Source organism: Sardina pilchardus, chromosome 15, assembly GCF_963854185.1.
Source record: "Sardina pilchardus chromosome 15, fSarPil1.1, whole genome shotgun sequence".
NCBI lineage: Eukaryota > Metazoa > Chordata > Actinopteri > Clupeiformes > Clupeidae > Sardina > Sardina pilchardus.
In genome coordinates this window covers 16,279,379-16,351,467 of record NC_085008.1, presented here as the reverse complement: position 1 = coordinate 16,351,467, position 72,089 = coordinate 16,279,379, and the positions used below count along the sequence as shown (strand labels likewise).

The 72,089-nt window shown below is 42.5% G+C and overlaps 1 protein-coding gene and 1 long non-coding RNA gene across 2 annotated transcripts; both read right to left on the bottom strand.

Annotated features, from left to right (window-relative positions):
• Positions 1–34,994: 34,994 nt before the first annotated feature.
• On the bottom strand, positions 34,995–52,455 carry brinp3a.2 (bone morphogenetic protein/retinoic acid inducible neural-specific 3a, tandem duplicate 2). Its single transcript, XM_062555386.1, has 7 exons — positions 52,259–52,455; positions 46,339–46,529; positions 44,813–45,003; positions 39,056–39,161; positions 38,216–38,452; positions 37,228–37,450; positions 34,995–36,484 (listed from the first exon to the last, which is right to left on the bottom strand). Exons 1-7 carry the CDS (start codon positions 52,450–52,452, stop codon positions 35,368–35,370), a joined length of 2,259 nt encoding a protein of 752 aa, XP_062411370.1. The 5' UTR covers positions 52,453–52,455; the 3' UTR covers positions 34,995–35,367.
• A 49-nt stretch (positions 52,456–52,504) lies between these two features.
• On the bottom strand, positions 52,505–62,150 carry LOC134102081 (uncharacterized). The gene is made up of 3 exons (XR_009941477.1): positions 62,086–62,150; positions 61,660–61,727; positions 52,505–52,609 (listed from the first exon to the last, which is right to left on the bottom strand). It is a non-coding gene; the product is annotated as an uncharacterized LOC134102081 (long non-coding RNA).
• Between the last annotated feature and the right edge of the window lie 9,939 nt (positions 62,151–72,089).

The following is a 72,089-nucleotide window of genomic DNA, read 5'->3' as shown; positions in this document are numbered from 1 at the left end:
ACGTATGCGCTGGAACACGACTCTTTTCTCTGAACCTCCCCCGAAAGTGCAATTTAATTCCCTAATTTACCGATGTGCGTCTGTGGAGGGAAAAGCCAGCTGGGCATTGGGCAAAATAGGAATGATACATTTGTCGTGTACAAAGTCAATTGTGCTTGGGTGCAAGATAGATGGCATAGATGAATCACATATAAGATTCATGATATTGCTCAGTATTTTGATATGTTGTTGATTGGATCATAAATGGCCATAATGAAAAGAAATGACTGATGAATTTGTTGTATTTGTTGGTACTTGTGGGTGCCTGCATCAATGTTTTGTCTAGTTATGTTGCTGATCAGATCATAAATAGCCACCACAATGATGCCACCACACAATTGTATATGTTGTAGATTAGATCATGAACAGCTACAGCAGTGAAGTACCCTGGAAATCCAGAGTTCTCGCGATAGCACAATTTGAATTGTTTTCCGCAAGATACTCTGGCAATGAGCAATGATGCACATTACTTTTACCCCAGGCATCGGGGAAACCAATCACATTGGTGTATCTGATATAAACCAGTATACATTGGTCGTAGTGTTATCCAATTGCATGTAGTGAGAATTTCAAATGCATGCTTGGTGCCGCCCCTCGAATTGGGCCATCACATTATTCGTGGCCAGATCCTTAAATCTGAAAGATTACCACGGTCTGTATTTTTCAGGCTAGCAATGAAGGGGATTGACTGAATTATTTGTTAGTATTTGTCAGTGCCCACATCAAGGGCTTGCAGTTGCTGATTGGATCATAAACAGACACAGCAATGAAGTGGAATGACTAAAGAATTTGTCAGCATTTGTTGGCAGAGAACCCATCATGAGTGTGGAGGGAGGTTGGACTAGGATGCTAGATTGAACCACCTGGAGGTTTATGGGCCTAATTCAATGAAACATCCATGAAGGAAAGTGCCTGCTTGATAACCCCGGTGAAATGGCTGTTCTGTTGGTGATGTTTTTTTGCCTACAAAAGTTGATGTGCTAGTAATTTTGTTGTTGACAGTAAATAGGCTTGTTGGTTGGCTACTATCTAAAATCCTCTATAGCACTAGGAATTTAACATGCATATTTAAAATCAGGTGACTATGACAGCCTCAGTCATTTTCAAAGATATCTTCCTGAATCCTGAAGTTCTGCAGCTGGGACAAAGATGAAAAAAAAGACCTTACACAGTCATTCGTATAGCACTTCCAGACATGTAAGCAAGAGAGGAAGAGTATTACTTAAAAGCTTTTTTTAAAGGTTGGGTACGGAATTCGCAAAATGGCCGGCAGATTTTGAATACATACAACCTCAAGTCCCGCCCTCCATGCACCAACGAAAATTATGCGCGAGAGCGAGCCAGGCTAAATGAAATGCCAGCCTGGCGTCTACAGCACTATGAGCTTACTTTTGGCTTGCATTGCTCAGAAGGGAAGACATACATTAGGTGGGTGGAGCTACTCAGTGAAATGTCAGTGATGGTGGGTGGAGCTTATAAGTGACATGTTTGCTGAAGCATGCAATTTTTCCTTGAGCTAAGATTTGGGAAGTTTATGCACAAGGACATTGCTATCTGAGCTCTGATCAATGGCCACCTCTTTTGCACTGCAGAAAGGTCAAGTGTGTGGTGGTGGCGATCTGACCAGTGCATTGTCAACAGGGCATGCGTTCACAGTGGTCCGGATAAATCACAAGGATGAAGGGGCTGATCAGAGGGGAAGAGACAGTAGGGTACAGTAGAGAAACATATGGTGCCAAGTGCCAAATTATGCAGTTTCAGTTGTTAAAGAATGACAAAAGATAAAGTTATCTGTATTGTATCTGTTCCTTTCAGACCACTGGAATCTGTTTATGGATTATTTTCTTTACACATCCATCACATTGCAATCCTAAATACATTTTAAGAATAAAACAAAACAAAAAATAGTTGTGTTCCTTACTGTTAACAGCTGCAAACTAGTCAATAAACTTTTGGCAAGTCTGTATTTTGTTCTTAAATGAAATCACTTTTTAAAAGCCAATAAACAATGGGAGATTTTGATTTTGCTCTCAAGCCCCAAAATCTCTGATTTTAGACATTAACAAGGACCACCATCTGTTGCGTCCAAACAGCTTTCCTTCAAAGTCAAACAGCCACACTCCCATTAGGAGGGTCATTAAGGCACGCTCTGGCTCCTTTCCTATAATGAGTCCATTAGAGATTTTCAATCCAACTCAGCAGGCGAACTAGAGCAGATAAGCCTTTTCCTGTTCTCAAACAGCTCCATGCGGCTAGCCTGTGGTAAGAAAAGAGGGGGAAAAAACAGTTGCTAATTAATTTTCAATCAAGTTAAACATCTCCTTCTCAACAGTGGTAAACTCATGGGTCCTCAAAAATGAAGTGTTTCTCTCTCTCTCTCTCTCTCTCCCTCTCTCTCACACACACTCAAACACACACACACACACACACACACACACACACACTCACTCTGACTTTTCTCTCTCTCGTTGTCTGTCTGTCTCTCTCTCACTCTCTCTGTAAATGGTCAGGGATGTTTTCATTTAGTATTTGAGAAATTGTGCAGTCTTGCTAGTACGATTGAAATATGTCTTTTATACTAGGCTGAGCTAGTGGCCCCACTACAAATTCTGTCCTCCTGGAGATACTGTAGAATGAGGGCAAAAGTAAAGAAAGTTTAAATCGAAGACCTCCATCACTAACTGTGCAGCGTTGAGCTGTGAGCTTCTTTCAATGCAAAAGGGTAACAATCACAATTACCCTCTCATTGTTCTGCCCGCTCATCTGACACCACTGTTCCGCAGACAAAGCCAGAGGTGGTCTGTCTACAGTGCACGGTATAGGTGAAGAAGCAGACTTTAATTTTATTTTTTTTATATTTGAAGGCGTGCACTCAAAAACTGAATGCCATTTAAGAGGCCTTTGTTCTTTTGTCTGCCCTTCTCCACAAACCTGGCTTGATCTTTTAACATGGACACGGTTCTCATGGAATGAAGGCATCCTTCATATTGTTTATACTATTCTATCTGTTACAATTTAACCATTACTATTTCACCTACCCATCTGTCTTGTTTTTTTGTACATAAATCCATAAGGCACTAAACTTCTTTCAGATTCACTAATTGAGGGAAAAAAGGAAAACCCTTGAAGCGGCACACCGCTGGTTCACATTTAATGGCAACAGACCTTATCATTGCCCTGGTAAAAGTAGTGAATTATGCTCAGAGATAGCACCCATTTAATGGTCTGCATTCATTTGTAGTGGTTCATTACCACAGATATTCCTAGATTAACAAACCTGCCTAAACTTTTAGACCTAATTGGGACATTTGCATTGTTACAGCCCATGAGTCAAATGCAATATTTTTTCCTCAGTAGATAAAAGCTATGTTATGTGTGAAGAATTTCAATTTTTTTAATTGAAATAGTGAAGCATACATACATGTACCTTGTTGAACACTAATGCAAACACATTATGTTTTAATGGTTAACATGTGCTCCCTTCCCTATAACTAAGGTGTTACCCATGTTGTGATTACAAATGACCACATGGTTCATTAGATGTAGTTCTATCGAGTTTTCAGAATCTTGATGGTAACCCTGCTCCTGGGCAAGGTTTTTAAATAGATAATTCATTATTTTCCCAGCATTTGGTGAAAAAGATTTTCACCAAATTCTCTCACCAGGGTCAAGTGAACGCATTAATATTAAATAACATCACTCTGCTGGGCAATCCTCTCCCTCTGTCACTCTGTCTCAGTGTATTGAATATAGTCTGAGAACATTCTCAAGGGTCTTTCAATATTCACACGTTTTAATCTATATTCTCAGAGCGGTTAACACACATCAGACCTTTGTTCAATATGTCCTTTGACATTTGTCCTAAAGCTTTGCTCTTGGCAGGTTTCCAGCAGATCCTGTGTTAAGTTTGAAACACTGTCATTTCTCTGAATGTTGCCAGCAGTGTTCAAAAGGCTGCAATTCCCCAATCTGTAATGTGTTGACCTCTATAGGAGTGCAGGATGACCTTTACAAGAGTGTTAATTAATGTTTGGGAACTCATATCTCCTCATATTGTGCTTTTTTATGTTCCCAATCCCAAATAACGTGTGGTGCATGCTGATGTTTACAGACAGCTTGTCATACTTCAGTGATAGTCAGTAATCCGTGCCTCCCACTAGCTCAATGCAGAAAACCAGTGTTTTGTGTAAGGTTTGGTAGGCTATGGCAATGTCCAGCACTGAGCCACAGAAACAGCACAACTGTGCACAAAAGGACCTGTCATGAGCCCCCCTGATGTGATGAATTCCCATGGCATTCAGGCGTCTACCCTGTTATTAGCTCAGTAAAAACACTGGGTCTGCCATGTTTGTGCCTCCACTGGAAAGAAAGGGGGGAAAAATCAACTTGATGCCTTTAGATTAGATTACTGGAACTGCAAGCCATTAAGATGAAACATATCAACAAAAAGGTGGAAAATGAGAAACACTACCTCAACCACCATGCACACACAGAGTTATTAAAACCACACTGATGAATGTGTGATGGGAATGGCCATTGCTTGGTGTAATGAGGTTGGAGAAATGTGAAGGATTTGAAGGTCTACATTTCCTGGAACCAAACCTCTATGGAAAGGGCAAAGGCGAACTGGTGACCATCTACACCATGAAAGCACCATATCTCACACAATGAACCAATGAACCAATGAACAATAAGCAAATTTGCTGATAATTAAAGCTAGAATGATGGCAATGTGTGTACCAGAGGAGGCTTCTATAAGACTACAGGTGAAGCAGTGCTTCACCAAAAAAAAGTAAACATAAAAAAAAAAAAACTTACAATAATCCCCTTTTCACTGTTTTGGAACAGAAAGACAGTCATTAAGACGAGCTGTTTTCCTGAATTCAATTCTGTGAGTGACAACAGCGCTATCTCCACACCCGCGGTGAAACAGACAATTGCAGTGAATCAGACGATTTTCTTGCTTCACTACCATCGATATCTTTTCCCATTGACTTCAATGTAAATCGAGTGAAACCCCCCGCGGCTCGTGGATTTTTCCCGTTTCAATGGATCCTTATGGAAGATAAGTCCCACCCGTGAAGCAGTGACCGATAGGGTAGAATTTTGCACTTCCGTCGCTTGAATATGATTGACACAATACTCTGGCCAGTCAACGCCTTCATAAGGAAACTATCGTTAACTGACTTTGACAGCGACGATATACCGTTATGTAAGGGATAATCAACGACGCGCCGTGCGTCTATAGGAAAATAATGCACGTTCGAAGTGGTAAGCAAGGTCCCGACGCCGCAACCGCGTCGGTCGATGGGGTTTGCTTCACCAAAAATGTTCATGACCAGCCGCCACTGGTGTGTACGTATACAGTAGTATACAGTTTACACAGTGGCTACTTGCAGCAAACTGTAACACCTTATGCCTCCTGGCCAATAATAAACGGTATGTTTAAGTTGTTTAAGTAGTGCAAGTCACTGCATCTTGCAGGGTTACATTCAGTGCATTGCGTTACCAAGCGTGGCTTAATTTTCCTTAACAGTTTGTGGCCAATGCAAACTTTTGTCCATATTGCACATGAACTTCTGCACCCACAGGTACATTTGTGGGAAAAAAGGTGTGGTCAGGTGCATTGATCACACATTGCTATTTTGATACTACTGAAAGCATTTGTTGTTTTGTACAATGTGTTTTCGGTCAGGACAGTGAAAGTCAATAACTAGTGCCTAAGTGGATAAAGATGTGCACACACAGAGGCACACACACACACACACACACACACACACACACACACACACACACACACGTTTCAGCATAGGAAGCTTTGGTGGAATCCTGCTGTGGTCGTGCGTGCGAGCAGATATTCCTTCTAAAACGATGCATTTTCTTGTCCTCTTAATACCAACACACCATGGTTCAAGCACTTCATGCTTATGCCTAAAACAAGCCCATGATTAATTAAGAACCTTAAGTACAACTATTTAGAACCATGCACCTGGTGTGAAGACCATTTCTCCCTCTGTTAAAATTGTGTCTGAGTGGATTCAAACACACCCTAAATGCACTTAGCCTTCATGCTTCAGACTACGCTTTCAGACCGCTAAAATTGGGCCCTATATTTTGCTGCTAATTTGTGTTCTCTGTGTTAACCCTTTTACTGTTGCCTGAAAGAGTAATAACTAGGCCTATAACCTATTTCTCATCATGTCTGACCTTTAAGAATAGCCTAAAGCTTTAAAGATTTTTGATGCTGGAAAAATAAATAAATAAATAAAAACAAGGGGCCTCTGCAGAAGTAGAGACAGCACAGTGGGAAGCAAGACACTTAGACAGGACAACTTGCACAGCTCAAACAGCAAGTCAGTCTTGTTAATAATGGCTTACAAGCATAGATTTTTAATTTGGAGTGTGAAAGGACCAGTATGAGGGGCGTTTTCAAACATGTGAACCATTATTTTGGCTGTGATCATCGACATTTCCCTTGCACATCAGTGATATTATAATATCAGATGGAGATGTAACATATCTTGCAAACTAATTCAAGCTTTCCTAAGTGGAATAAACACTAATTGCTCTGGCTGTCTTCCAAAATAGCAAAATAATGTTGTATAAGGAATAGTTCTATATGATCTCAAGAAGACATGCATCTCCACAAGTTAATGAGTCATCCCGTGTCTGTAACCACCACTGGTTGCTGAGATCAGGATGAACAGCTGCTTTATCGGGTCTTATACCGCAAAGGCCGACCACCTCTTGCATTTTCGGATTTCTTCCCAAGAAATCCATCACTTTTGAGAACACCTCCGTGCGGGTTTAGAGATAAACACTCAGTGAATTAGATGTGCTCTGATATACTTCCCTGCTACATGTGGAGGAGGCAGTGACTGGCTATCTCGACCCACATGTCCCATTGAGTAGCTGCAAACCTGCCTATATCGACGAAGGATGTACACGAGTGTGTGGAGTAGTCGTGCTGGCAAGTGTGCACTGGGGAGCTGTTGCAACAACTAGCCTCATTGGTGACACCTAACATGCTGACCAAGCTGAGGAAGGCTTTGGACTTTGCTGTCCATGCCATGAAGTAGCCCAAGGTCGCGTGCAGGGTTTAGATATACAGTGGGTATAGTAAGTATTCACACCCATGCTAAAGTTGACTAAAAAGAGGAATATAAAATCATCTTTTGAGAATTGATTGTAATGCCTTAATTCAAAAAATGAGTAAAAATCAAACCGCTAAGGACACTACTTTTCTTTGTGATTGAAGAATGTATCGTAAATAGATAAATGTTCTTCCTTAAATACAGGTTGCATAAGTATTCAACCCCTATGTTAAATTCCCATAGGAGCAGGAGGATTTTTTTATATGTTTTTATTTTTAAAGGCCAGCTATTTCATGGATCCAGGATATTATGCATCCTGATAAAGTTCCCTTGGCCTTTGGAATTAAAATAGCCCCACATCATCACATACCCTTCACCATAGATAGAGATTGGCATGGTGCTTTTTCCAGTTAGCCTATTAGCCTGTTTGATTTGCATTGAGCTCAATGAGCATCAAACAGGCTAATTGGCTAACTGTAAAAAGCACCATGCCAATCTCTAGCTATGGTGAAGGGTATGTGATGATGTGGGGCTATTTTAATTCCAAAGGCCAAGGGAACTTTATCAGGATGCATAATATCCTGGATCCATGAAATAGCTGGCCTTTAAAAATAAAAACATATAAAAAATCCTCCTGCTCCTATGGGAATTTAACATAGGGGTTGAATACTTATGCAACCTGTATTTAAGGAAGAACATTTATCTATTTACGATACATTCTTCAATCACAAAGAAAATTAGTGTCCTTAGCGGTTTGATTTGTACTCATTTTTTGAATTAAGGCATTACAATCAATTCTCAAAAGATGATTTTATATTCCTCTTTTTAGTCAACTTTAGCATGGGTGTGAATACTTACTATACCCACTGTATGTAATATGACCTTCAAATCAGCTACAGTAAAAAAGGAAGGGCAGGCTGTTTTTTTCAACCCCTGCCTACCCCCATTCCCCAATGCCTGTGAGTAGCCCTCCAGTGACAGCGGGGTGCCACTCTTCAATCAACGTTACAGTCCTTCACAGCCAGGCACAAGTGCTTGTCACTGATCTGCTTGTATGTTGCTGACTTACTGACAAAGCTACCAACTGTGTATGTGTGCGAGTCACCCCAGTGGTATGTGTCTTTTTACTGGGTGCTCTGTGTTTTAGGATCTGTGCCAGCGAGTATCCCTTCTATGCCAGAGAGCCGTTCCTGTTTACTGACACATCAGACGCTAGTCCTTGTACTAGTGCTTGTTTCACAACCACCCACTGTGGATGCGCTGCTTGCCTTAGAATGCCTAGAGAGGTCTTGCGCTGCACCTATATACAGCATGCATTGGCCTGCGAAAATATCCCTGAAATGGACGGTTGGAGATTGGTTCAGATGATGACTACCAAGTCAACTCGGTGTCAACCGAGAACAACTTCCTATTGGTTGACACCTCGTTATGCTAATAACCATATATTGGCCATTTTGCCCAATCCTCCCTGCCTTCTAAAGGCCCTATTGCACAGAGACTCTCTGGCCACAGTGTAGCACTGCATGTTAAAGAGTGTGCTACTTGCTCATTAGAGCGTGAAGTTTACAGGGCAGGGACATTACCTTTTGCCTTGTGTTGTGACATCCAACTTGTCATAAAGGCCGCAGTGTCTCATTTTGCAAATGAGGTGTGAATAATCTGCTGTGCTCCTATTCAGCTGTTATGGAATATTAATTTCATCCTTGCTGTTATTAGACACAGCTGTATTGTCAAACAAAATAACATATGTGTGTGTGTGTGTGTGTGTGTGTGTGTGTGTGTGTGTGTGTGTTTCATGTATCACATAGACAGGACTATAAATCCTTTGCAACATATACTCTCCACTAGTGTTGGGGCCAGGATGTTGTTGGATTAAGGTGTATTTATTTTGTCAGAGTTGTTTTAAGGAATGATAAATAGGATTCGAAAACAAACAGAGGAACGTCACAAGCACTCCTTGTTGTCAAGGTTCCTCTTGACAACACTCATTAGACATTAGATGGCAGTGCAGTAATGGTCTTGTAGAATCAGTTGTTCTGGGTCACAACACCAGAAATGATAAGAATGTTCCTTGGTCTGAATACATTCACTCTTCTATTTTATTCTGTTCTATTCAGAACACATACCACTTCCCAATAAGTGAAATAAAGCCACCATGCAGATGCATTTTTCTTAAGATTCTTGGATTGAAATAATAATAAGCCTATACAGTAATTTCCCGCATATAAGCCGCATTGTGTATAAGCCGCAGGACAGTGTTTTATGCAAGTTAAAAGACACAAAACCATATTAACACCATATTAACTGTTCCCTTGTATTAACCTCATAGCTGAAGACATTTTGCAAAATCAATGTATACCACCATGCAATTTTGATAGAAATGAGGGGAATTTAACATGATCATAGAGTATGTTGCTCAATCTGCTCTCTTTAGATTCTCCTTCATTGAGATATATTTCTCATCTGATGGGTTGTGCCAAGTCTTTGGCCTGAATCCCTAGATTCACACTATTTCATCTGATGTGCTACATGGTCTCAGAGGTGTCTATGTGCTCAGAATCTTTGCTCACTCAGGTACAAGAGACATTGCCGCAAGCAAAATCTCTGTAGATTAAAGCAAATATAGCCAACCTGAAAGATCCAACGCATATATGATCTTGATAGAGATCCAAGATCATCAGATGTGATTTTATGTGCATTCACTATTGCATATTCAGCATCAAACAAATGCATGTTAGTCTCTCATAATTTTGGTCCCCTGATAGTTGACATACAGTTGATAACAGGCGTCTTTTTTGATACCCTGGCCTAGATGACATAGTTATTGAGGAATATCATTTCTGGTTTAGAAAGTGCTAGATAGAGGTCAGGATAAGGATTTGTGCAAAATGAGAGATTGCAGAATAACAGTCAGTGGTCTGTTTTTTTATTTTATTTATTTTTCTTTAACAGGGGTCAGGTTTAGTTCAACTGCTTCTCTCTGTGCATATGCACAGTGCACATAGTAAGTAAGAAATCATGAGCTTGTGATTGAGAAGCATAAGGGAATGAGCTCTGTGCCATAAATGACTATCATGAATTGACTTGTGCAAGTCACCAACTGCTTTGCTTCTATAACACGCTGGTTATGCACGTCAGCACTGATACATCTCTATCTGTGAGGTGTGATATAAGGTCTTGTCATCACGTGTGTGTCGTCTGTCAGGTTCTTATGACTGGGTGGCATGGAAATAGCACTGTGAATGGTGAGGTGATGGAAAACAAAGGATTCTTTTCATGCTAACAATGCTAAAGCATTCCGAGAAATTGACCAAACTGGGTGATGAATCTCATCATTGATTGTTCCAGAGTGAGCACCTTCTTTGCTTGAGTGCTAAAAACAATAGCGTTGGGCCAGAGCACTGTTTGAAGATACTTTCAGGATCTACTGAACTTTAAGATGAATCACCCTTAGACTGCAGCGATTATGGGCCTGTCACCAGCAAAGCCCAAATGATGCTTGTTAGCGAGATAAATTGTCCAAAACTGACCAGCTCCAATGGAGCTTCAAAAGAAAGAGGCAAAACATGCAGAGTGTATTCTGACTCAACGGACCATACGCTCAGACTTAATGGCATACGACAACATGAAGACACACTGCCACAGTCTCCTTCTCCTTCTAACCATGCAGAAGAAGAGTAAAATGGGTGAGTCATGTGTGCACACATCTGTGGTACTCCGAGAAAAATCTGGAATACTAAGAGCCCAGATCCAGCAGGGTGTCAGCCATTTTGCTAATGAGACTGCAAGTGATAATGTCTCCAGATTTTGCAGTCATTAATGTTTTGCTGCTTAGATATCTTGTAGCATTTGAAAGGTAATGGTGTAGCTCTGATATACTTTACCATCTATCTTCATAATTGTAAAGCCCTTGTAGGGTGACAAGAGCATATGAATTTTTGAACTGTTACCGTTCGTACTGTACTGTATGTGGTCCTGTGATTTATATATTTTTTGTTGCGTCTCATAAATTCTTTCCAGGTAATTTCTCATATGGTGACATAAAAGCGGCGAGGATCATCTCTGTGCATAAATTATTGTTAGTTTCATGCATGGCTGAGAGGAAAAAAGGGATCCCTCCCTTGTTATGTAAATTCTTCAGTTCATCCATAAAATCTGATAGAAATTAGGAGAAATGCTGATACAAATGTTTCAGTTCACAATACATTAACTCCGAACATATTCATCACAAATAACCCTTTGATCAGCACAAAAACAACAGCAGAACTAAACTAAACGTGAGCGGAGCGGAATGGAATCACCAAATTAGTTGTTGGATTCGAAGATAAAATATTATCTTTGGAGCATTTTTCACCTTGTACTTATTGTACCAAAACGAGCCAAGGACCAAGTGCATTGGCATGGTGCTGTCGTGGCTCTGCGCTCCATGTAGGAATAAGTCAAAGTCAAGACAGACAAGAGTGGTAATACAAATGAAGCATGGGGCATAGTCGCTTTTAACTGGCATTATCCAATTTCCTACCAAGAGTAAATGTGTGTGTGTGTGTGTGTGTGTTTGTGTGTGTGTGAGAGAGAGAGAGAGAAGGAGAGAGAGAGAGGCTGTCTGTATGTGTGTGTGTGTGTGTGTGTGTGTGTGTGTGTGTGTGTGAGTGTGAGAGAGAGAGAGGCTGTGTGTGTGTGTGTGTGAGTGAGAGAGAGAGAGAGATAGATAGATAGAGAGAGAGAGAGACACTGTCTGTGTGTGTGTTGGTGTGTGTCAGAAAATGAGGGAGAGACAGAAAGAGAGAGATAGAGGTGTGTGTGTGTGTGTGTGTGTGTGTGTGTATGTGTGTGTCATAAAATGAGGGAGAGATAGAAAGAGAGAGAGAGAGGTGTGTGTGTGTGTGTGTGTGTGTGTGTGTGCGCACGCACGCACGCACGCGCAGCAACTGAGCAGAAGTAGAGGATCTATTTCTCTGCGGACATGGAGCTGGACGGATCAGACGCAGCAGATGGAATAGGACCAGTTGGTCTCGGGGAGATGGACACAAGTGCCATTAATCACGGAGGGCCCGCGGGGCTGCCCCCGAGCAGGTGATGAGTTACTCTGGAGGATAATCATAAAAGGGGCCGCTCCTAGAGGGACTGTCGGGGGGGGGGGGGGGGTGGGGGGGCGGTGCTACACACAGGGTCAGCAGGCCAACCGAGATCAGGGAAGGAGAGAGAAAGGGCTTCTGAGCAAGGAGACGAGGCCGGAGCGGAGAGGACTGGACCTGGGGGAGATGGAGGGTTGAAAGAGGTGGAATGGTGAAGGAAGGTCACCATGGAGACAGGCTTCCTCGAGTTCGACCAGGCTCTGATATCCGCCCTGGAGGGTTTGGAGGTTATTGCAAGGGTGTGCAATACAAGATGAAGATGAAAATACATTATTTTGTCCATTTTAGACAACTGTTAGGGCACTGTAAAGACATTGTGTTCTTTTCTCCCCCCCCAAATGTGCGCTCTGGGTATATGGGAAAGATGAAGACATATGTTAAGGTTTGACACCACTACTGTATTCTGACACCAGATTTAAGGTGGTCACTTCTTTGCAATCAAATCAGTCACTAGTTCAATATGTACACTGACAATAAGGCTCAGTTACAGCTATGACAATTTTCTACATTCATTTCATGACTCTCTTAGGTCATTGGTAGGTGACCACTTCCACTACATCCTCTGCTTCACATTTAATTCCTTGGCCTTGAGTATAAATGCTTTGAATGACATGACAATAAGCTACTCCATGTGTTCTGTCTGTCAAAACCCCATCTTGCCTGACGTAAACACTCATATTCAAAGTGTGCCTGGTGTGTAGACAACATCGAGTTGATTTCCCCCGGTACAGGAGCTGAGCACTCCAGACTGTACGAAATGACAAACAAAAAGGGTATCTAGTCCCCTCAGAGTAACTTGCAAACACAAGCGCGATAAAACTAATTCTGCCCAGGGCACAAGTCCACCTGCTCCAAACAGGAGCAATAAATTAGCAAAGATCTCCAAGTATTCCCAGCCTTCGGAACCCGCAGTAAATATATAACTGCAGGGCCAAGCAGGTTCCTCAAGGACTCTGAGAAATATCAGAGAGCCCTTCTATTTCCCTGACTATAACAATTACAAATGTCAAGAAAGAATAATCACAAGCGGCACAGGACCCCACAGCACTTTTTTGGGGGGGTGGGGGGGTGACATTGGAAAATGTTGAGGGTGCTTTTTCATTCATGCATAGTATTACTCATGAATATTAATGGTATCTCACGGTGTTAAGGTTTTCTCAATACTCTGTGGGCTGAGACTGAATCAGAGTTAAAGACCCAAGGACTGTTTTGCATCATGGGGTGCAAACTCTGTGCCGCAAAAACAACTGTGAATAACTCTATAGGCATGAAGGAACTCGATAGAAGTCAATGGAAAAATATTAAAACTGACAACTGAAAGAGTGGTGCAGCTGGATTTTTGTCCTTTTTTTTTTTAGCTTGGCCCCAAACAGCAAGTCATCAAACAATCCAAATCTAAGTCAAAAGTGAGACGACTTCAAGCACTTCGTGATTTCAGCTTGGATGCTTCTGGAGAATTTCCTCTCAAACTTAGGTCAGCGGGGATTAATTAGCTTTCTGGGGTCCGCCCCTTCAGATTGGAAGGTAGTCTTTGGTTGCAGGTTGCAGAGTTCACGGCGTTATCTGAGTTCTTGAGATGAAAGGTAATCCCTCCAATCCACAGAGCACGCATTAAGATCATCAGTCACAAACAAGTCCAAATCACTATAGTGCAACTCCTGAAACACTTCAGCAAGGGCCCTATTTCTGAGTGGAAAACACATAATTGGGTCACTCAGAGTGTAAATCCACACTTGAGGGAGATGATGGAGTCACAGCAACCTTTGCCCGTCCCTCTGAAACTTAAACGCAAAACAAAAAAATAGTAATACACTTCGCTATAAATAATGGCTTCGCAAACATTCATACAGGAAGTGTATAGAATGTGACATGAGTTACATTAACAGTTAAGAAATCTCTAAATTAAAACATGTCTTCTGCGACTTCCACATGGTAGATCAAATATAATTGCATCACCGTGCACATGTGAATATACTGTATAGAGAAATCAAATTAAGAAAAGGCCTAATACACAGCTCTCTGTGTTGTGCTTTTAACAGAATGACAGAAATAGACTGACTGTGCCCTGTGCCCCCCCCCCCTCCTCCCCCTCCCTCTCTGACCCTGTTGTAGAGCGAGGTCAGAGCTCTCTGCAGTGGCATGACGATAATGATTCTGGAACCCCAGTCAGACATCCGCTCACCACAGGAGGCCTGAGCCGGCCACCATTAACATTCTCTGTGTGCAGCCTAATAAGCCCACACGGTTCTTAAAATGCAGGCCTCATCAAATGCTGCAATTAACATGTTTAGTGTAACCTTGATGGGAAACATTTATTCTAATTAAAAAGATGGTATAAATACCAAAAATATGAGCATTTTACAAGGAGCAAGAGCCATGGTGGAACTGGCCAGAAGCACTGGCACTTTTTTCCAAGATTACTTAATGAACATATTCTGTTATGCACATATTTTAGCAAGGCTGTCCAAATGATCATGTAGCATGTACTAATTAATTTTGAAAAGGTTAAAGAGATGTTTTATGTTATGGTAGCCTCTATCGACCCACCACCAGATTCAGCCACTATAGAGTGCAGCCTGTAATTTGCACATGCAACATACAAACGGAGGAGAGCAATGTTCAAAGTTTCATTCCAAAAGGGAGTCTTTAGGATTGGTAGTAAAACCATTATGCCTTCCGAGAAAGGACAAAACTCTTCGGCACTTTAAGCTTGACTTCCCTCCTCAGCACTTACCACTCAGCACTTACTACTTACCATTTACATTGACCAATTTAGCTGACACTTTTGTCCAAAGCGACTTGTCTAGCAATTTAGACTAAACTACATTGAACAAGCAAGGTACAGTGTGAATTGGAGACAGTAATGTAACATTAAGTCCAAGCTAGCATGATGAAATACATTAACAGTTCAGAGTTAAGCTATGTCAAGGGATGTACATCAGAGGGAAAAGAGGAATAGATTGCTAGATGCACTCATATGCATTCTACCTCTCTCTCTCTCTCTCTCTCTCTCTCTCTCTCTCTCTCTCAGTATAGATAGAAACACAAATATATGGACACAAATCCTCCTAATATCACACTTAATATAATTATAACATATTTACCATGCATGCTGTGTATAGATGTGCCTTTAACATAGCATGTAGGCTAACTAAATACGGAACAGAACAGTGTGTGTAAAAACAGCCAAAAGTTGATGGTGACTTTTCCATTCCAATCCATTACAGACAGAAGTTGAGATCAGTTGCATTGTTTTTTTTAATCAGGTCAACAGTTTTCAGATGGTATAACATGCTTACAGTACATCATTGCAAAAGAGTTCTCCAGTGTTTTTTTTTTTTCAGAAATGAAAACAGAATGTGCCTTTGAAACATTGGAAGAATGGATGCTGATAATGGGCTATGTAGTCATTACATTAAAAATCAGCCATTACTGTACTTTCTACAACAGTCGATAACTCTTTTGCAATTATTTAACCACATAATGTAATCTGAAAACTGCTGTCCTGATTAAAAAAACATGCAACTGATCTCAGCTGGTATTCTGTCAATAATGGGTGGAATGGAATGAAAATGTCTAAGTGGCCCCAAACCTTTCACCAGCAATGTATATGAATGTGTGTGTGTGTGTGTGTGTGTGTGTGTGTGTGTGTGTGTGTGTGTGTGTGTGTGTGTGTGTGTGTGTGTGTGTGTGTGTGTTTGTGTGTGTTTGTGTCAGATTCCAAAGAGGACCTTTCCTTTCCTTCCTTTTTGTAAGAAAAATATCCAACAAAAAGAAGATAATGTATTTAGCTCATCCATTCTATTCACTTCTTTAGCGGTGGTGGCTAATTCAGTCACATTTTAAAGAAATGCTATTTTCTCCACAGTCAAAAGAAATGTTCACCTTTTCTGCTGAGAGTGGGGAGACCACGATGTCTTCCTGAGAAAGCTGACCTGTCAGCCTAAAAGCCTCAAGCCTCGATTGTACAGTCGATAAAATGGCATCATCAATTTGTCCTCTGTTCAGCTTGTTCTGTCTTTTTTTTATATGAAAAAAAATAATAATAAATAATAAATTCACCTGCTGTGCTTTTCTGAGGAAGACATGTAGATTCCAAAGACAGCTTAGAAATAAGTGAACGGAAAAGCTTTTAATGCGTAACAATTTGTCATGTAATGCACTTGTTATATCACTGGCCATGAAGGCTAGCAATGAAGGGAGCTGGCGAACAATAGGACGTCAAGGGGAGCACAGGCTCCAGGTGCACTAGTATTACGTGACACATACTGTTACATGGTTGATTTAAAAGAGCATGTTCCAGACATATGTATTTAGGGGTAATTTTGTATAATAGGGAACCCAACTGACAGAAATGTGTTTTGAAAAAAAAAGCGTCAATACAAATGGAAAAGTGCTGTGGGGGGTGGTGATCTTATCAAGTTGTGAGTGAGAGCCTGTCTAGTCCCCTCAAAAGGGAGAGCCTGTCCAGTCCCCATTATGTTATGTCATGATTGACCCTTGACATTTGCACTCGCTAACGCAAGATGGGCACCACTTTGGGTTCAAATACCAAATCACTTGCAGTTTAGGCTATGTTATGCACAGGGCTCAACAAGGGCATTAAAGCATGATTTTCTTATGCTAATGGCCATATTTGTTGGCATCAAGGCCATACAATTTGCAGCTGAGATACACTATATGAAGGTCATAGTGAAGAGGTCCCTAAGTGGAGTCACAAGGACTTTAGTCAAGAGTGTAATGTGGGCATCAATTAGGGGTTGCAAAAGCAAGATTTGATATAAACAAATATGTGTGTGCACACACACATCAATGTATAAATTGCAGGAAAGTCTGTCTGTGTGTTTTGTGTGTGTGTGTGTGTGTGTGTGTGTGTGTGTCACATATGTCGAACCATTTGCCCGATTGATTTCAAAACTACCAGCTGTCTCACTATGGGCACAACTGCAGTGCCAAGTTTGACATTTGGATGAGAAATACAAAAGATATTGGTATATATCGGTAAAATAGGAACACATTTGGCTTTCATTGCTTTACCGTAGCCACTCCCCCATCTGTGTGTTTGTGGGTTAACACACCACACCACAGCACAGGACCAGAAACAGAGAGACCAGAAGTGGGGCTTTGCATGGCACAGGTGGTCAAGATGCAAGAAGCTTGAGTGATGTCAACAATAAAGAATAAACTCTGTTTGCGGTTTGCCTGCATGAAACAATTCTGCGGATTTTGCAACAACACGCCAACAAACATGGGTAGGCTCAGGCTGCAGTGGCTATTCAAAACAACGTGGAAATGATGTCCAATGGCCTAGGCTAAACCAACATGAATAGCCCAGGGCAGCTACTTTGGACCGCCACTTTGAATAAACACTCAACTATTCCGACTGCAAGGTCACAAATTGAAATGAAAAATAATGGTCCCAAATGCAAGGACATTTCAGAATGCCACATGAAAAGCAATATCAGATGCTGACAACGAGTGACAGGCTACCAGAGAGTCCAACATTTTATATGATGCATCATTCCACAAAGTGGTTTGTGTTCTCTATCATGAAGTTATTCAATAGGCTAAACACATAGCCTTAACTCAAAACAGCTGTAAAACATATGTCATTTTGAAATGTCATGTAGCCATGTTTGAAATTCTGCTCACTGCACATTTCTTAAAATGTTTTATAATAAAATATTCTGTGTTTAATGCTTAGCTGAAATCATGTTTTTCCCTATCATTTTATTTCTAAGGCTGACCTACCTGCAGTCCTGTAATTGGATTGTGGCCTGTTGCATGTTTGGGCACTACACCATGTCTTGACCATTAATAGCACTACATTATTCTGTTGCGCAAATGTGTTGTGTTTATTTTGTTTTTGCATTATTACATACTGTTTAAAGAAACATGGTGTTGGAAATTATGTTTTAATCCCCTGAATTTGTATTATTTGCTTGAACAAATAACAGCATTGTTACTGTGTCACAACTGAATGTAGTTAAACCGCTCAATCCTCAGTGAAGTTATCTTTGTCTTGCAAATATTTAGCAAGCCACCATTACAAACTTGTCAGCACTCTTGCTTGAGAACTGTATTGTATTTTTTTTATCTGTCCCTGCCAGCATAAGGCATTGTTACCTTTCTCCCTTTGTAGAGAGCCTTTCATTGTGATGTTGTTCTTTCGTTTGTACCAGGGCAAAAAAAAGAATCCACTTCAGTACTGTTTCTCTCTGAGGATGATTTACATAGAACAGTGGGAAGCATATTCTCATTTGTGCACAACACAGCTCAGAGACATAGGTAATTTGAGGAATATTTTGGTTATTCCTCTGAAAGATAATGTTAATGAATAAACATGAAAAATGAAAGACCTTCAGCCATATTGATGGCAGATCCACTATTCTCCCTACTGTGACAAAATCCAGAGTCCAACCAGTGACTAAGACATGAGAATTATTATTCTCCATACCAACAGAATTACAGACAAAGAAGGCAATAAACCAAAATCTCATATGGTTTCTCATATTCCAATGAAACATATCCTATTGGATGAAGCGCATATTCATTTTTTGGGGCAGCGTGATATTTCTGATCTGATGCAATCTATTATAAGAAAACTTTCTGGTCTTAAGTGAAATTAATAAATTAACCATGTGGCTTTGCAGGCCTACCTCTTGTTTGTACGAAAGTCTCACCTAGAAGTCATGGCACACATTGACATTTTTGGGATAAATACAATTTTCATACACCTCTATGTCTGATTTCTAATGGGATTGGAACAATAAGATAAAGTGAAAAAAGATAAACCAAAACAACGGCAGAAGTGAATGGAACGAAGAATGGTACATTGACTTTCAGACCAAAAAAAAGTGGCCACTCGTATTGCTTGTCTCCTTTTTGGGTAACTTGAGATGTTGTCAACATGAGGCAGCATGAGAAAACAAGTATTTGCAGTGGAGGAGGATATGATTTTTTGCTAAATTAATTTGTTTGTTCATACTGAAATCTCCTGTCAGAGTCGCAGCTGGGCTCTGACAGTAGGTGACAAACCAAAAATAGATGCTATTTTCTTTGCAGATGCACTAAGGATATGCCAGCACATGCTTGTTCTCAAAGTGTGCCCAGTCTGTGGGCTTGTGCTATTATGAGTGTGAAATGAATGTTTGGATACACAGGCCCAATGCATGGATACATAAGGCCAGACATACTGTACTTGTGCTCACTATGTTGATTTTCAAATTTTGCTCTCAAGTCAACATGAGGGACATTGTTTGATAGGTGTTAGTTTAAACACAAATAAGGCATGCTGTTGCATGTATATTGATGTCTACTCTGTGCACACACACACACACACACTCCCTAAATGACTTGCCTCTCAAGCCTGTACTTTTTCTCTAGTGTATATACTTTTTTATGCAACCAACACTCATAAAATATTGGTTTTTGAGTCCATGCATTCTTCAATCATTGGGTATACAGCACTCCACCACCAAGTTTCAGTATCTTATAATATAACATGAGAGGTCTGACAATTCTGCCCTTCTCCATCACTGACACTGTGTATTAAAATATATGTACATCAGCATACAATCAATCTGTTTACAATGTCAGAGACAGATACACATCGTCCTTACACGGATAGATTGTCCTTAGTGAAAACTTGTACTGATCAATACTTGAATACAAATCTTGAAAAAAAGTACATCTAACACTGAGCTACAGTATTTTATTAACTGTACACATCCAGTATTATTTTTGGAGACCTTCTTTGGATAGTCTGCTTAAGCACTATCACTATAAACCTGCAAGCCTCAACACAGTGTCCTTCTGTCAAATAACTGTCTCCTAGCTGTTTCTCATCTGCCTGTCTACTAAACAGGCCATTTTTGTATTCCCCACTGGCACCAGAGCACAAAAAGGGCTATCAAGATAAAGTGGGACTAGTTTTCGGTTTGTTTATATGTGTTTATGAGTTAAACTGAATCTGTTTTTTTTTTTTTTAATGCCACATTTTTTCATTCGTTTTTGAATGCTGCATATTTAACAATAGCAGCATTTGTGACTGTTAATAATTGTAATTACAATATCAGGTAATAAAATGGAAATGCTATGTAAAGGGCTGTGGATGTTCTGACCCCTCATAACTCTTTATTCAAAGGTGTATCCATAATGACATGGCAATTAATGCATCCTTTAAGGTTTTCATTGCATTAAAACTGACCTTTGTTACCTTTGACCTCTTAAAAGATGGCCATCTCAAAGGACATGGTTCTACATTTATTGTAGAGACTGCACAACAGCCATATCTACCAATGTGAACACCAATGTCATGTCCTCTGTATTTTTCTGTATGTGAACAAAATTGAATTAGTCTGGACAATACAGTATATGAATAATGACACTACCTGTAATCACAATTTTTAAAAAAGAATGGTAAAATCTCTCAGCATAATGTGAGCCCAATGGGATATCATTTAATACAATTTGTCAAAGTATTCACGCTAAAAGTTGTGAATATACTCATTTGTCTAAGGAATCTGCAAATTGTTCAATTCAACAGTATTAGAACCCATTCATTCTCTTCTGTGTCTATCTACTCATTCGTTGACTGACAGATGGAAAAAGCTGTTTAAAGGAGGAGAATTGCAGTGAGTTGCTGGGGTGGCTGTGTGGCAATGGCAACGGTTTACATGACTCATGGGTCAGTTTGAAGGGCCGCTCAGAACTTGCTGCTCCATAGGAGGTCAGGGCTCTTATCATTCATTGCATTGTATGTTCTCAGGTTCATTAATGACCGGAAAGCCTGTAAAAAAAACTCAGCAGGGCTGGAGACTGATGGATTATTGACCACTGAAGGGCAAGAGCAATAAAAAGAAAGGGATTTACCTGCATATGTGGTCATAATTCCAGCCAAACTTCAATCACCCTCCACCATGTTCCTCGCCTCATCCTGGTTCTTTGCCTAGTCTTGCAAAGAGTGATTCTAGATGCTGACCTGAAGGGAAATATGGTCAATTAAAGATTATGATTCATGGGCTATGGATGCTAGCCATATTACATTCATTGTTGATTTCCTAACCTGCTCTCATCCTGGAACCTTGGTGTGGATGTGGCAGAGGGTGACATATTGTGATAGACTGTTCATTTAGTTTTGGACATGGTAACATAACAGAACATAAGCAGGCTCTGAAGTACTGCCATCTGAAGAAGGGGCAGTGTTGTAGCAGTGCCCAGTGAGGACAATGAGTAAATTATTTACAGTGGCGGAACATGTTGCTGATATACACAGACAGCTTCAAATCCCAATGGGTATTATACTGTACGTTGAGACCCAATGTGGTGTTGTTCTCTAAATGGAGAACAAATAGTTTACTTTACTGAGTGAAAAATTCCATATGAGGACATGATTTATGATACCTTTGAAAAAGAGAAAGTAAAATTTGCTGAGTAAAGAGAACAAAGCTGGCAGGCATACATACAGTAGGTCTAATCAGTGGGGTGCTGGGAATGAGATTTGGCCCTGGAGTTGTCTGCTAGTGGGGAGTGGAAGGGAGTAGACATACCGTTGATTATTATCAATTTATTTTACTCAATTTAAATTCATGGGTTTGTGATCTCTTTAATGATAAAGCCCACACAATTTAGTATACAAGTCTTTGTTGATAATGCTCTAGTCTGGACTATAGTTGACAGGTCATTTTGAACATATTCAAAGGTATTATGAAATGGAAAGTATCCTGTGTCTTTGCCAGGGCATTTCAGTTAAAGGTTTGAGATTTTGTGTCACACCATTAACATGGCCTAGGAACTACAGTAGTAGCCTCATCATTGGTACATTTTGTATAACAATTTTAACTTCAGTGGCCCAGCATATCATTACATATTCATTTTACCACTCAAAGTAATCTGAAATATATTCTGGCTATGTAAGGTTTCGCTCGCTTTTACACTGCTGCTCACTAAATTTGCATTAGTTTAAAAATGTCAGCGCCCAGTAATGGGCCTGAGAGCTCAGGGCAGAAACACACAACATGCCGTGCACCCTGACAGTTGAACAGAGAGGGTTGGAATAGAGACAGAGAGGACTAGTAAAACCGTAATGGATTGTTTTGATGGTCTACACGCCCACCAATGCGGCAGCACACCGGGATTCGTCCCAGTGTGCCCAAAGGCCATGCACCACTGAGAGGTGTTGTGGTAAAATCCTACATCAAAACTGCCACTGTCTTAAGCCAGTAGCCTGAGCAGAGGCTAGAAAGTTAGGAAGATGTTGTTGATGACAGACTATTTGGGAGAAAGGGACTCGATACCACTATCAAGCCCTCTGTCGTAGGCTTAGTCCAATGAACAAAGATAAATGTGGATGCCTTCTTGGAATGCTATTGATATGTAGGGTTTGCTGTATGTGTAATTGTGGTGTTATAGAGATGTTGATGATTTTGTTTTATTGCCCTCATATACTGCACCATAGGTTGTGGTCTAGCTATCAGTGTTATACTAAAGTCATTTTTATAATTTCAACATTTGGAGTTATGTTTTGAATCAATAAATACCATGTATTTGCAACACACATGATTTATCTAATCCATTTGTTGCTAACATTAATTTCAGCATTAATGACCATTTAGAAATGTAAAGAGCTGTACTGATATGTTGTTTATGTTAGAGCAACTGCACGTTATTTGCACAACTGCATGACTTGTATTCATGAATTTGAAGATGCTAAATTGATATTTCATAACATAGTTCTGTAGAAAGCTTAGACCAATAGCAATTCTTTATGAATCATGAAGTGCCCTAAACAGTTGACTTTTCTCCTGCATAAATGTGCAAGGAATCTCTTGAATCATACAAAATGATGAGAAAGAAATAATAGCATGCCATTTTATAATGACCACATTTCTGATGAATTTGGTCTTTTAATGGATTCATAATTAATGCTTTAGAGTTGCTGATGGCACTAGTCTCTCGTGAAAGATAATGTTCCATAACCGGCAGATAATTTCAGATCATTTAAAATCAGCCACGGTAAAAGTAATGATCGTGAAAAAGTCTACTTGGATTCTAATGCTATGCATACAGTAAATTCCAGATCTCATTCAGCCATCCTTAGTTGAGAGCATCATTTGTCTGATGTGTCAAAGGCACTTGGCATTAAAAAGACAATTGTGTGCATGTTATAGTGTGAAGCCATCCAAGTTCAACTGAATCTTCCAATTCCCAATACTGTATAAGATACTGTATCTTATCTTATCGGCGTCGGGACCTTATTATTACTTCGAACGTGCATTATTTTCCTATAAAACGCAAGACGCATCGTTATCCCTTACATATTGTCGGTCCTTCCTTGTATTACTTTTCTTGCTTTGTGCTATAGATCAGTGGTTCTTAAACTGGGCGTGTGGATGCCTAAGGAGATTGACAAATACTGTATATTGGAGGAGGTCACAAAATTATATCCGGTCTGAATTAATGTTTTAGATCGACATATTTAAAAATGTGCCTACAAATCACAGTGTTTCCATAATGCTCCTCTGAAAGTGAATGATCTGTTTTACGCAAACTCAAATCTCTACCAGTGCTGTGAGCTTACCAGTGACCGAGCACTTTGCAGCCATCTTTTGCCACTAGAGTTAAACATTGGATGAGCACTAGCTATCCACTGGATGATAATAAATCACACTGCCAAAGCCTGCCATTGACATTAATGCCTTTGGTGCTGACATCTATGAGAAAAGACAAGTTCTGCCTCTGCCACATGGCTATCTCACAATATTTTCCAAACTCAAACACATTTTTTGCTAGTTGGAGGGAAGGGAGTTGTGAATCTTGGTCAATGTTTTTTGGGGGGACATCAGACAAAAAGTTTAAGAACCACTGTTCTAGGTGACCTGGTCGACCTTAACTTCTGTTTCCCTTTTCTGTCTTACGTTCACTTTCAAGTCATCAACTGCCCTATACTGGCTACACTTGAGGGCATCATTGGAGATCCTGGAAAAGGCAGCCAGTAAAAAATAAATAAATAAATAAACATTTGGAGGTATGCAACTGAAGAGCTCCTCGCTAGCCTCATTCCTCTGCAACATCAGAAAGCCCACTGATGATGACAAAAGCATTCCACATTTCTGTGCAAGAAGTGAGGTTCCCAAACAAGCTATGTTTGTAAATAAAATAACCTGCATATCTGCAAAACACATTCAAAGAGATGGATAGGATACAAGGCTAAAACCAGGCTGCATAATGTTAGACAAATTCAATCATATAGGAGTTAGCTACACATAGTGTTGTGTGTAACATAGTCCTATAAAGTAAGAAACGTCACTGCAATTACCTGCCTAACAGCAGAAACCATGGCATACATTTCCATGCTTTCAATTCTGAGTTGTCACCATGCCACTCTCCCTACAAGGAAATAAAGGACCTCTCAGTCAGAGACTTGCTAATCCAGTGTTTGGTTACTATAGACATAACCAGACATGTCAAAGTAATTGAACTCTAAGTTTTCATCCTAAGCAACAATCATACTTTAGCACACATTAAACTTGGAACTCCACATGCCAGTCACTTTTTCCATCTACGAGTTACTTATGATTGACTTGTTAGTGTGTCAGGAGCTTGTAGTCAGGCAATGGGTGCAGCGCTGAAAGCACACAGGTAGAACATTTTTTTTTAACAGACAGATTGTCATTCAGTTATTTATAGCGGTCTTAATGACTGAATGATTAAATGGACTTTTTACAACCCAGTGGCATCCATGCATGACTGATATTTTTGGTTTTGATGTCAGCCCATTAAGTTAATTGCTTGATCGGGGTGTAAAGAGGATTTCAAGAACTAATATAGCAAAAGCTTCAGATACAGTATGTTCTCTGATCATACCTGTCAACATTAAACTGTGCTTGGTTAAGCTAATGTGACCACTAAAAGTTCTGGTAACATAATCACACAGTCATCTTAAAGCAAACCAATGTAGTTTGGGGTATTTTGGAGACTCTAGAGCATCCCCCAGTCGCAAAATATTTACATTTTATCTTGCTGTTGTAATACCTCTCATGGCTTGGGCTCTTCCCCCTGGACACGGTACATACATGCATTTGTTTTGCAGTCAAAAGACTAGCAACAGGCGAAAACATTCGAGCTACAGTATCTACTGATCAAGTTTCTCTCAGTGACCATCAGCCAAATTGTGAGGCACTGCCAGCTATGCTAGCTGCATGATTCTCACCATTAAGGTACAGTACACTATGCTAGTCTGGTTTTCACCATACTAAGCTCAATCTTTTAAGATTGAACATTAATCTGGGGAGGCTGCGCTTTGTGTCTACTGCACTTTGCATCGCTTAAGTTTCGTTAACGTCACGTCACCGGCCAATAGCTTGCCAGGACTAGAGTAGGCCTACAGTATGGCCGTTTCTGATTGGAGTCAAAGGTTCTGGCAGTAAACAGAGGAGCTAGATCTGCTGGTTTCCAGCCTGAGCTGCCGGGCGAAATTCAAATTCCCCAGAAGTTCAGGCAGGGTTCACCCAGCCTAACACAATGCAAGATTTTCACCTTTATGGCAAACAATCTTGTAATAGCTGTATGGCATAGATGTAGTGAGTCGCTACCGAGAAAACTAGCTAAAGAAAGGTGGCCTGACAAATCTCGCAAGAATCGTGAAACATTCACTTGTCAGTAGATATAGCTCTTTGGAGATAGTTTTCGCCTGTTGTTAATCGTTCACAACTAAAGCACTGTCACTGTGTACAAGGAGGATAAGTCACGAGAAGTTTGCTATTTACATCAGCAGAGTGAGAGTTCTACAGTTGCAAAAAAATACAGAAACCTGCAAAGTTTACCTTTAAGTTACTTAAAATCTAATTGAATTCCAGTTACATTAAAGTAAAAGAAAAACAACAACAACAACAACAACAACAACAACAACAGCAAAACATACACAGCGCTGCTAGCATTAAGCTTTGTAAATGCTGTTGTTTCCTCGATTCCAAAGAAATGCACGTCTATGCTGGATTAGCTATTGTATTTGCGTGATGTTTTAGGAACATTCAATGCTTCAATGGTCTCCTGGCCAGATGGACCTGCAGAGCAAATCCCAAATTTGCTGCTAGTTTGTATGGGCATTCCCAGGCTAGTCATTGTATGGTCTCGCTACACAAACAGTAGACAACCCCCTTAATGTATACGGTTCTCAACTTTGACTGCATTTGAAGACAGTGGGCTTTTGTGTTTCACTGGTAGGGCCTTTATGCTCTTAGAGACACTTACTCAGCTTCAGGCAACCGGAGCTGAAGGCAGGCAGCTGTGGAGATAAAGGCGGGGCTCATTTGTTCCACAAATACTGAACGAGGGAATTATTGCACAGTTACTTTCAAGCATTTAAAAGGACTGTGGTTTATGAAAACAATTATTACACTCATTCTCATTCATGTCTTTTAAAATAATTACAATTTACCCTAAAGACAACTGAGAATGTGAATTATTGTGCACTACCTCTTGAAATGGTCCCAATCATTGGAACTCACCCGCTCTATACAGCTGTAAGCAACTATTTGCAGCGTTTGGAATGTTGGAAAGGCAAGGGAAAAATGAAATACTGCATGAGAAGAAATGAAATTCATGAAGACATATGAAGCTGCAGTGCATGCTCCCCTAGCCAACTCCCCATTTCGCTTGTCGTTGAAGCGAAAGTGATTACCAACATGACTATAGACGGTAGATTCCCAAACGCCTACCAATTAACCACTGTCCTCCCCTGGCCAGTGAAATGGTACAGAGACTATTGACAATAAAGGTCCATTCTTTGTTAATATATCGCCAGGCAGACCAAATTAACAAAACAATTCAAGCTAAATTGACAATAACACATTTTATGCATGTCAGATAGGCTTCGGTGTCACTGTGATTGTCTCATTTGGCCTCGGAATAAATTATTGATTTTTGATCCTTTCACATCAGAGACCTTCAGAACATTATGCTGGGCTTGAAATGGCTCAGACATCATCAGAGAGATAGCTTTCTAACAGTGTCATCTGGACCGCCGTGTGTCCTCTTCATTAATGACTTAATGTGAAGATCAGAACCCTCCATTTTATTTGACCTAATGGCAGTTTCTCTATGCAGCCAGAATACACATATATGAGAAGCACACAGACACACAGACACACGCACTCACACACACACACACACACACACACACACACACACACACACACACACACACACAGTTACACACAACACACACACACAGACACACACACACACACACACACACACACACACACAGACACACACACACACACACACACACACACACACACACACACACACACACACACACACACACACACAGCTACATACACACACACACAGACACACAACACCACATAGAATGAGATTGCGACTGCAGACAGTTCTAAAATGCACCATGAATCCAGATAGTTCATAAATGACTTTGTCCTGCTCCGCCTGCTGAATCCACTGATGAGTACATGCCGTATCAAAGGATTGCCTAATAAGAGATGCATGGAAGGCAAAGCCAGGGGATCTCGGGCGCAATTCTGTGGTAATTTGCGCACCACCATCAAATGGCTCTCCAAAGGCCCTGGCTGATTAGGTGGGATTTGTTCCTGTCTGGCCAGGCCGAGCACACAGGAGCACCTTCAACAGGTAGAATGAAAGACTGACGGGGGCAAATTACAGAGAGTCTTTACCTCCTTATCTCTCCTCATTCTAAGTCTGTTCATTAAAATGTCTCTCAATGTTCTAAAGCTGCATGGACCTAAGCAGCGGAATGTGTATGGAAGTGGTAAATAAATAAATGTGAAAGAAAGCGGCCCAGTCTCATGACTCTTGTGTGACATCTGTTGGTGAAGTTACATGTTGGTGGGACAAGTAACTACATAAACAAGGTCATGTTGGTGAGATCATCAGCAGTGAGGTGACTCCCAAAGTGTTTGGTCAGCCAAAACCACATTTCAACTGATGTCTAGCTAGTGTTGCATTGCCCTCTTTCACGACTTCAAACACTGCGAACAACTAAAATGAAATAAGAGCTCTGGGCCTGTATTAGTACTGGAGCAGACACTACTGCTACCCCAGGAATAAAGTTATTTTTAATGATTTTGAATACAGATTAGATGAATGAATATATCATTATTTTATTACACATTTTAAATAAATGTCTGAGCTATAGAAAAGTTGTCTCTACAGAACTTTGTACTCCTTCCAGAGTTATTTTGAGGTCAACTAGGGGCTGAACATTATCTGCTCTCTAGATATTATTGCATTTAGTGAATCAATTTTAAGCCAGTTTGACAGTTTTACAAGAATTGCTTGGAAAATCCCAATTTATGACTGAATCGATTTTGTCCTTCACCCCTAATAGAGTCATGTATTCATAATCATAATCAGAGCTGAGTCTGGCGCTTATTTAAATAAGTTGTTCATATACGGTACAGCTTCCTGTATGGCATGAGTCTGCCGGAGAACCAGTAGGCCGAGAGGAGAATTTCCTTTTCATAAAGATTGTTTGCTTTGGGTGAACAGGTGATAAAACTAGGTACACCAGTGGCCATTCACACCTCCCCCCTCTCTCTTTTTTATTCTCTCTCTCATTTCCCCCTCTCCCTCAAGCCCATACAAACACACGCACACATTTTCTCTCACTCTCACTTAGTCATCTCTATCCATGGACAAACAAAAAAAAAACATTCTTATTTCTCTTTGTTCAGCTTTTGTTTCGTATGAAAGAATGTTAGACATGTGCTATGGGATTAGAATGTGAAACCACCTACTGCTTCAAAAACCTCGCATCACAAAGGCACCTTAGTCGTTGTTCTCTCTCCAGCACACACGTTGTGGCTGTGGACTCACACACAGCTCCCAGCAGATACGTTTTCATGCTAATAAAAGCAGCGTTCTGTACCAGTTCTGTTCTCGCATATATTGGTATCACATGCTGCTTTTTCTCACCCTTTTTTTTTGGGGTCAAGTCTATTTTATTGAAGGAAATGCACATCCATACTCGTCTGTCACCTTGTGAATATCCATTAGCACTATAGCTTCCAGTCGATTGGCTATGATCAATCTCGTCTGTCATTACCACACTTGTGAGTCACACATTTGTCACTTAACTGTCACCACACAATCCTTTGCTGGATTTAACATGACTGTTGTTGTTTTTTAAGTGATGATGAGCAATGCAAACGTGATGTCGTTATCACACACATATTTCAATCACAATACACAACTTGTATTCTTTGGTTGTCAGCTCATCCAGAATAGTGGGTAGAGAGGCAAAGACTGAAAAATATAATAAAGAGGGAAGTGCTGAATGCATCTGGTTAGAAAAGAGTTATTACGAGAGCACAGGGGCCTTTTCAGGGCATAAATTGATGCCGTCTAGACACTTCAATCTTAGCTTTTATAGACAACTTCCAACCCATGCTACAATTATGAGCATTTATAGGTATGGGCTTTGCGTCAGATGCTTTTCAGACATAAAACTCTGTCCTGAAAATGTTATCATACATACACAACTGTAAACATTGTTGTATTTAAATATATTTATATATAAGAACATAGTCATGTCCAACTCATGATTGAAATGAAAATGAATACATACTGTTCTCATGGAAATGTATGCCATCTTGATGAAATATGTGTAGGGTTTAACATTTCAGGCACTGCAAGCAGCAGGATTAGCTACAGAGATTTACAGCCCCCACTGACAGAATAAATACAGCGATATTCTTTAACAATGGTTCATGTCTGATGTAAAAGTCAGAGGTGATTTTTGGCCATGCAAAGCATATCAAGGGGGACCAGTTACATCAGTAATGCATGGGTGCAGAGCCGGAACAGAATGTCACAGTGGGCTGGGTCGGTGACTCTTTTGGAAGACAATATCGATCCCTCTGAAGACCCCTTCTGTTCTTACAGGTAATAAAGCGCCGTATTGATTTATTGGCTGAAGCGTGAGGTACCTTTTGCCTGTGCTTATGTTCACTGCTGCTCGCTCGCTGTCTCTTGGTCTCTTGCTCCTGGTGCTTCGGCCGGTGTGTGTGTCAGAAGACTTCTGGGGTCCTTCATGTGAGGTCAGTCTGCCCAGCACAACTCTCCTGACAGAACTTAGATTCATTAAACACGGAGGGCATCGATCCAGCCAGTGGGCCATGGGTATTGTTGGTCAGGAAGAAAGAGGAAAGTCTCTACATTATTTGGCTTGTGTACAGTACATAAATTGTCTGTCGATTTCTGGATTTCATTCCACTGACTTCTTATCTCACTTCAAGATTGTTAAGGAACAACAACAACAACAACAACAACAGCAGCAGCAGCAGCAGAAAGAGGCATTTATACCTCGTTTCCTAAAGCCATGTTTGTTGGCAAGCAATGCAACTTGTTTATTAGCCATGTAGGAGACTGATTGCTCTGATAATGACTTACCATTTCTTAGTGATACAGTAGATGTCATCACAACAACAATGCATTACGGCACTTTGGGGGGAATTAACGAGCTCGTCTCTGTGGCTCTGTGCGTCGGTTTGTGCTGGTTGGATATTGGCTTGTTATGATCTCATTTTGGTGATTTGTTGACTCACAGCTTCAACTGCTCCCCTGGTCATTGGTGCTTTGCAAATTTTGCCTCTGAGATACATTCATGCGCGCACATAAGTGAATTAATGAAAGGTGAATTTCAGTTTCTCATTTCGTTAGCATTTTGACAAAGATCCTAAGACATCAAAGGGTGACTGTTTTTACACAAACACACTGTTCAGTTTTTAGTTCAAATGTTATATTAAAGACACATCTATACACAACATGGTAAATATGTTGGAAATTATATTTAATGTGTTTAATGCACATTTTTCTGATGTCATCCTACTGTATGGTTGCTTAGTGACATTCAAATAAGTTGACAGTCCTATTTTGAATAGGACCATCAACTCATTTGAATTCCACTTAGGAACCGTAGGATGACATCAGAAAAATGCACAGTGGCCTCTTTTTTTTTTTTTTTAATCTAGAGATTCTCAAAGGGATGCATTTTCCTCAAAATAAGACTTACACAATCACAGATGCAGATGCACACTTGGTTCAGTGTTGACACAAAGATTCCTTTTTTTCAAGGAACCCACAAACAAAAGAAAAGGTCAGAAGAACTAAACATTAATTAAATCAATTTACTGAGGCACTAGACACAAACCACTACTGTGACATTGTATGAAAAAAGAACACAGTGAGCGGGGCTGTTAAATACAGCAATTACAGGCCTCTACCTGGGATTTTAGTCCTCATTCCTTTTAATGAGGCCCTGATTAATTTCTGTTGAACACTTTTTTTTCTAGGGAACATTTCCTTCTCCACTAATTCAACATTCAGGCTTTTTATATTTCAATTTAGAAGTTGATCATTTCCATTATTCCACTGCTCGGTTGAGTTCCCCATTGTCCTGCGTTCTATAAGGGTGTGCATTAACTTTAGATATACGCACGGCTATGAAGTAGTTCCATTGTTTTTGACCGTATCACACTTGAATATTAATTCGCCAAACTTGGTGTGAAGTTTAAATGCACTGTCACGTTACATACAAGCTGTAAAATACAGACGTTCAGATCATAGTAACGTTTAGCATATGACAGAGGTGTCATTTAGCTAGTTAGGTGGCAGTAGGCTAAGAAAATAGCAATCTTTCAAAGTTAACGTTGATCAGAATCTTGGGATATGCCAGCTTGACAACGGGAGATTAGAACTAACGACTGGCTTTTGGCCATAGCAACCATCCATTTAGAACTAGTAACCGCAGTTTGAGAAATTAGTTGAAATGTGTCTGGGAAAAGTAGTTCTACAAACAAAACAGTTCTAGCGATTAAAACATTTAAATTAGCACCGGAAACGAACACAACGGAGTGGCAACAGTGGAATAAGCGGGATAATGGACTTCACGCCGTGCGGTTATTCAAAGTTAATGCACTTTTCTAGACAGAACCTCCGCTTCGCGTCGGGCCGTATCACCGTCTAGAACGTGCATTAACTTTGAATAACCGCACGGCGTGTCGTCCATTATCCCGTACTTACATAACCATAAAGCCTAAAATATGTATAGGCTACTTAATGCACAACTATTTGGGTTATGTGAATATTATGCTATGAATTTGTGCTAATTGTTGTGTTGGAGAATTGACAAAAGAAAACAACTCACTTTAATTAAAGGTAGGGTATGGAATGAGCTTTTTTGGCCATTTTTGCAAAATCACTTGAAATCCTATTCCTAACCCACTTATAGCCACTAAGTTGGAAGCACTGAAATGGAAATTAAACACGTCAATCATCTGCGGAACGGGCAGGGCTCGAAAAACTCCAGCCAATAGAATTCCTCACCCCATACCATCATTTCACAGCTCGATCGTCAATCTAACGTCTTACTCCTCTTCCTACTCCCCCTCCCCACCGCGCGCGACCCTTTCGAAAGCTGGTGACCGCGAGTCAGTGCTGAAACGAAACCAACTGCCTGCTGCTGCACGTCCATGTTCCCCTCTTGTTGTGTCACTTCATTTCTATACAAACTAACTAAGGCAGCGGATACCTACGGAAACTCAATCACCCACGCAATAAATAAGCTATGTAGCAAAAATTACATTTTACCATGACACGAAGAGTGCTGTAAACATGAAATCGAAACTTAACAGCTTGGAGCTACGGTGGAATAGGCGAACCAACGGGGCAGCACTAAACTCGGATATTTCAGGAGATAATCGCCCTGGTAAGAACAAACCAGATTCTGTTCAAATATACACACCTATGGCTACTGAACCATATGTACTACAACCCTTTGGAGGTGAATAGCCTAAAGAATGTAATTGGGGAAGTTGATGTGAGTGATTGTATGGAGACTAGAGCTCATAGCGCTGTAGACGCCAGGATGGCATTTCATTTAGCCTGGCTCGCTCTCGCGCTGCGCATTTGAATTGTCGCTCGTGCATGGAGGGCGGGACTTGAGGTTGTATATGTTCAAACTCTGCCGTCCGTTTTGCTCATTCCGTACCCAACCTTTAAGGCACCAGTAGGATTGTTTTTCTTTTCTTTTCATGATAAACACTTTACCCATAGTATTTATTGTTGTTGTTGTTGTTGTTGTTGTTGTTGTTCATCATCTTCTTCCTCTATTTCTTCTAATGTTGAACAACTTTCATTATCAAAATTCAGATACATTTTGTTTCTATAACTTATTAGGCAATAAAACCTTCCTTTTACATAATATGGAATTGTGAATCAATCCCAGAGTGTGAGGGTGACTACCATAATTTTTGTATGTGGCAGATTAGCATTTTTGCACAAGAATGGGAGAATAAATGGGGTTTCAGGAAATCATAAAAACAATTGAGAGACCCCACATTTGTTTCCTTTCAGTAAAATCTGCTGGTATCTTCCCGACCAGTTACATCTTTACAATATGTCTGTTGCTACTCCTACTATCAGCGAAAAACACTTGACCAGAAGGCGTCTAAAGACTACAAGGTGTCTAAATGTGTCACAAGGCGAGCAGAAGCTAGCCTACTGTAGCTAGCTTTATTGATCGGGGATAACAACAGTCAAACAATCGAACAGTTAACTTACTGTAAGTGAATATACTGTATCGATTACAGAAAGGTTTGATCGCCACAATCTGTTCGATAGTATTAATCTGATGTTCTAGGCACTTTTTATGGCTGTAACATAGAATTATATGAGAAGCTGATGGGAGTGAGTAAAGAAAGAGTTACCTACCATGGTCAACTCTCAACAGTCCTTCCTACATGCTGTCGTCGGTTGAATTTTTGCTTTCACGTTTTAGTAACATCTTTATTTTTACGAGGCAACAGTTTGTGGCAAATGACCACATTAGAAAAGACAGAGTGATTAAAATACGTTTTAGCTCACCCAACTAGATGTCTAGTTTTCTTCTGCCGTAGTTTCACTCACAATTTATTTTCGTAAAATATGCAAAAACCAATTTGATTTTCCAGTAGACATTTTTCTCTTGGGAAGCATAAAGTGTTAAAATGATAATACTGATAATATTACTATTCTCCCTATTTTGTAATTGTTCACTGTTAATTTAATTTGTATTGTTATTTATTTGTATGTCGCTTTGGACAAAGGCGTCTGCTAAATAACCATAACCATAACCATAACCATAACCATAACCATAACCATAACTACAAGGTTCCGGATTCCTTTCCCATTCTATAGATCAGTGGTTCTCAAAGTGGGGTCCGGGAACCCCTTGGGGTCCGTGACCCATAGCCAAGGGGTCCGCGAAATAATTTGCTTGAAATTATAAAGTTAACATTTTAAAAAGATGATGCTCTTTTCACCCATAAAACAAGCAAATTGTGTCTATTTGGTCCTACCCACATTAACTTGGGATAGTGGACCCGGCCACAACTTCAGAGAATACAAATGGTTAACTGTTACAGTTATAAGGGGGTCCTCGGAAAATTTTATCCCCTAAAAGGGGTCCTTGGAACCAAAAACATTGAGAACCCCTGCTATAGATAGTGCAATTTTTGATCTCATACAGGATATTTTATAGTTTACTTACCTTGGAAAGATAGGCCTATCAGGCAGTCGCTTGTGTAATCCTGGGTTGCATTTTTCTTAACTGGCTATGTGTAAGCAGTAATACAAGGCTATTACAGTGTGTTATTCCATGATATTTTAATAACAATATATGTACAAAACATACTTACACTACTTTATCTCTCCATGGAAAGTGCACGGTCACTGAAGCAAAGGAATGCATATAAAAGTTACAAACAAACATACACATTTTTTAAGAGCGCCTCTCATGAGGTCAACTTCAGAATTGTCCATAGTAGAAATGAGTTGTTACGCTTCAACAGGATGATATAAGGACATGACATGATGTACTGTATGTCAGAATTTGAGTTGTAAATTTACTTTTTATTGGCTAGGGTACCATTTACACTTGCCACATGTGACCAGGGCTTCTCTCAAACCCAAACAGTAAAATAAATGTTTCATTCTGAGTCGGGTTTTACTCCTGCCCTCTCCGTGTGTCCGCGGTACTTTCATTTCTGAACTCCTCTGGAACCGGTGTTTGTCCCTTAACTGCAAAGTTTTGTTGTCTCGTAATCGAGGGAGTTGGGCAGTCGAGTGCTGAAGGCCTGGAGCGAGGTATGGATCCGCACCACTTCACTGGCTGTCAGTTTGAGCCGGTGGCGCAGCAGGCAGGAGAACAGGTCCAGGCGCTGCTGGCCCGGCGGCGAGAGCCGGTTGACCCGGTCCCGGATCTCCAGCAGCTGCAGCAGGGCCGAGTCCTGCGAGCCCTGCGTGTACGGGTAGTCCAGCTGCAGGATGAGGTCGCGAATGGCTTCCGGGTCAAAATGCATGCTGTAGCCGAACACCTGGATGCTGTTGATCTTCATGTAGCCCAGGTTCCTGGACGGGTCCACCATCTCCAGGGGCTCGTAATATGTGCTGTCATTCACCCCTGGACCCACGGCCTTAATGCGGCTCCGCAAGTATATGTGGATGGTCTCAAAAAAGGTCTTCCACCTGTTCCCCAGTGTTAAGGTCCAGTTAAAGCACTCCAAGGGCAGGTCCAGCTTAGTAGACTGCCAGTCTGGAAAGCTGTTCTCGCTCACCGGGATGTACCAACTCTCCGAGTGGCTCCCGCCAAACGGGTTGATGTAGAGGGTGAGCGCCGGCTCCAGGGTGCTGTTCTTGGTCAGGCAGATCTGCAGGGAGATGCCCAGCAGCATGTGCACCATGTTGGACTTGTACTTGTTGCTCTTCAGCGTCAGCAGCATCCTCTTCCTCCACGACGGGTCGAACCAGTTGTTGAGGCGCATGTCGTTGCTGATGAAGATGGCGTGCACCTCCAGGCGCCGGTCCGAGCGCTGCAGCAGGTAGCGCAGCTCCAGGTCCTGGAGGTCCGTCTCGAAGCCCAGGTAGTTCTCCGTGGAGTCGGCCACCATGGGCCGGCAGGCGCCCTGGCCGAGCATGTAGCCCGCGTTGCAGCTCCCGCAGCGCGTGTGGTTGTCGCTGGCGCAGGAGGCGCAGGCGCCCGCCTCGCCGATGGAGCACGGCGTGGGCACCTGGCAGGACGTGTGCTCGTAGGCGCAGATGCACGTGTGCAGCTCCTCGGAGAAGGAGCCCAGCTGGTTGTTCTCGGAACAGTAGAGCAGGGACTGGAAATAGTTGAGCCAGTAAGCCTGTGGCCTGTTAGAGGAACAAACGAGAGAGAGGACACACATCTATTACCGACCGCTCATTTGATACGCTTGTTTCTTGCCGCCGGGAAGGTGATCGCAATCATACATTTGCCAAAACGTATGATAAATATTATGATTATTTGCGTGTTTTACAAAGACATAACTCGCATGTTAATTAGAGAGACCGCGGTAGCGGCAGCCTCTCATTTATCTTATTAGAGTGTTGAATGCCTTTATTTTCACTTCTGCAATTCTTAAAATTCCCGGAACACAGCCCACATAATTAGGAGCAAAGATGGATCTTTTGAGCAAAGCTGACAGACTGGGAGGTGTTCATTTGTGTGTTTCAGGGTTAAAGCAAGGCACTCATTGTCTGGGGCATTTTTTTCTCACGGTAATTGTTTGAAGCAAACAAAGCACATAACATAAAAAAAACAGACATCACAAGCTCCAGGAACTAAAATCACTTCCACAACACACCCTGTTCATTTATGTGAAAGCTTCGACAAGTGGGATAACGAGTAGTCTTTTAAGTGCTCTGTGTTACTTGAAGGCAGACAGAGCCCATCCGGGCCTGCTGGGGAAATGTCTGAGGGATAGGCTGCTGCATTTTGAGCGTCGCCAAAAAGCCCGATAATCACCTCATGAATAAGTCAAGGGGAATAAACTATGGTTATTATCTCATCGGTCATTAATGATCAGGCTGAAGACCAGGGTGCAGGGGAGACGGGAATGGAGATGTGACCGTACCTCTCGCGTGGTAAGTAGATGTGAGGCTGCTTTTGACACCTTTTGCTCAGGCTGAAGAGCTTGTACACAACCCTCTGTGCTCTCTTAAAAAGGGCTCTCATGCTGTTTTCTAGCTGCTCGTAGCGACGCTGAAAGCCGGCATCCAGCGACCACAAGTGCTGGATCGTCGACGTGTTCAGGAAGAAGTTCTGGGGCAGCCTCGTCAGAAACGTCTTGAATTCGTCTATTTTTATTTGCAAAGAGAGAGACAAGTGCTTTAGTATACAGCAGGCAGACATGACAATACATCTAAACAAGAGAAAGACACTTTTTTGTGATACTTTTTGTACTGCCAAGGAAAACCCGAGAAGCCAAGAAGAGGATCGTTTCCTTGTAAATATTTTTATGCTTTCTCGGGTCCAGCGCTTGTCTTCTGCTGACTGAGCAGGACATTGAATGTCTTTATATCCCTCTCAGAAGGACACATTTCTCCGTCTAACTCGGCACACTTTAGTGCTTTCACAACATAAACCGAAAAAAAATAAAAGTCTCCCAAAAATGTTCCCCTTTTGGAACCTCAACGGCAAGAAAATCCAGCTATATTCATTTCAACTCAGCAATATTTTGTCACACGGGGTGACCTTAACTGGCAATAATACCTAAATGTTGTATTAAAAATCCTTGTTCATATTCCATTACGGCGGTAACTATGATGATGAGAAATGCTGGAGTGGCAATAAAGTCATTTTATGGGTAATTAATCTTTCTGGGCATACTGTAAACTACCTGTGTTGACTTTTTTTTTTTGGTTCAATCCAAACCCGTCAGGGCCTTGATTTGCAGAGAGCTGACAGCGTGCCAAGCATTTGGAGGTTGCTAAAAGTTGTTAATGTTCACGGAATTTATCACAGAAATTAGATGATAAAATGGTCCAGTGCCAATAATATGTATTAATTATCCATCCGCACACAATCATTTTTTTTTTACTCCTTTCATATTTGGCCATTACCTGAGTCCTCAAACTCTTTGTAGAGGCTTGCCCACGACTCTGAGACCCGCTGCAGGCTCTCCTCCATGGCTTGAATGTCCATGTATGGGCAGTTGCATTCTGGGAACTTCGTGTCACACTCACACCAGCAGTCGTTGTCCTTGCAGACAAACCCTCCTTCGCCATTACAGGCAATGTAACTCAGCGCAGCCTGGACAAATACGTCTCTAAGGTAGTCTGGTAAAATGATCTGGAGCCCTGTAATTTAAGACACAATAAAGTATGCTTTTAAGTGCTAGATTAGCAGGCTCTATAAATGAACACTTGCAAAATTAAGCTGCAGAATAATCTCTAGTATAAACTTGTTAAAGTTCTTCATTTTAAGTGACAGCACATGCCTGGCTGGACACAGAAATAGCCGTGGAGTGACAGCTGAAGAGTGTAAAACAAGGCCCCGAAGGTGTTTAAGGCAAAGCAATCAGGAAAATGGCCAATAGTTTAGTTTCCAATTAACGCACCAGTGGTAGTTAACAACACCTATCAGAGTTATGCGTTGCCACCGCTGGCGCGGCTATACTCCGTCATCTCATCACATTACATCCCACAGACCATTTGTTAATTTACATTTATTGGATTTGGCCCCCCTTGCTCTCTTCTGCTTCGCTATGACTGCAGCCAGCCAGCACCGCTCGCCGTCCAGGAAAACAACCATCTGCTGGACCAGCCATACAGGGTGCGCCATAATAGCCTGACAGCTGTGAGATCGCCCGCAAGCCTGTGCCACTATATACCATGGTGCACATAGCAATGTTCCCAACGTTTGCAATAAAAGGAAAAAATGGTAATAACGTGTAAACATACCTTGTAAGTAGACTTTGTTTTCCGGACTTTGAACCAACACAGAGCTCACTGAATCAAGGTTGTCATAGTTACTGCATCCAAGAGGACCGGTTCTGGTCTCAGTTACCTAGGCAACAACAGACAGACCATGTGTTGTTTTCCCCCCCAATATATTTAAAAGGCATTACAAGGCATAAGAAAGCATTACAAACACATTTATGTGCGCACAATTCATTTTTAAAAACAGATGAATTAATTATGTTCACTTTCATGGAGAATAATATCTATCTAACCATCTAACCATTCCATATATAAAATATCTAAAGTGTGGATATATCCTATGGTATGTATTAATACTGCATCACAAAAGCGTGTATGTTTTTTTCTTGCTGCAGCGTCTGTATCTATAGCTCCCTATCCTCTCTTCATCCCTCTCCGTGCTTTGTTTTGCTCTTTTCTCCCCACTCTTTCATTCTTTCACAGTTCTTCCTACAGTTCTGCGCCTCATTCATTCTGTTTAAGTTCTTCCTACACAAATACACTCACACTAAACATTGGCAATGCACCCCCCTCTCTCCCCCACACACACACGCACATACACAAACACACCCCTATCCCTCTGAGTCACCCCTTTGTCTAGCTGTACAATGTAGCTGAGCTGTTCCTTTTAGCAATATGGCACAAGCGAGATTGGGGCTAGTAAATGATATACCCACGGCTGTGGTTTGGCTGTAGGCAGAGGGTCGGAGGTCAAGTGCTACAGGTAACCACAGCCGAGGTCATATCCTTTACCAATGCCATGATCACGCTCATTGTTTTTCATACAATAGTTCCACTTGCCACCAATCAAATTTACATTCAAATTGAAAACTGTTCATTTTCATTCTTGCAGCCTACAGTACAAGCAACAGCCTTGGTGCAGTCTTATCGCTGTCAAGCAATGGGAAATGTTCCCCTGCAGCTCAGTTGAGTGAGAGAAGCTATATGCGCGCCATCATCTGTATACATTTGCTGCATCTGAACGTTCACCCAACTCCATTCACTTATCGTCTCACTCAATAACTCTCAAATGTGACATAATGAAATCGTTGCTCTCTCAATTTGAAAGACTGCAACGCTCACGTCTGACAATTCAATGCAAAATGCTGAGTGATTTCTACTAGTGGTAAAGTGTCTGAGAGGGGATGTTTTGAGATATCACCGCCCGTCATGGAGTGGCCCTAGTTCGATCAGAAATTAATAATTAGTTTGACTGGATCCAACTGTTGAATAACTATACGGTTAATCGCCACGATGTCTGAATAGACTGTGAATCACGGCGGAGACTAAGTAGGGATCAGCGTGCGCTGTGCATTTCTTTAAACCTTTGTTCCTCCCACCGCCGCCACTTAATTGATTAGATTTCTTGTTAGAGAAATTCTGTTCCACCCACTGAGAGAAAAAGAGCCACTTCTGCTGTACTTCACTGCCCCCTCAGATACTCTGCAGCTGACGCGCTGAAATTTAATAATGGCCAAGATTTTCTTCATTGCCATATTGACGGAAACATCTCCATTGACCTTTCCTGAGAACCATTTCGGTGAGACCTCTACTTTTTTTTACCCACCCCCACCACCACCACCACCAACACCACCGCCGCCCCATGCATCTGAAATAGGAGACACTGTTTCTTTGCTCTGTGAGCTGGTAGAACGCATCTAATTGATTCCCGTTTCTCCATTTTCTCGTGCGGCTGGAACACCTTCATCATTTCGGAGAGATACTCTCAGATTCAGGCCTGTCAGAACATTTTTGTCAGCCGGAGCGAGAGAGATAAGGCGCGACGGCGTTGGCCACTGCCAGTCCATCACCTGTCCATCCAACAGTGGAGCGATAGGAATGAGGATACACTTGCCTGCACACACTGCTCTGCCCCCACACACCTCTCCATCTCCACGTTGGAGGCCTGCGTACAGCACACACTGAGAGACCAAGATTTGTTGGAACATCTATATTTGACCTTTACTGGACAACTTGGACAGGGACAATCCACTAGAAGGTTGAAGAAATGTGTTCTCACTAGGAAACATCCAATGAAGAAAATGGCATCAAGCCTACAATGGCCATATATAACCAATGGCCTACCTATCTATTTAAAGTATCAAAATATATATATTATATTCTCTAGCTTCTGGCGATGGTGAAGCAAATCCATTATAGCACAGAATTAGAGCAATATCCCTGGCTTTCTCATGCTATATTCAACACGAGACACATGCAATGACACTCACTCATGCTTGTGACTATCTCCTTAATCAGACGTGAAAATGCTCAGTAGTTTGAATTTCAGTGTGCAAAAGTGTCCTTGTAGCATATAGCAAGGGGATAGGACATTTCTGCTGCTTGACATCCAGCCATCGTAGGCACTCGACTGACTGATTGGGGTTTGCCCGGGGGTGAGACACTGAGACACAAAGCCTCAAAGACAATTGCACACCAGAGACACTGACTGAAGTGCTAACCCTCTGGACTGTGCCAGCCAAGCCATGGCAAACTGATGTAACTGAACATGGCCCCTCCAAATATTTGCCATCTAAAATCTATAAGTGTTATTATTGTCAGATATGCCATATGACAGCCCCATGGCATATGACTGATGAAGAAGTGGAGGGCCGCACTGCATTATTTTGTAAAAAAAAAAAAGAAAAAACAGATGTCCTTCCTTTGACTGCCGTACACAAATGGCAGATTATGGCTCTCCAACATTCATGTGGCCAAATGCTTTTTGGTGGCTTCGGATAAAGTGCTTACAGTCTGCACTCACACGCCATACAGAACACAGACAGGGCTGACATAAAACAACCAATGCTACACCCGTTCATTTATATTCACTCTGGGGAAGGAAATAAGCAGGAGGTCTATAGCCATTTGCCGTCTGAAGATGAAATTTGGTACAGGAAGGCAAAATAACAGGAACAAAGGTGCGCAGGGTAGACATGGGGGGGTGGGGGAGCTGTTAAGAAGTTTTCATCACACTTTCTTCCTGTCACTACACATTCCGGTGGGTGGTAGTCGGGAGACGGGAGGTTTGCCACTATCAATGATTTAGTCGGGAAATTGTCAAATCAGAACAAAAATCATCCCTGCCGCTCAGACACAGCTTGAGCTATTATGTGTTAGATAAACAACCTAAGCATAGCCAAGCTACCGGGACGCACGACGGACTCTTAGCAGGCTCTGATTTGCCACAGCAGAGTCTCAACACACCAGCCCGCTAACAGGCTTTTCCTCCCCAAAATGAGTTGCTAAATTTCCCCTCCGTAGAACCCTGCGGGAGAGAGTATCGCCTCAGTCCCCACCAACCCCCACGCCCACCCCTCCTCCCCTCCACCTCCCCTCCACCCCCACCCCCTTCCAGCCCTCGCTCCACTCCCCACCCCCCTCCAGCCCTCCCTCACTCCCGACCCCATTCAATTTGAAATCCACACGGCAGAACGCTTAGTCCTGCCTGTCCCACGAGTGTGGGTCAACGCCCCGTGGAAATGATGCATGTGTTGAAGAATCCTTCGCCGCGTCTTCTCTCTCCCACCTCTCCGATTCATTCTCCTCCGCTGATAGAGCCGAACCTCTTCGCCTCGGTGGCTGCACCTGCCACTCAAGAAAGAGGCGTCGCACATGAAAGCCCTCTCTCCTCCTCACAAAAGAATCACCCCGGCCGAGTCTCAGACAAACACTAGTGCGCTACCTGAGAAGTGCCCTCTAAGTGGTAATAAAAATGTCTAACCTCCAAAACAGTTGTGCAACAGAGGAAACAGCTCTCTCAGAATACGGGCAAAGGGAAAGAACAAAGAGCCAGTGCGAATGAGGACAGCACACTAAAAAAAGTAAGACAGCATTATGCAGTCTTCTGGAGGATATTCTAAAATGCTCGGAACGATTTCCTGGTAAAAAAAAAGGTGTCATTACTGGAATATGCTTTGACACAGTAATTCAAATGTCAAGTCTGCACTGAATGGATATTGCATTCTTTTTTCCTCAAAAAAGGTAATGTCACAAGTGCACATGGAGGTGACTGGAATATTTGTCAATTTAATGTGTGTGTTTCATATGTGACCACTCACAAGACTGTAAGAATACATAATGAATCTTCTAGGCTAGGTCCAAATATCAGAATCACTTAACAGTATAAAAAAATAAATATGGGCAGTGTCATTCCTACATGTATAGCATTGAAAACAGCCTTGAAAGTCAAGTATACTGCAAACATACAGTGAATTGTAATATCAACCTGTTGAACCTGTTGCCAATGTTCTGAAACATATAGAATTTTCATTATCTTACAAGCAGCTCTATAAGTGTTTAGCTTAGTGCTCATTAATGGAAGTAAAGTACACTGTGCATGAATGTATGTGCTTTTGTAATGCTCATTAGTGAATCTTTACTATTCTCGAGAAGAGAGGAATAAATCAGAGCGGGCGTAGGCTACACACACAGTGCACTTCAGTCATTTTGATTGGCATGAATATGCACACATTAAAAATACAATTAATTATTGTATCATAGTTTTCATTTGGCTTGCATTTGCTTTGACCATAGTAGTGTGAATGTGTGCTCTATGAAGCATATTGCTACCACTTAGTTCATATATTCACAGGAGAGGTGTTAAATTCCAAGTGCTATATTTAGGAGATTTCTCACAGGGTGTTTATCGACCAACAGAGAATGCATTCTTGAACCAATTTTGTTCAGAATTCTTTGATCCTTGGTGTTATCTAGTGAACCAGAACCGAACCATTTTTTTTATTTGGTCGAAATGCTCCAAACGGTTCAAAAATGTTAGCGAAAGGAAACAAAGCCACTTCTGTCGGAGGAAAAAGGCTTACGGTGGACAATCAACAACCAAGCCTATTTACCATCAAAAGGAAAATCACCTTCAAAGCACCCTTAAAGACCACCTTCCAGGAAAAATCAACACTTTAACCTGGTAATGTGTATGATATTTGCTATGTTTTACAAGACATAAAATGAGTGAAACAACCCACTGAGCAAGCAACCTCTATGGACGTCCAAAAAACAGTGGTCTGTCCAGGCTGTGATCTGGACGTCTATTTTACAGTCAAAATGAGTTGATAAATGACACTGGGACAATAGTCCAGCCTGACCCCATTCGGGACATCAAATAGAGGTTCTGCCATTCTGGCTACTCTAAGGACGTCTTCTGGATGTCTAATTAAGTCTTTCAGACGTCTTCAAGCGACGCCTATATCACACCCAGAACAACACATCTATTCAACGTCCAGGAAATACGTCTTCTGGCTACTCTGAAGACGTCTTCTGGAGTTCGGCGACCACGTCTTCTGGACATATTTTGGACCAGTTTTTGCTCAGTGGGAAGCTGTCATGGCCGTTCATAAAAACGTAGGCAAACAAGCTAGCGTGTCAGCTGCAGCAACCAGAGGCAAGTGAACAGTGTATCAAGAGGGGGCAAGGTCAGATAGAATTCAGGTCTCAAAATGGTCTGAAGTTACACTCAAGCCATGAGGCGATTTTGTCATGGAAAAAAGTGCATCTTCAAACAAATCTTGATACCACCAATGTGAAAACACTGCGAGTATTGAGAAAAACACAGCATATGGCAAATAGTCAACACGCCACAGCAATCTGCACAATCTGTAATCTGTGCTTGTATCTCGTGTCTTAAGGTTAGCTCAGTTGCTCTGGCAGGAGCTACTGTAATCAAAACCTCATAAAGTCAGTTGACTGCTCACTCCCACTGCTACTTTTCCAGGCAGTGTGTACCTTGATGGCAGTGGAGGCGATCTGGATGTGGTGCAGCTTGCGCAGCGTGCTCTCTCTGTCGATGAAGTAGGAGGCAGCCAGCTGGTGGAGGGTCTCCAGAGTGACGGCCGTGCCGTTGCTGGAGAAGTCGCTCAGCTCGGCTTTCTTGCTCAGCTTCCTTTTGTCCACGAATATAGTTAAGGCCTCCTCTCCTGCAAAACACAGACAGTGGCGGCCAAACAAAAGACACCCAAGGCTGAAACTCTGCTATAGTGGGTGAGTTTCATGGACAATAACAATAATAAAAAAGAAATGCAGCACTCGACAGTGTATTGTATTCTATGCGCTTTCAACTTGTACCGGTGCGCTGCATATCTGTGCCTCCAAAATTAGGGCAAGGTCAATCAAGTGGTGGCACGCAGCATGAGGTTCTGGATCACTCACTTTTTGGGAACACAGGGAGGCCTGCAGTGGACGGCAAGCAGCACGACTTCATATGTACAGTACTGCACGCCCTTCTTGCTTTGAAACATCTAGATCTACGATACGTAGCAGGTGGGATTATGGCAACTATCACAAAAGGCTTTGGCCGCCTACAGTGTTTGGAACGTATTTGACTTAGTTTGTAAATCCACAGAACTTTGGCTGATTCACGATACATGTTTATTCATCAGTTTCAATAATGTAACTCAGTGTGGGAGTCTTGTTACTAACTGAGCATGAGGGCACGTTTCAGAGGTTCAGACCTGCGAGTGTTGGCTCTGTGGCTGTTTTCTTGTTGCATATGATGGGCTTTTTTTTTTCTCTGCCTCGCCACGTTCATAACCGCCAAGAGGCACGCGTGGCCTTCCCCCTTTATGGCACAATTATTTATTTCACGAGGCCCATATGTTCTGCTCGGCTCAGATAGACTATCAACTTCCGACACGCCGATCCACAGCTGGCGCCAGCCCAGGCCTACTGGCTCTTCATTTTCATGTTCTCGTACCACCGCGGCGGCCGCTGTTCTGGCGGGCAGCCAGCGCAGGAGCGGAGGTCGAATAAGTCGGGGTGGACTTTTCACATTATCTGCGCGTGACCTTTCGGAGATGGCGAGCCGTGTCAAGTAATCGACAAGTGTGGCTTTTTGGAACGCCGGCTCATTCTGTCGCCGTGCCAGACATGGTCCAGGCTCTGTTCCTGAAATAATCTCATCTCCTTTTCCGAAACGGAGACCACGGAGCCTCCCAGCCCTCCGACAATGCTGTAAACAAAAAATCTGTGTTCTCGGGAACAAGGAAACAACAGCGTGGCTCAGCTGTGGCAGAAGCTACACTTTGAATGTATTACATTAAACTCTAAACTCAAATCATTACTGTTGCACAAACAACATGTATTCACATTACTAACTTCATTTAAAGGATAATGCGATGTGTTTTAAATGTAAATACTCATAAGCGTTGCTATTGCTCTTTTTTTTTGTCAACATGAGCGTAATTACACTAATTAAATTCATCTTTCTTTTAAACACGGGGCTTGAGCGAGCGTGTACATAAAAGGCTGCCTACCTCCAAGCGTGGCCGACAGGAGGAAGTGTGTTCCATACTTCTTAATAAGATTGTCCGTAATTAGCTGGGTGGTTGGTCGGCGCCCCAGGAGCCGAATGTTCCGCATGAACTCGGGGGTGAGGGGCAGGGGAGAGTCCAGGAAGTCTCGGCGCTCCACCGCCAGGTTGTTCACTTTCCAGCGTCCAAACTCTCTGAGAGGCAGAAGAGGAGAGGATAGGCTCGGCGTTATTTATTTATACGCTTCTTTATCTATCTTGGGGAGGTTATGGTAGAGAAGTAAACAAGGCTGTCACTAATGATCTGTTTTCTATATATATAAATATATACAGTATATCAATGCACAAGCGTCTGGCCCAGCAGGTAGTGAAGAGCCTAAGGTCCTCAGAGGGAGGCTGCCTCCCCAGATCATTAGCTTTACCTAAGTTCTGAGACCAGGTTACCATTTCGGAGGATGAAGGCGGCCTCAAAGCAAGCCACTGACAGGTGCTCTCTCTAATAAACACATCACTACCAAAATATGCAATGGCAAGGAGTCGGCCGAATAAACCCTTACTTTTTTTTCCTCCGCCATGAACGCGGTAGGAGAAGTACTGTAAAACCCCTTCATGCTGGGCTAATGTCTTTGTGCTATGACAGCAATTTGGTGCGCCTTTGGCAAAGTGCAAACAATTTTCCTGGAGGATGGAGATATGAAAATAATTGGAATAAATAAGTGTTTGTTCTTTTTTAATTAGCCTCTACAGATTAGGATAATGTCTCTGTGTGGGGTTGGCATTTATTCTCTACCTTCCCCTCTATCTCTCTCCCTAGCTCTCTCTCTCTCTTTGCATCTTTATTTACGCATTCTCTCAAGACTCTTTTTTTCTCTCTTTCTAAATGTGTCTGTCTATTTCTCGCTTTCACCTACACACACAGAGCCCCCCCCCCCCCCCCCCCTCTCACACACACACACACACACACACACACACACATGAGCACACACAAACACACATACAATTCCATACAAACAAACACAGCTCAGGAAAACACAGGTGCAATGATATTAACCACTGCCAGACATGTTCAGGCACTGAAAGTCTGAACTGCTATCCTGATCACTCCCAAATGATACACTACACACTGAAATAGAAGCTTGTCTCCAGTAATCAAAGTAGGTTGGGCAACCTTCTGCAGTGGTGATGGATGGCATTAGGTTGGCCTTTTGAAAGGATATATATCACATTAAATCAGGAGTAATGAGGGGGGCCTCTCGACCCAGATGTTTGATTGATTCATTCCAGGGGAAAAAAAAGGCCCCTTAATTCCATATGGAGTTCAACAATTCGCTGAGGGGGAGAGGGGTGTGAAGTGATACAATTAAGAGAAATTATGCAAAAGAAGTCTCAGCTGCCATCGGACATAAATAGGGGAAAATACATTTAAATCAATCCGCTGGAATCAAACCCTAATGTTTTGGCGTGTGAGCGTGGCCGTGGGACTCCTGGAAAAAAAAAAAGGTAGCGCTCCTGAGCGAAATCTGATGATCAATCTCAATCTCGTGAGATGCCAGACGAATGAGAGGCCAGGGCCCTTACGATATCTCTCTTTTCTTTCTCTCTTTCTCTCTTCTTTCACGCCCTGCTGCCGCGTGAGGACTTCCTAGATCAAAGACCCTGATGGTGCCATGTGGCAGAGAGAGCAAATCCCCCTTTGTCATTCTCTTCTCCAGTTACCGTTGAGAACGATAAGCCTTGCTTGTCTTATCTTAAGCCCTGGTAAGGCCTAGTGGCTTTCTCTGTGACAGGGAGAGAGCGGTGTTCGATGGCTGCTCGGTGGGTTTGATTGTGGAGAGCTTTATTTTGCTATTAAACATGATGGACGCTATGATTCGGTGTCGTGTTCATGATGTGCATGTGAAATCTTGTCTCTCGGTTCCCAGGGGACCATAACAGTCTCGTCATGTGACTTGAGAAGCAGCTGCTTTTGGTTTTTATTTATTTATTTATATCATTTTTGATTTTTATGTGCAAAGCATCTTTTCGTGTACCAGAACAGCTACCCTTACACAAGCTACAGCGAGCTTACATCATAAAGTGGTTTACATCTGTAACTTGTGGGATGAAAGAAACTTTTTAAAAAAATAAAAAAAGATGAAATTGAAATGAATAATAAAAAAAAAAGATATAAAAAGATCTTACAGTATGAATGCGTTTCAGGAGAACAAAACAAACATCATGTACAGTGACAAGAGAAGGAATGAGGTGAGCGAATGTCTCAATTCAACTGTAGAAAGGCAGCATTATACAGTATTCCCTGCAAAAACACATGCAAGAAAGAGAAAGACAAACAATTAAGGCAACAGAGCACGACTGAAAGTACAAAAAAGGGAAGAGTTCTGATCTATTTTTTCTGAGCCGGTGTCTAGGGCAAATGCCCTTGGCAACAGTCAACTTGAGCAGGTGGTGCTACGGAGCTGATCCTCATGTTTACTGGGACATGTGCCACTGTGTCACCAATATTCTTCATGCTGTAGCCACTAGCATACACACACACACACACACACACACTCTCTCTCTCACACAGACACACACACATACACACATACCCCCCCCCCCCCACACACACACACACACACACACATACACATACCCACACACACTGTAAACCCATTTCCTTCTGAGAACTCATTAAAAATTCTTTCAAATTCAATAAAGGGAGAAAGGTGGAAAATTGAAAGAAGGAGGCGAAATGGTGCACTTCTATTACAAAGATACTGCTGTTACACACGGCTGTAACTCAAAGGACCACTTCTGCTACACTGATTCATCTTCTCTGTGTCATTACCGATTATTAGAATTCAGCAGAGCAACAAAGCCACAAACTGCACAGGAGGGGGTAGAGAGAAACCCATCCCGAAAATAATATTGTCACTTTTAATCTCGACCGGTCCGTATAGCTTGGGAATTATGTTTTTTTTTCTGGTAGGGGACTGGACTGACAGGAGTGGATGAAATTTGACCAAAAAAATGTCACCCTGGCCATATTTCAGAGCTTACAGCAATTTCAGGGAATTAACATTGGCATGGAAGGATTAGGTCTGTGCTTGTCATTGACACAGTATGAGACTTGCCTGATGAAGAGGGACAAATCTGTAAGGCAATTACTATGCAGCCCTTACAGTCACTTGTTGCCGAAATCAAACAAGAAACAACAAAAGGAGATCAGAATAATTACGGCGGCTGATTGTTTTCTGATCAGCTGTCTGTTTGACACCAAGAGAGAGAGAGAGCGAGAGAAGAATATTATGAATCTGAAATGTCCACTGTGGGTGATTTAAAGAGGTGCATGGTCAGAATACATCAGCATGCACCAGCCATGGCATGACATAATTATTTTGTCTCTGTGAAATGCACACCAGCTACAAACCTCAGCGAAGACAAGCTCATGTTGAGCTCCTCCACGCTGAGTTCTGATACTGCAGGCGAACGTGCATGCTGTTTGGTACCACCATGAGAGCCCAGTGAATAGGATGCTAATGGCATTATAGCCCTACTTGGCAGAGTCTCTTGTTCTCTTTGCACTATGATATCCAATGGAGCTACCCCTGCGCTGTGATCCTGCTTCATGCTTCAGGCAATGGTTAATTTGAGATCCCCTGTTTGTCTTTTTTATTTGGCTATTCAGATATACAGCTCTGTTGTGCTCTGTTATTTTCAAGACATAACACACAATTCAACTCATTCTTCAGTTTGTCTGGTGTTTTGTGTTTTGCTTTAGATGTTGATTGATTTAAAAAAAAAAAATGAATCTTTGCATATTTCAAAGGTATTTCAATCAGATGTGCATCACGTCCAATGCCATAAAAACGTTCTCCAATAATGACTTCATAAACTGACTAATCAAGGTGGCTGCAATCTTTTGAGCTCCCAGCTCAGGCAAGCCGCTGACAGTAACCTCTCTGGAGATGTCTGTCATAATGCAGGGTAATATGCATTAAGACCTCACTAATTACTTTGACGGATCAGAGGGCTATTAATTTCGGTGGCTATGGCTACGCTCTAATGTTTCCCTGTAACGTGAGGCCAGGAAGGGGGGGAGGGGGGGTGCATAAATAAATATATAACAATGGCATTTCAACAGAGAGCAAATCAGTAAAGCTATAAAATGTCTCTACGAAATCCATACATGTCAGCCACCGCCAGTCAGTAGCTCTACCCAATAGAAACCATGGATATGACCGAAGTGATTTATGACACTTTGTCGCTTATTGCAATAATTTGCCAGACCCATGACTGCATGTTGGGTGTTTGACAAATAATGATTTGTTCTCCAGCCCTCTTCAAATATGACCATATCTGACTTGTCAGAGCAAGAACAAGACCTGGAGATATTTTTCAAAATGTGAAATGCTGTAATGGTGCAAAATGTTCACTTATCAAAACAGTGTGCCAAAGAAAGCTCTATTATTATGGTTTATGTCCAATATTATGTGCGTGTGCTTTGACACTTCCTTGACAATTGCATCTCTCACACTGTAGAGGGGGGAGAACCTGCTGCTGTCACATAGCCATATGAGGGAAACTAGTTGTGAAGGCTAAAAATAAGAGTAACGGTTCTCAATACCAATGTCAAGTTTTTACCTGAAAGTGCACAGCACCTGTTTCAGAGGCCACTGTTCCCACCTAGTTTAGCCTATCATCAAATGCTTGACCTCTTTGGAAAGCTGAGACACTGTTGTTTCTTGGAAAACAATTAAAAGAACTGTGTGATGTACTGACACAGAGTTACAGAGGCTAGGATATGTTTTTTCTTTCTGCCGGATAACAAGCATCTCTCAACTGACCACGTTTCGGCCCTCTAGGTCATTTGATATGACTCAGAAACACAACGGAGACTTGTGAAGCTGTGCGCAAATGAAGAGCAATATACAATGAAAATATGAGTACTTTAGATTTGCCATGGTATGCTCATGGGTTTTGTAATATGCTCTATGGAAACTCCCCATAGGACTTTTGGTTATCTTTTGCATATGAACCCCTTTTGTGTAGACGCATAATATTGGTCTCAAATGAAAGCTTACACTGTGAAGTTTCATGCTTGCATGGATTGTACTTCAGAGGTTCTTATATGGAATGACCACACCAAATATGATAATTACACAAAAATAATTACTATGAATCTATAAATCTTTACCATTTCTATTTCAATTCAACTGGTGTGTATAATATGGACTATATATCTGCACAACTAATAGTGGATAAAATAACATGATTATTTAATTTCTATGGATTCCTGTGAATATTTCAAGACTCAATACTGTATGCTGTATCTGGATATACACTGCAGCTAGAAAGTGGAGAAGCACCAAAGGTGGTGGAGGGGCGAGGAAGGCATTCTCTTTAATTAATCGAGACATGGTTAGATTAATCTATGTAAAGCACTACACATATTTTACGTGACAAAGATTGTCATGGATTGATTCCCAAGAGTCCGGGCTTTCAAGTGAAGTATAATATGACTATGCTACATAACAATCTGATGTACAAACTATATTTAGAATGTTGGGTGGTGGTGATGGTGTGTGTGTGTGTGTGTGGGGGGGGGGGGGACCGTGTGGATTCCAACTGTTTTTTACTAGTTTACTATCAGCATAGCGTAGAACAGCAAATATTAAAATGACTGAATAAATTGAAATATTTCATATTCCACTGGAAGCACTTTTCTTTGAGCTTGAAGTAACTTTAATGAAGAGCATGCCATCTGGCCACGGTATGTTTGGTCAACCAAAACGATGCATTATTCACAAATCCATTTCAAATTGCTTTCGCATCCCATAATATGTATCTAAAGTGAATTCTCCCATATTTGTATCAGCCCAATATCATGCATTGAAGACTATGATTTCTCTTCGAGGGAGCTGAGTGGGAGCGCCAGCGCTGACCTGTATATCTTGTAGCGGGTGGAGAAGCCTTGGCGGTTCCTCTCCACAAACTCGGTGTACTCCTGGGAATGGTGAAAGGGCCCCTTGTCCGAGAGCAGCCAGTCCAGGGGGCCGCCCGGCCTCTCCTCCGACAGACTGGCCGTGGCCACAGCCCAGCAGTGCAGGCTGACAGTCACAAACTCCCATAGAGCCATCAGAGAGGCACACTCGGGGGCGGGGGGGAGTGGAGGGGGAGGGAGGGAGGGGGGGGGGTCTCAGCAGCAGTGGCAGCGGCAGCAGCACAGGGACACTAGCTCACTCCACCTCTGGGAATTGTGGGAGTTCTGCATTCCCTCTGTTCCCCATCCGCACCTGGGCGAGGAGAGAGAGAGAAGGAGAGAGAGAGAGAGATTGAACAGTTGATCTCCAAAGACGCAGCCAGGAAGGCCCTCATGTATACTCACACGTAGCATAATGCGAACACACACACACACACACACGCACAAATTCAAATTCCAGACTCACTAGAGACTGAGGCACACACACAAAGGAGGCAATTAGAGAATTATAACGGCCTCCTTCCTTTAAGCTTTAAAGTCTTTTTTAGGACTACAGAGAGATCTTGTCAGCGAATGGAGACAAAAGATAAAACATTAAGGCAATGGTCTACTAATTGTCGGTAAGTGAGAAGCTTAATGTATTCCCTTAAAATGTGCGTTGCATAATAACTTGTATTATTTGGCGCTTGAGAAAAATTAAGATAGCTTGGGCAATTAGAACCCTGTTGAATTGAATGCACTCATTATTAATATTTTTCCTCTGTAAGTAGTACTGTTTATCTCTATAGCTCATTCCGGTGAACACAAACAAAATGTTGTTGACTCGAAAAACTCTTTAACGACCAGAACTTTACAAATTTCCTGCCACCCTGGCCACAGTACACTATCAAGAGCTCAGGCGTTACAGCGAGCCATGGTTGATCTCTCCCTGCTTGTCCGTGGTGAGAACACAGCTGCCATGGCAGGGTTATGTTTAGCGGCGGCGCGGCGCTCTGTGCAGCGTGTCCTGCTGTTCCCTCTGCTTTGTTCAGGACTCCTATCGTTTCCCATATTTCCTCCCCTGGCTGTCAATCAGCGCTGCCCGCAGCCGTGTCAAAACCAGATGTTGGAGAAGAAAAGGTCTCATTACTGTAGTCTGATGACAGTCTGTCAACCCCTTGCCTGCCATATGCCCGGGTTTTCCAGAAAAAGAAAAAAAAAAAAAAAAAAAAAAAAAAGTTATGATATTCGTTCAGTGCGCGTGCAGTGGGAATCAAAGGAGCGGAGTGATAGGTCAGAAGGAAGGTTAACACATCAAATCTACATCAGAAGCCCCCGTGCTCCATGACAGAAATGGAGAAATTGAAACGTGATGAAGAAACCGCCTTCCAAGTTTTCTATCACATCATTTGCAGTTCACTTTGAAAGGCACCTAGGGCTAATTTGTGTCATCGGTGTCCTGTCTTTGTCCTCAGAACACTGTCCAACCTTGAGGTGTGTACCGAGCGCCAGCACCCATAATGGAGTACAGCCCGCATGTAATTCACAGATAAGTAGATCGCTACCAGCGCGAACACAGCACTGATCTTAGCTACAATGCATTCTCTCTTTCTCTCTCTCTCTCTTTCTCTCTCTTTCTTTTTTTTAAAGAAAAAAAAAGCTGTGATTACACCAGATTTAAAAGCCGGGGTTTTTGCGGCATGACATCTAATTCTTCAGTGTCGACATCCACGCGCGCCGCCATGCATATTGATGAGCAGACCCTGCTGGATCAGAGCGAAAGTGCTCAGTGGGGGACCCACAATGCATCAAAGTTCCCCCCTCAGTGATACGCCACGCCAAACAGAGGCTCCTAAACAGAGAGCGTTTTTCCCTCCCTCAACTTCTGCTGTTTTTGTTTTCTTGTTTGTTTGTTTCTTTCTTTCTTTATTTCGCCGTCGATACAATTAAACTGTAATGCCTAATGACTTTTCCTCGGCTGTATGAAAGGACTGGGTAAACATAGTGAGAGTAAATATTGTGAATGCAGTGGTTTTTGCGCTGAATGCTGATGGCAATCCCATGGTACGGGCTCAGCAGGTGCAATGCTAAAAGAGATTTCTCAATGTCTGCTGTCGGTTAACAAATGCACGGGGTAGATAAAGCAAAATACTCCAAATGTGCACGTCTGTACATTTTTGAGAGAAGAGCAGAGCAGGGAAGATGAAAGACTTGGTAGCAAGTGCTCTAACCCCCTTGCTTGGGAATATTTAGCTTCCTCAAGTAAGTAAACTTTCATGGATTGCTACATTCTGAGTCAGCTACAGTTGTGCTATCAGTAAGCATTTTGTCTTGAAAACAACACGTACCGTTATTTTTTGTTACTTTCGACGGAATTAATATCAAGTGTGTCTCATTGCACGTTGTGTGTGGGCATTATTGGATAACAATTGTGCTTGTACACGCAATATGTTTCATAATCTAAAGTAAAATTATCCGCCTTACATGGTGTGGCACACCTTAATCCTTTTAAAAACAAATGAAATATCTGGCCTGGAAGTGAAATGCATTTTTATTATCTGCTGGTTGAGGCTGCAGTTCTCCAGCAGCTCTCCTGAAATATAATTGCATACAACCTGGGATGAGATAACCTGAGGCTTTTCCGAAATGTGGTAATGGTGGCAGGCTACCGCTCTGTGTTTCTGAAGGACCATTTGATAACCCTAGTGGGAGAGGTTGAAAAGATTATGTGTGTGGACAATATCTGCTTTCCAAACAATGCAAAGTCATAGGACAATCTTGTATTACAATGGAACAGCCTCCACCCCCGACCCGTGTGTGTGTGTGTGTGTGTGTGTGTGTGTGTGTGTGTGTGTGTGTGTGTGTGTGTGTGTGTGTGTGTGTGTGTGTGTGTGTGTGTGTGTGTGTGTGTGTGTGTGTGCGTGCGTGTGTGCGTGTGTGTGTGTGTGTGTGTGTGCGTGTGTGTAGCGTGTGGTTGTGTCTGTGTGTGTGTGTCAATGTATGCTTTTTTGCTTGACTCAAAACTATGCAGAATGTGATGATGGCTGCATGGACAAAAATGGCCTCAACCAAATCTCTCTTTAAAGCCAAATAACCACCAGATGTCAAGTCACTGCTATACAGCGCATTAGGCAAAGAACATGATAGAGGAAGACATAGTGTGAAAGAGAGAGAGAGAGAGAGAGAGAGAGAGAGAGAGAGAGAGAGAGAGAGAGAGAGAGAGAGAGAGAGAGATGAAGGGAAAGAGGGAGGGGAGGGATAGAGGGGAGAGATGATAGATGATGATGGATGATTGAAAGTAACATTGTTGAGTAATCTGATCCGTATGTGATTACCTGTCTTATGCTGCGTTATAATTATTACAGAAACACTAATTTACATTACAGCACATAGGCTTGTACAGCCGTGGTAGAGCTTATCATGGCTTTGATCAGAGATATGACTGATGTTGACCGATCTACAACACATCATTCATATACATCCATACAAGGCCATTTCAATTTAATGATTTCAGAATATCAAACAGTGGTTGATAGCAGCGCTATTATACATAACAATCCTACACATTAAAAATGAATTCACATTTACAAAGGTTAGCAGTCTCTAAATGTATCATTTATGCCACATTTATAGTGCATTTGTATTCACTACAGCACATCAATATATTATTCCTCGTAGCCTTGTTCTTTGACAGAGTATTTTTCATTCTGGCCCTTTGCGTAAAGGAACACTTGCACCAGAATGTTTTCATCACCCAAGGAAAATATCCTTATTATAATTTGTCCTTTAAATGTCTACAAACACAAGGTTGTGTATACACACCCTGGAGGATGCCATCATGAAACATTCCACAAAACTATGCAACAGAGGTACTTTGCATCTTAGAATGAGCGTAATGATCGACCATATTCATTTGGACTTCATGATGATTTGTCCATTTGATATGGAATACCCATGCCAACAAAACCATTTCAAGTGAACTACCATCTAACATACAAGCTCATCTTTTCTCTCTCCTCTTCATCTGAGATAGAAGACTGATTCTTGTGAGACATGAATGGCACAACCTTTAACACATACCATTCAAAGCATAGTCTGAGGGAGTGAGTGAGTGAGTGTGTGGGTTAAACCAGGACCTGATTTCAGCCTAGTAAAACCAAAAGGATCCTATCAAACCCAAGGACCCAAAGCAGCACCTCCTAATTAATGATCAATATACAATTTATCATGGAATTAGGGCAATCCCAGCATCAGTAAATAGGTCAAAGCTTTATGAAGCAGTCTCTGGCCCCTTTCTTTACACAACCACAGACTTGCGGTTATTCTGTGTGTCTGGGTGCAAGACAGCCTTTCTGCAATTCAGTGAAATTCACCGGAGTGCTTTCAGGAGGAGGCAAAAACAACATCTTTTATGATTCAGCTACACACTGCTTTTTGGAATCACTGGCCTCAGAGAGCTTGGATTGTGTTCACATTGTACTCCGCATGACACCTCAGTCCACATATGAAAACACCATTGGCCACTCTGTTTGCCCCCTCCTCAGACACAACATGTTTACCCCTTAGTCCTGGAGTATAAACGGTGAGCAAACACACTCTCTCTTTAAATGGCCTCGAAATGATTGGGAAATGATCGGGGGCTGATGAGATTTGAGCAGTCCCAAAGCCAATCTCTCCAAGGTGTTTATCTAAGCCTATTTAGAGAGCCGAGTGTTGCGTGAGTTCTCCTCTGGCTCGGAGCATCTGTTCGACACTATCAGAGTCCACACCAGCACTGACAGGACAGTGCCTGAGCCTCCCCCCAACCAGGACCCACTGAATGGACAAGGCTCTCTTTGTGATAGCTCCACATTTCCGCACATTTTGAAATGGAGGTGGGGGAGCTGCCGACGTGGCTTGGTTATGGGGGAGTGGGTGGAAACGAGTGGATGTCGGTGGATGTCATGCATGGCAGGGGATTTGATTAAAAGGTTTCATTAAAATTTCTTCAACAGGATTCCAAGTGGTGCGTCTGGCACTTAACATCGTGTCTCGGAGCTAGCCCTAGAACCAGCCTCCGAGTCTAAAACAGGAACTGATAAACTCTACATCCTCCCTCCAGTGCTGACTAATGGAAATTTTGCCCCTAATTAACCCACTTATCTCTCGCGCTCCCACAGTCAACAATACCTTTCAATGGACGCCAGAGGTAACACATTCCTTTTGTGCGAAGTTATGTCTCCGAGTCATAATTACTTATCAGGAAGTACAAGACGAGCATGTGTGTACCAAGACGTGCACGTGGGGGGGGAAAAATCAAAGCCAATGCATCAACTGAAACAAAACAAGTATGAAATCAGGCATTCTGCCACTGTGTCAGGTGATGAGTTCAAAAAATCGAATATCTTCTCTTCTCTTGCTGTCAGTTTGAGATATACACAGTTGAGAACTTTTGAGACAAAAAAATAATACTCCGGACGCTGTTGAAATGTTAAACACAACATGACCCAATCTGCCCACGATTTTCTGCAAGGTGTGCACTGACAAACCCTCAAGATAGTGTGTGTGTGTGTGTGTGTGTGTGTGTGTGTGTGTGTGTGTGTGTGTGTGTGTGTGTGTGTGTGTGTGTGTCTGTGTGTGTCTGTGTGTGTGTGTGTGTCTGTGTAGGTGTGAGTTTTGCATTTGCGGTGATATGTCATTAAAATGCAGTGTGATTTATTCTACATCTTTACTATGTAAATGCTGTGGGATTGATTTCATGCCATATCAGCGCTGAGTCATGGACATATCATCAGCCACTGACGAGCGGTGATAAGAAGTGGGATGCAGCATGGCATGGCTAATTGTGGTTTTGTAGACTTGTATGCTTTACCATCTAAATTAGATTTAATCAATTAGCAGGGAATGTTTAAACAGGACAAAGGGAAGGATTTAGAACAGCATAAAAGCTGCTGGCATAATCAATGCAGAGGAAGTAATCAAAGATGTGCCTTTAATTATTGCCATCCAGCTCGTAAAGTTCTCACTTGTACATTTTTATTTGGCCGCATATCACAGGGTAGCTGGGAGCAAGACAGTAGGGGGAAAGCATCTATAAATCTCACTAAAACACACACAGGCCTTTTAAAAACGACCAGACCCAGAGGTTCCACTTAAAAAAAGGTTATTAGGGCTCCAGTCACGCCATATTCGGCGTATATCTGCTAAAAAAGCCATATTTCAATTGGATGCCCTTTGTTTTCATCCATAGTTCACACAAGTATTTCAGTCATCCACTATGAGCGTGTGCATTTAAGATGAGCAGCATTTTGCTCAGTGTGAACGCTCTAGAACTTTATTTGTATGTTTGATGATTTATGAGGGCTGCCTTCCAGTAATGGCATCACATAGCAGAATACAAAAAGGGGCTTCCGTTTCCTTTTGTTCCCGCTTGCATTTTTATGGGTTTTTGTTTCCACTGCGGAGTTTTATTTTATGAGGCCTGGCGAGGGATGTGTGTCGGCTTTATCTGGCTTTGCATGCACACCCGCCATACACATGTATATCTCAATTACGCCACCTCCTTTTCAAGGCATCTTTGTTTTTTAAGCCCTAATCAGGCTGCCAATCTCGGTCGTGCGCACGCCGCTTTCTTCTCATCTGTGTCACATAAAAAAAAAAAAAGCGCCCGCGTCGGGGCAGATTCTGGGGGATACGCTCGTTTGCTCATTATCATAAAATAATGGGCAATGGATGCTCAGCACAAAGACGCTCTCGTTGCCAACGGCCTGCTTTGCCTTTCTGCCTGGCTGCAGAGAGCCTGAGCAATCTCTCCTCCTCTCCTCCTCTTGTCCCTGCCTTATTTTTTTTTTTCCTTTTTTGATGCTTTAAAATTGCTGCTGCGCTCGCTCTTTTACGCGTCGCCTATTCATTAATTTGAGGAGTTGTTAGGGGCCACTTTAGCCGGAGACGGGGATTTGTCGGCAAAGGCCCCCATTGAGGCTCCAAGCACATTCGTTTGAATAAGAGGGCTCTCACGGACTCTGATCTATGACTAAATCACTCATTTGGACAGGATGAATGGACCATTGAGGTGGCAGCATTGACTGTGATGTTTGTGTGTGTGCGCGTGTGCGAGCAGACGTACGCGTGTGTATGTGTTTGTGTGTGTGTGTGTGTGTGTGTGTGTGTGTGTGTGTGTGTGTGTGTGTGTGCCTTCACTGTGTGTTTCCTTTTTTTTTTCGTCTTTAAACTCGCCTTTATGTGTGTGCCAGGACCTCTAAATGGAGGTTTAGAGATGTCCAAACTGTGCCAGGGTTTGCAGAGATGCGAGACAGCTGGGCCGCCGCACACACAATCGCACAATCCACCACAGAAGGTGAATGCACTGCCTTCAGCCACCTCGACTGAGCTGCACGCAGCACACAGCAACTGGCTTCCACTGCCTAGCCCTCTTACAACAAGCCTTCACAACACAAAGGGCCAACACTCAAGGAATCTGCAAATAATGGAGTGGAGGTGCTGGAGACTGACTTACTGAGTACACAGACCTGTCAGGCGCTGGAGACAGTGCCACCATTGCAACAAGACCCGCTCCCATTGTGCTCCAACACAGCTGAGTTAAACGCTCTGAATGGAGTGCGGTTGGTGCTTGGTCAAGGGTCAACGCTGCTGCGGATTTTTTTATGAATACACATAATTATGCTCATTATCATCATGGCTGCCCTCTGAAACTTAGCGTGCATTGTGTCTGAGGCAATACGACATCAATGTCTTTTTTTGGAAACGTAGCAATTCCCAGTGCGCGTGGCGTGCAGAGGTGGCGTTTCATATCGTGCCGTACAGATGTGTGAGCAGTGATATTGTGTGGATTTAAAACAACGTTTTTTTTTTTTCAAATCCCATTGTCTTTGTTCGAAACAAGGGGCTGGCGTATTCCTGAGCCCCCCATGTGTCTATATCCCCAAGTCTGGCTGAACTGATCGGTAGGATGGCAAACAGTGACCTTGTTGTGGGGTAATAAACAGCAACATAACAGCTTGTCGCTAAAATCCTCTCAGGGTTTTGGCTGTGGCACGCTCTGGCTGGCGAGAAAGCCTCGGAGACAGCCTACTGCAGCACAGTGTGTCTCCTACTGCTCTGACAAAACCCTTAATGCACACTTCCCTCCCCAAAGCTCAGCTTTGGTGTAGCAGTAGCATTCCCCTCTTTGGCTCCATCCATACAAAAACTTCATTGCAGATTAAGATCCTAGCATCCACGCGATGCACTTCTTGCCGTGTCTGGGAACACGTGATACGAGGGTCGGGTTAGGCTACTGCATGTGTTCAATTTCCTGATGCACATTTTGCGGGGCACCACCAATGAGAGTGAATTAAAATGAACAATTGTTGGGGATCGATGTAAATGCTATATCGAATATGGTTCAGAGACCTTTGCAAATGAACCGGGATAAACTTGCTCTCGAGCAGGCTGAATATTCCAGTCAGACAAAACAGCCGTTAGCATGTTTGGTCTAGAAAACTCGCTTTGCATAAACCTTTACAGTTGATTTGCCAGGAAGTGGTTGCCATTAATCAAGAGGGTTACAAGCTTACCCAGCTATCAAAACGACTTGTCTGTGATGCCTTGGAAAGGCTAAGGGCTACAGATTTTAATTAGTAAATCACTGTAAAAATAGTTTCTGAATAGCTTCAAGCTGGTGCTTTATGCTTCAATGGCACTCTGCAATCCTATTCAGTGTTCATCAGTGTTAAGAGATTTGATCCCCTGCAGAAAAGCCAACAGGCCTTTGGGGGATCCTTGGATGTTTGTTTGTTTGTGGTTTGGGTGTTTATGTTTGTGTGTGTGTGTGTGTGTGTGTGTGTGTGTGTGTGTGTGTGTGTGTGTGTGTGTGTGTGTGTGTGTGTGTGTCTGTGTGTCTGTGAGAGAGTGTGTGTGCAGGCGCACGCGCATATGTGAGTGTGTATGTGTGTGTGCATGTATCCGTGTGAGTGTCTGGAGAGAGAAAGAGATAGAAAGAGAGGGAGAGGGGGAGACAGTGTAAGAGATGGGCAGAGACTGTGTGTGTGTGTGTGTGTGTGTGTGTGAGAGAGAGAGAGAGAGAGTGTGTGAGTGTGACAGAGAAATAGAGAGAGAGAGAGAGAGAGAGAGAGAGTCTGAGTGTGTGTGTGTGTGTGAGAGAGAGAGAGAGAGAGAGAGAGAGAGAGAGGGAGAGAGAGATCGAGAGAGAGATCTCTCACACCGATAAACACCAGCGCAAAAAGGCAGCATGTCGATCTGAACATTACATGGTAGACTACAGTGTTCATACTATGACTCATACAAATGCATTCCGAAAAGAAATGTGATCAGACATTTCAGCACCTTAAATGACATTAGGCAATAGAAATGACATCAAAAGGTAGTCGCCACATGACAACTCACCGCAGTACAGAGCATAAGGCAAAGTTCGTCAGATCCTGTCCCATTCTTCGGTAAAATCCTGCAGCAAACTGTTTGCGTAAACATACAACTGAAAACTTCGTGACGTGAAGACAGTGAAAGAACAACCCCACAAAAAAACACACACACAACTGTCGTTAACGAACTGAAATTACAATCAGCAGTCAAAGTCTGTTACCAAAGAATAATTAGGCATAATTTCCAGCGCACTAGTCCTTTGATGAACTTCGTTTATGAAGTACGTTTATCCTGAGAGGATTAATGTTCTTGAAACCGGCGACATTAGAAAATATGTAGACTTTACGAAATGAGAACATCCGAGAGGCGAAGAAGGCAACTGGGAATACTGCTTTAACAATTAAGATGGAAGATGTGTGCGTTCCACGAACAAAATAGCAACGAACTCACAAGAGGACAGCTGCAGCGGAATGCGACTGAATAACAGCAACTCGGTCGGCGCCAGCGAACATCGGTTAAATATTCCTTGATAAAGTCAGTGTCACCACATAGCTCTGCTTGACCCTCCTACTCTGCATCGTCGTGTTAGAGAGTGTGAGAGCCCGCTCTCAATACCTAGGCGGCGGCAGTCGCGAACGCTATGCTTCTTTGCTGCCCCCCTCACACTCTGTCACATGTTTAGAAGACAAGTAGTCCTCTGTGATGTTTTTTGGAGGATACACTTAATACCGCTGATGAGGAGGGAATGATAACTGCTGTTTAATCTCACTGCCTTCTTTTGCATCAACTAGCCGTTCTTTTGAGCTCTTTCTCCACATTCAAGTAATCTATAATGCAAAGAACTTCAGGGATCACCTACTCATGGACTGCATTTTTGAAAGGGTTGCAGTGTGACGGTTTTTTCCCCTGTGGTACTTTGAGAAGTGACAATAACAAATTCAATGTGTTTAGGCTATGTTGTACTGTGGGAGTTTCTCTCTCTCTCTCTCTCTCTCTCTCTCTCTCTGTCTCTCTCTCCTATTTCCCTATATGATAAATGTGTTTGTGGTGGACACTCTTCAAGCATGTCCTCGGATTTAACCAAAACTAAGGTTTTATTTTATACAACTTAAAAAAAAAAAAATGTTAGAGGGTGAGATTCAGCTGTTAATGTCAGATCCATCATCTGCCAGTTCGTCTATATCTGTGAGACAAACATGGTGTACAACTCTGCTCTGGGGATCCTCATATGTCTTGTAATGACATGAGTCACAACACTGCAGAGGATGGTATCTAATCCATAACTGTTATTTGTGCTATTGCAGGGATGTTGGCATTTTCATAAGGAGCAGGTATGGGCAGAAAAACAATGACTTGTCTGAGCACTGAATCACAGCTGCAGATAGGAATCTGATGTCAGTCGAGATTATAAATTAGCCTATTCATAGCCTATGTGTGGATGTGAATATGAGGGGAGAATCAAATGGCTGAGGTACAATGGTCTGCCTTTGTGCAACAGTCAAGTCTTATCTTCTCAAGATCTGTCAGTTCTCTGTATGTGCGATATGATGTATGGATCGATGTGGCCTCTGGACAGGAAGTCAAAAGGCAAGAGAAGACTCTTCTCATCCTCCTACACGGACAGTATGTCACTGTCCAAGGTGCTGAATCTTAATTGTGGCTGTGTGAAAACAATGAGTGTTTGAAACTCTTGCCCAAGTTTAAAAATCGTATGGCTTGCCTGCATGAATATGACACCCGTATGTTCCATCTGATGTGGAATTTCATGAGGCCATTTCAAATTAAGGAAATAGTCCACACTCTCCACTCTATGCCCCTGCGACGCCTTGCTGTTTGCAAGGCACTGTCTTAAAAAATTGAGTCAGTGTTAGAAGATTTACTGCCAATGACAACAACTGAATTCAAATCTTCCCTGACTGACAATATGGGTTCTTCCCCGGGTAGCTTTGTGCCCTCTGGTCCCCACTCACTGGCAGAAAGTAATAATGGCTCTCCCAAATGATTTAAATTCAGCTGTTGTGTTTGTGTTTAGGGAGGAATCTTAAGACTCTTCGGTCCCCCCCTGTAATGGCACTCGTGCTCTAATTTCTTGGCAGTTTGTAAAGAATTTTTATGTATCTGTAATGCATCTGTGTGAAGCTGTATTTTAAAGTTATGGCGCAGTAATGAGGATTATATTGCAAAAGAATGAAATACACAGGGAGAGAGAGAGAGAGAGAGAGAGAGAGAGAGAGAGAGAGAGAGAGAGAGAGAGAGAGAGGGGCAAGCAAACCCATATTCAGTGAAATAAAAAAATGTCTTCACTCTTCCTCAGAAATATGATGTAGAAATAAAGCAATCAAAACAACCGGATATAATAAAACAGACAATAGTTTCCAAGGTGATCATGATTACTGATGCAGCTCAAAGGCATTACTATTGCAAATGTTCTGTAAATCTTAGAAATACAGACATTTAGGGATAATGGACAAGAAATTAGATTAAACCTACTAATGATGCAAACTCGTAGCTATGCTATGTGAGCATTTGATACACCATCTTCATTTTCGCCACAGTTCTCCATGGATGGAGTTGATTGGACTGGAGAGACATTTCTGCACAATCAACTCAGACACACTATCTCACTGCAGCTCACAAGAAGACTGCCCCAAACACTTTTCAATGAGGCCTAATTCATTGCAAGAAAACATGGCCAGAATAAACTTGTTAAAATGTAGGTTGTCGCCTGTGATAAAAATCCATCACTGACAAGACTACACTGTTGACCTTTGGACAAATGCAGACAAGAGCTCCATTGCACTGCCAGGGTTGAATTGCCACCCCCACTCTAAAGCCCACCATCAGGAGGTATTGGGTTTGGTTCATGAATTTCAAGCCTGTCTAATTGCTGCCATGCATACTTCAGCCAAATTCCATCATGGCTGTCTCCAGTCCAGGCATACAAATGACTGGCACTTGCACATGGAAGTCATGTAGTTAAAGTTGATTCAGGTGATGAAAAAATCAAGAACATACAATGCATACATGGTTTTGTAACAGCATAAACAATGCTCAAAATCTGTGCAGATACAAAAGCTTTTTTTCTGCCTTGGTGAATTTTCCTTGTCAGAAGCACAATTCTGTCTTGCATAGAAATAAAAGGATCTCCGTTATTAGGTTCTTCAGACCACTCTGAGCACACGGCAGTGAAGATAATCTCGCCCAGAGTTAGGGAGGGGGGGGGAGAACTTTCTATGGCATTGAAGTTTAATGCTTTCGAAATCCCATGTAATTTGACCTTGGCCTTCCTTTCTATCCCTCTGCGAATACAGAGGACAGTTGATTCAGATAACTCCATTCCGTGAGCTGGCAAAATGAATTTGGGTCTCTTCGTCTTAGTGCTCATTCCCACTGGCTTCCTCCCCGTAGCTACGTATCTCTCTCCATATAAGACCATCAGGTTGCCTGTTATCTGTTTTACATTTAAAACAGGTACGATTATGTTGTAGCTCGGCTAAGAGGAGAAAAAAAAGAAGAAAAAAACACACATGCATACCTTTGGATTAACAGCAAGCTATCTGCTATCTTACTTCATGTTATTTCCAACAAGTCATAGATAGTGGTAGTGGTAGTTAAAATGTATCTGGATGTGAAATGTATCGACAGACGGGAGATAGAATGAAATTCCTATTGCTGTTTTATGATATACCGAGAGAGAAGGAGACACTTTTGCTGGGATGAGTTTTATGCACTCCCCCATCTTTCATTACTGCGGCTGAAAGATGCACTCATTGATTTTGACATCAAGTCCCGGCTTCTGAGACAATCCATGGATACTCAGGTGAATTTTTGTGGTTTAGTGCTTTCTTTATAGTGAGACACACTCACACACACACGCACGCAGGCACGCGTGCACGCACGCACGCGCACACACACACACACACGCACGCACGCGCACACACACACACACAGCAGTGGTAACGTCACCTGCTGTTGCGAGTCTGAGTCACTTTGGATAAAAGCGTCTGCTAAACGTCAGTCAACTTCACCTTTAACACACAAAGACACACACACACACACACACACACACAAATCTATCACCGCAATGCTAAAATTCTATTACAAAGGCGCAACAGCTGTAATTTACTATAACACTGTCCAACCCTCATCCTAAAAAACATACTTAGTTTAAACAATGCAGTCAATGATTATAAATCTGTGAAGCTAGTAAAACACTAGATCAATGCATGATACAGGTTTTCTTTCCCTGCTACCTCACATGGAAGGTAGCTAATCTCATCTCCTGGCAATACTGCTCTTTCCCTTCGACTGGCCACGTATATAAAAAGGACTGTTCAGGTGAGGCCATTATGCGATGGCATATTGTGAGTTGAATTAGCATTTTATAAGTGGAAGCAAATGCTTTCATGCTTCACTGTTCATTCATTTTATGTCCCTTTTAAGAGCTAAATGTGTGTGTGTGTGTGTGTGTGTGTGTGTGTTGAGTGAAAGAAAGAGAGAGAGAGAGAGTGTTGAGTGAAAGAGAGCAAGGGAGAGACAGAAAGAGAGAGCAGTTGTATGTGTGTGAGAGAGAGAGTGAAATAGAGAGAGAGATGGAGACAGAGAGATGGAGAGAGAGACAGAGAGAGAGAGAGAGAGAGAGAGAGAGAGAGAGAGAGAGTGTGTGTGTGTGTGTGTGTGTGTGTGTACTGTAGGTGGGTCGGAGAGTGCTGGCTGGGTATAGGTAAAAAAAGAACATATACAGTACAAGTGGCTGTAAAACTGTTCCTGTTGGAATGACTCAGCAGTTTGAGAGTGAGATGTTTCAGTTCCGTGGCAGCAGAGCAGGAGTGACCCAGATCAGGCATGGCCACATCTGAGACCTGTCACAGTCACCACCACCATGAGCAGGTATTCAAAATCAGTCAGCCACCTCACCTACCTGTAAACCCAAGCCCAATGCATAATTGCATATTATTTCATCATAACACATTTGTATTAAGTTTACTATGGCTATTATGCAACTGCCCTGTGTTTGACCAGCTGCCCTGTGTTTGACCACCTGCGTGGTTTAGCCCTGCAACTGCCCAGGCTTGAACTTGCAACATACTGTACATGCAGCACCTGCGAATGGGAGACAGTCTAGCATGGGAGCTGACACCCAAGGGCACTGGCATTTCTTACTTAAAGGTGTTGGGAGGATGGGTTACTTAAGAAGTGAGCATTCCAGCATGGGAGCTGAAACCCATGAGTGCATGTATGGTCTTTGAAGGTATTGGGAGGTAGATTTGCTTAATGTACATACTGTGCAGTTATCGTAACAGCTGTCTACTGTTACAATTAGGCTCTGTGTAGAAACATTTGCTACCTTATGCACTATATATGGATGAAGCATACCTGTTTCATATTAGAGACAACAGTGGTTATCCATAAGAAATGTAAAATAATGGGATATATTCAGCCATTAACTTGTTATGACATGGTTAAATTCCGTTAGAAATTGTAGCACTTAAATGCTTCAAACATAAGATAATTGATTTTTAATTGACTTCTTTTCTTCCATGACTTGGCTTGAACATAATCCGTTGAGAAATGTGTGACTGCTTACCAGTGTAATTGCTTACCTGCATTTAAATACACAATAATAATTTGTTGGCCTTGACTGGCTGGAAGAAGATTATGCTCTCTATGCATGTGCACATAGTGCCATACCTCCAATGAAACCATACCACTGTGTCTGACAGAGAGCCATGCATTATGACTTACGCCGAAATGATGTCGGCGTGACACCCCCTAAGTCAGCAGAGAGCCCATTTTTCTTTTGCCATGACAACCAAGACCAACAGAAAGCACTGTGGGATAGGGGGGAGAGCACACATGATAAATGCCCTTATAGAAGACCGAAGTGTAAGGTATGGCTTCAAGCACAAGACAGCAAATAGGAGTAGCAACTGCTTCCCTCTGTAAAATAACAATTTCTTATTTCGTCCTGTAGTAGAATTAAGCGATCAAAGACGGTTATGATAAAAGATGTCTGAAAATATTTGTGCAGGAGTTGTCAATTTGCCACTCATGTTTACCAAATAAGGGGCTTGGTTGAAATTCAGAATTGGAAAAGATGGATCTACCTTTTTGAATTTATAACAGTAAGATTTATTATGCATCTGCATGAGACATTTGTCTAAGATAGGAGGAGGAAAATGGACTGTCAACACAGAGCATATCTTGTGACTAAAAGCATTGTTATGGCCTTCCGTTATGTACATATTACAATGAGGGGTGAACAAAGTGCTTTCTGTGCACTTTATGTGACACAAAACATGGGAGAGTGTGTCATATCTGAATCCATCTTCCTCCATCTCCAGATTCAAATTACTGTCATCTTCTTGACATCTTTTTGCCATCTAAAGCCTCCGTCAAAGACTTTTACCCACAATTTATTTTTTTTCTTATCATTACAATAGGCAAGGAAGTGTGCAGAGTGGATGGTCAAACAACCACCCTGACTGATGAAATGGGTCGTATATGTGTCACTGGAATGCTGGTTTATTAACAGCACATGCTTCACACATACAGTACAATTATCCACTCCTTGGATACATATTCATCAATCATTTGTTCTTTTTAAAAGCACTGTTCAGGAGTGGTACCTTGAATTGTGTGGTGTAAATACATTGTATTTTATGCAATGCCAAATAAAGCTTCCATCCTATTCTATTCTATTCTATTCAATTCTATTCTATACACAGGTTTCCCGTTTACCAACAAAACTAGATGTGCGCACAGCCTTGAGGCAGAAGATGCCAGGTCACAATGTTATGAAGTTAGCCTAATAACCGGCTGCTACAAGCTACAATCGACATTTTTTGTATGCCAGTTCTAAATGATGATAACATCTCATTTCAGAGTTTATTTCAGAGTCTGTCGTTCATTTTTATTATTAATATAACATTGTCTTTTTGACGGTTTTGACATTTTTGGCAAAGAAATGCATTCTTTTACATTCCTGAACATTCTCTAACCATCAAAACCGTCATTTCGAATGGTGCAGTTTTCTGCACTAAAACTCATTGCAATCTTTTCCTGGAGACCACTGCGTTATGCTGTTCTACGGTACTTTCTGCCTCTTGGTTGTGTGTGCGCATGTTTTCCTGATGTTGCATAGAAATCTATGTATTCTAAATAATAGGAAAGATGCCGTTGGTCTTTCCACTGTGGAAAGTCCCAGATAACATAACACAGCCTCTGTTGTTGCAAAAGCAGTTTGAACATCACAGCAACATTTTAGTGTGGTGGGGGGGGGATATTTTGGTGGCCACCTGTCCTGTGTCTGGACAGGACCCACTCATTCAGTCTCACTCTCCCTGCAGGCACCCCACGTAATCGATTGCCTTGTGGGCATCCTGACAGCACGAGAAACAGATGCTTTTCTTGAGTTTTACAGAGGCAGATTGGGGTAGGACTAAAGAACCTGTAACATTAGGCTGCCATTATCAGAAACATTTAGCCCCAGCTGAGTTAGAGGCCGATATACACACACATACACACACACACACACACACACACACACACACACACACACACACACACACACACACACACACACACACACACACACACACACACACACACACACACACACACACACACACACACACACACACACAGAGCAAGAGAGAGAGAGAGAGAGAGAGAGAGAGAGACAATCAGTCATACAAGTGTGAGTGTGCTTAAACAGTGGCACAGCTGAACTCACAGATGTATGGCAAAGTAGCAGACACAAACCTGCTGGTCTCTGTATTTCACCCGCTCACACTGGATAAATCCATGAGCACAAGATGACAAGAATAATTCAGGGTCACAAGACTGACTGCTTTGTGACAGCGTTGGGAAGAGCCGGGCGGAAAAAAAGGCCATGACTCAGCAAATTATATTGCACCATTAAAATTCAATTTACGGCCAGCTTCAGACATGTCTTTAGTTCGAAGCAATCTAAGGGGCTGCGAGGCTCTCTGGGTTGGGGGATGTGGCGGACATTGCAAATTGACATGGCATTTCAGTGCACTGGAGCCATTTATTAACCTTATCACTCCCTGAGCTGTCCTTTTGCGGTTCCACCCAGGTCAGCGTGGGGCTGCATGCCAAGCTCCCCACGAACCACCCCCCCCCGCCCTCCACACACACACACACACACACACACACTCCTGTCCCAACGTTGGCACAGGTGAGAGATAAACCAAGGAGCGTGTTTACAGTATGGGGGGAGGGGCGCAGCTAGGGAGGCAACTGCTCGTGTCAGTAGATGCATCATTTTACTGGGATGATCAAATGATTTTGTATTTGCATTCAGGCTGAATCAGGGGAAAGGCTGGAGGCATGCCAAAAGTGCTGCTGAGAAAGAAGTAAAAGCAGATTTAGCGAATGTGAGTTTTTAAAATCTCACATACTGAGGCGCTTAACGGTAGATTAAATCCTCACGTTGGATAAGAGGTGTCACCTTCCTCAATAGGGCTTGTGACTGATCATAAGCTAAAATTGGTTGTAGTAGCTGTCGGGGTGTAAATCTAATACGGGTGCATCAACTGGTTGTAAATCCAATTCTCACTGGACTTCAAATCTACTCAAGGGAAGGCATAGAATCGCATTCCGCAGTGTTTCTTGTTCGTTGTGTGCACTTCATTCTACTTGTATAATGTGAAGAACAGGCTGGCCAATTGCTTATCCTATTTCATAAAGTCTCTTTGAATGTGAGTGTGGATAAATAGCACTGTATTTCACTGACTGATTTGATTAGTAATGCCATTGCCATGTTCAGTTGTAAATGGCAAATTAGGTTTGTATTAATGCATGCCGCATAGCTGGAGCCACCACATGGTCCAAACATCAGACCAATCATTGCTGTTATTAAGTGGCTGTCATGGGTGAGGATTGAATTTAATGTAAGCACATGTGTTTTACTCACATTTATTCGACCGATGACAAGAGCACAAATTTGACAAATGCATTTCAAGAATGCATATCTGAGTGACAAATAGACAAACAATGTTTTATTGCTCATTCATTCTCCCACTGCTACAATTCAAGATAACAAATCTCAGGTGCCATAGCTTTTACTGCCAAGGCAGAGGATGAATTACCACTTTTCCCTCGGGCACATTTTTAGGCGCCTTTGCCAAGTGGTGGGTCTCAGGCTGGATGGGATGCTACAGGTCCATTTGGCCTCCAGCGGCAGGTCCAGAGGCAGGTCCAGGTTCACATACTGGCTCGTTCCAGCAACATCTTACTCCTGCTGGAATACCTCAATCAACTGAAGGCCAGTAACAGTGGTGCTCAGTGGCGTAGCGTAGTTGCGCAAGGCCCCGGTGCAAGTCTGGCGCTGGCCGCTAATGAGTGACTAGCCACTGGCAAGCTAACTGGGGGCGTGACTGAGGGAAGAGGAGCTACGGTGAGCACAAGAGGACACAACAGCTACTCTGCCGGTTACATTCTACCCCCCCGTTCTTTGTCGGCGTCCCGCAGATACAAAGAAAAAGAAATCAAATAAAGCGGACAAAAGTGTGACATGAAAAACAACAACCAAATAGCCATGTTAACACCAGGGTCTGAAAACTGCTGTTACCCCACTACTAGAACTAGTTACCTGGGAGTTCATAGCCCCGTCTGCCCTACTCACCACTGACACTGGAAGGTGATGGAGATTTCCATGTGTTCCGGCATTGGTCCGGGAGGTCTTTCGTGGAGCTAGGATGCCGTGGTCGGGGCTAGCTGCTGTAGGGGTCAATGGAACCGGAGCGGGCAGTTCGACTTGCACCACGGGGCTGGCCAGACCAGACGATTCAGGAGGTGGGGCAACTGGGTCAAGATGGGCAGGCTGTATCTGGGCTCCGGGTGCCCTTACAAGGACCCACTGACCGGTGTGATCATCTTCAGTCTCCTGAGCGACTGCTGTCGGGTGCTCCATGGGTACACCGGGAGGCTCTGGGCAGTGAGGTGGACGAGCAAGCTTCATCATCGTCCGATGTACTTGCCGACTCCTGTTGAGGTCATGCACGGGGGCTACTGAGTATACCACACCACCAGGAGGTGGGGCTCGGACCACTTGATGTAGGGTTGGGCTCCAGGCATCTTGGATCTTGGTGCGCCCTCTCACTCCATGGTCTCTGAGAAAGACAAACTGTCCTACCTCCAATGGAACACTCTGCGCTCCTTGGTCATGCCGTTCCTTCCTCCGTACTGCAGCCGCCTGTAACCGTTCTCTAGCCCCATGGAAAGCCACAGTTAGACGTCTCTGATGTTCCTGCACCCACTCACTCACTCTGCCATCTGCTGGTTCTGGTACCCTGCCCAAAAGGAAATCAACAGGTAGTTGAGGCTCCTGACCAAACATAATGAGATGTGGAGACTCACCAGTTGACTGATGGATGGTGGTGTTGTAGCTGAACACCAGCTGAGGCAGATACTCAGGCCAGCGACTC

What these genes read in the sequence shown, in the direction of transcription:
- brinp3a.2 (XM_062555386.1), bottom strand. Translation starts at nt 52,452, where the DNA reads ATGGCTCTATGGGAGTTTGTGACTGTCAGCCTGCACTGCTGGGCTGTG. An exon ending in TCGCCTCCACTGCCATCAAG is followed by an intron (nt 39,162 to 44,812) that starts GTACACACTGCC and finishes GTTGTTGCCTAG; the next exon opens with GTAACTGAGACCAGAACCGG. An exon ending in AAACAAAGTCTACTTACAAG is followed by an intron (nt 38,453 to 39,055) that starts GTATGTTTACAC and finishes CTTAAATTACAG; the next exon opens with GGCTCCAGATCATTTTACCA.